This window comes from Saccopteryx leptura, chromosome 10 (assembly GCF_036850995.1).
Source record: "Saccopteryx leptura isolate mSacLep1 chromosome 10, mSacLep1_pri_phased_curated, whole genome shotgun sequence".
Taxonomy (NCBI): Eukaryota; Metazoa; Chordata; class Mammalia; order Chiroptera; family Emballonuridae; genus Saccopteryx; species Saccopteryx leptura.
In genome coordinates, this window is record NC_089512.1 from 45,455,214 (window position 1) to 45,516,161 (window position 60,948).

The window sequence follows — 60,948 nt, forward strand, 5'->3', positions numbered from 1 at the left end:
CATTAGCATAAATTTGCTAATGTGTGGGTTAGGGAGATCACTTTATTTTTTTGTTTGTTTTTGAGGGAAAGGAAGGGAGAAAGAGAGAGAAGCATCAACTCATTGTTCCACTTAGTTGAGCACTCACTGATTGCTTCTCATTTGTGCCCTGACCCAGGACTCCAACCCAGGACCTCAGGGTGGATGGAGCTAGAGACCTCAGAGACCATAGCAACCTTGGCGCTCCAGGAAGATGATCTATCTCTTTTTCATTTGTGGGAGACGTAATTCCTACTTCCTTGCTTTAATAAGCAAAGTGAGGAAATAAGAAATGCTAAAATTTCGTTATCCATTTAGGCCTTTAGCACGTGCAGGTTGTTTAAACTTCCGGGTGAATTATAATGCATCATTCCAAACACTAAGATGTGGTCTACATTTCTTCATTCATAGTTTTTTATTTGCTAATAAAATAGAGGCAGTGCTCCATCCACACCCCCCCCCCTCAAAAAAAAACAACACTCACCTTCTGCCCAAACTCCTACTGAAATCTTTTAATCGTGTTACAACAGTCACAGAGCACAGTACTCATCAGCTCCATCACGTGTAGGAAAAGATGGACTGCATCCTCAGCTCCTACCAAGGGGAGCATTCAATACAGTGGAAAAGATGAGAAAGCGGGAGTGTTATTTAGGCATCAAGACTAAATGAACTGATTTCCTATGGATTAAGAGTCTCAGTATCTGTGCCTGACCAGGCAGTGGTACAGTGGATGGAGCTTAGGCCTGAGATGTAGAGGACCCAGGTTCCAAACCCCGAGGTCACAGGCTTGAGCCTGGGATCATAGATATGACCCCATGGTTGCTGGCTTGAAGACCAAGGTCCCTGGCTTGAGCAAAGGGTCACTGGCTCAGCTGTAGCGTGCCCCATGAGGAAGCAATGAATGAAGAACTAAGGTGCTGTAACCAAGAGTTGATGCTTCTCATCTCTCTCCCTTACTGTTTGTCCCTATCTGTCTTTCTGTCTCTCTCTCTCGCTAAAAAAAGTCTCAGTATGTAAGAAAAAGCAGAGGACTTTTCATTGACAGGAATCTCAGGATAATATTACTGTCTATTGACTTCTTTGATTAATTCTAGAGAAAAAATATACTCCATTTAATTAAAATTGATATATTTATTGTAGAATGGCATTCCCATTCACCTGAGATTCTTGGTCAAATCCATCTAAAGAGCCAGGGACAGACATTCTCCAAGCAGCAGTATATGTATAATACACTAGTCTATACTGCAGACTATCTTTTAGTCACGTCATAGAGCCCAAAGAAGAGCGCCTGGAAACGGTTAGGGAGGAGGCTGGGGAGAGGAAGGTTAAGTCCCCTCTGGGGGGAGAACGTCTTAGGCAGAGTGGAGTCGTTTCCGTGCTTCGTTTCTCCCACGCCGCCGCAGGCAAGCAGCCGAGAGGATGGCTGGCCGCAGCATCTCCCCAGACTCCTCCTCTTGAGAAACCTGCGGGTGGGGACGCCACCTTTTGCTTGTTATTATAAATTTGCTTCTTACTAAGCCTTCGAGATTTTTAGGGTTGCTCTGTGTTGTTTCTGCTTCCTCTGACCTGAGTGGAGGGAGCCCGAAGCGTTCCCGGAGCCAAACCAGGAATCGCGGGGCGGGCGGGGAGGGTCCGGGAGGGCTTGGGCGGGGCGGTGAGCCGGGGCGTCCGGGCCGCCGGGGGCTGAGCCAAGCCGCGGGCGGCAGGCGGTGGCGGCAGCGGCGGCGGCGGCAGCGGCGGCGGCGGCAGCGGCGGCCTCGCGCGGATTGGCTGCGGCGGGCGGAGACGTCAGGCTTCCGCGGCCTCAGCTGCATCCCGGCTTGGCGCGGCGCAGTCGGGTCGAGTACGCACTGCGGTGAGGAGGTCTCTTCGGCGGGTCCACCTTCTGCCTCTGTCGCCGGGCTGCGCCGCCTGAGCCGGGACGCGCCGCCGCGCTCCTCGCCGCCTCCACCCCCGCGGCCGCCGCTCACCTCGCCGGCGGCACACACACCATGACGAAGAAAGACAAGAAGTCCTTCAACCAGAGCCTGGCCGAGTGGAAGCTCTTCATCTACAACCCGACCACTGGAGAGTTCCTGGGGCGCACTGCCAAGAGCTGGGGTGAGCGGGCGGCCGCGGTCCGGGGGGCGTCGGGCGGGGTCGAATGGAAAAAAAAAGCGGGAGGCGGCTCCCCGCGCGGGGACCCCAGGAGCCGCCTCCGCCGCCCGCAGCGCTTTTCGCCTCGGGCCTCCAGACTCGAAACCGGGCGGCGGAGCGCGGCCCATTCATTTCTCGCGGGGCCGGAGGGCCGTCGCTGGCGGCGGAGGCAGCGGGCCCGCGGGCAGCCCCGGCCCGGCCGCGCCGGTTTTTCTCTACCGGCCCAGAGCGCACGTGCTACCCCGGCCTCCCGCCCCAAGCGGCGCCGGAAGCCGGGGACCGCTGCCCGGAGCCAAGCCCCGAGCGTGTGGGGGGCCGAACGCCCGGGCCTCCTTTGTACGGAGCGCGTCGGCCGGGAGAGGGCCTGCCTGGCGGAGGCGCCGGCGGCGCCGAGCGTTTCGGGGAAGCCAGACCCTGTCCCACGCCCGGGGAGAGGAAATTTCCACTCCCGCCGCTATCTTGTGACTCGTCCACGCTGCCACCCCAACAGGTTCTGAGGAGTGCGAGTGAGTGTTATGTGTGTGGGTTGCATGAGTGCCGCGGTGAGTTAATCACACAAGTACACCGTCCAGGAAAATGCACTTGAATCTGGACAGTGAAGACTCGGAATCAAGCTTGGTTCCTCCCTAATTTCTTTCTCATTACAGAAGTTTCTTTCTTAGAAAAATTGCTTCTTTGGGGAAAGTAAACCCTGTCTGAATAGCCCAATGTTTGTGTCTTCGAAACGTGTGATATGTTAGCAGTTTTTCTGTGGTTGAGTTCTTTGTTTTAAAGGAAATGTTTAAACCATTCACCGTGTAGTGCTGTTTTAGGGTGTCTTTATTTCCGAACAATTGATTAAGTAAACTAATTTTACTTTTTTGTGTGTGGACATTTTGAAAAGTAAGTGGGTCTTGACAGACCTTTTTTTCTGATGAGAATTGAGAACTATTTGGGCACATTTTTTTTTAAGAGAAGCGTGAAGAGAGTAAATTAGGCACGACTTAAAGTAAATTGTCGCTGCTGACTGAAATTGGCTCCTCCAGTGGATGGGAAAGGGGCTTACTAAATCCTATCACTAGCTGAAAGGGGCATTGGGGTTTCTTTAGCTCAACCCCTACGATAGAGAAGAAGGGAAAAAAAGATCTGGAGAGGCTGTGATTTTGCTTTGTGTAAAATTACATATTCCCGAGAGCCAAGAAAAGAACCCAGTTCTCCTTTAATCCTAGCCCAGCGGTTGTATTATTTTACAGATGTCTTGCCTAACTGCATGGTAATCACTCACGATTTTTATTTAAATGACGTTTTTTAGGAACCCACTAGTGTGGTGAGGAAATACATCTTGTATCCCGAGTATTTTAAATGGGGGGTGGGGGGAAATGGTGAACAATTATTATTGTTTCTAGAGTGTACTAACTTCTGCTGAAGGAATTTTAGAGTCCTGGAGAGGGATTGCTTTTTGCATACTAACTTCCTTTCTCCCCATTTCCAGTGATTAGCATCTCCACTTTGTGTTAAAAGGACATTTCTTACTGCAGGGAGTGCTCCTTATATTTAACCTTTGTATTAATATGATGTTGGAGTAGACATTTTGTTTGGTATGTGCATTTAAATAGATAACGTGCACAAATTATCAAAGGATAAGGCATTCTATAAAGGGCAGTAGAAGTAATATGAGTTGGGATTAGCTTTCACAGTATTACACTTATCAACAAATAGTAAATTTCAGTTTAATGTAATAATAGTAAGCCAGTTCAGAATGACATTAATTGGTGAAAATGATCTATTATCCAATTATCTCAATTTAAGGGCATCCTTCCAAGGGCATGTGGGGGAGTGGTGTGTGGAGGCCAAAATCCATAGTCTTGGTACCCAGGCTTTGTAACCTCTGGGGTCTGCCTGGACAGGCACTGTATGAGCTGGCTGATCTCATCACCCACAGATGCCCAATATTACTATATCTGGTATATATCTGGGTAGATTGGAGAAATGTCAATACCACTTTTTTTTTTTTAGCATGAAGTGATCATAGTGTTTTATACTCTTGAATGTATTGTGGTCATTTCCCCATGTTAGTAAAGATCTATTGTCACCATTTTTAATAACCAACTAGTGTTCTATTGCATAGTTAGATGTACTGTGATTTTTTTTGTATGTATTTTGATTTTTTTAAACTAATTTATTATTAGCATGTACACCTCATGTATGCAGGGGAGATAGAGATACGCAGGGAAAAATGAGTGACTCCTGTTTTTTTGTGTTTTGTTTTTTGCTTTTTTAAACCAGTACTTTGTATGTACTGGCCCCTCTTCCTCCTGTTCCGTTTATCTTTATGTGTAATTTTTACAAATTTATATCCTTGAGATGTTGCTATTGGTAGAATTTCTAGGTCAAGTATAATTTATGTAACTTACATTTTGAAAACATGCTAAACTTTTTAAGAAAAAACTCATCTGTGCAAAAAATTTTTCCCCAGCTGCTTTTGAATTTAATGTAAGTGGTGTTAAGGATGATTACATCTTTTTTTGATCTTGGTCAGGTTGCGGGTCTCCCGGTATATAGAGAAAGGCCTTCTCTACTCCAAGGGTTTTATAGACATTCATTTAAGATGTTCCTGATTTTATTTTTATATTTTAAAGTTTTTATTGATTGATTGATTGATTTTAAAGAGAAGGGGAAGGGGGAGAGAAATACTGCTTTACCATTCTACCTATTTATATCTTCATTGCTTGACTCTTTATCATTGGTTGACTCGTGTGTCTTGTATGTGCCCTGACTCGGGATTGAATCCACAACTTTGACAAATCAGGACAGTGCTCTTAACCAACTGAGCTACCCAGTCAGGGCCTGGCTTTATTTTTTAAATTTAAGTGTTTGGTACATTTGCTTTATAATCTGAAGTTTCTCTCCAAAATCATTACATATATTAAAAGCATACATATTTAAAAAACAATTTTGCCATTAACATTTGGGATACGATGAAAATAATGCATGTTATATCACATTGCCTTATTTAAAACAGCTAAATATAAAGATTTTGTGTAGCCACTTGAATATTTGACTGATATCTTACACTTGGTTATAGCAGTTTAAAATGCTTAAATACATATAATCATTTCATTTGATTTTCACAGCTTTTAATGCACACTGTATAGGTGACCAAAAGTGCACGGAGAGCTGGTTTCTTAAGCGAAACAATAAGGACACATCAGGAATAAATCGTTGCCATTTATGAAAACACAGAACAAAGAAAACTTTGCACTTAGTGGCTGAAATTGCTAGTTTTAAACCTAAAAGCATTAAATACAATTAGAATGAAAGTAGTGAAAGATAGAGATCATTCAGGGTTATTTAAACTGTAGTTAGTGGTCCGACCATGTGTTGCAATGAACATTTTTTAAAATAATAAAATAGAATGGTAAAAGTATCAAAGTTTAGTCTATGGAAAAAATGCTGTTTTGTGAAACTTTTCTGTATTTTGTATATACCGATATTCCTAATGTAAAATGTATTTCTTACTGTGTCTCACAATCAGAAAAGCTCAAAAACCATTAACCCACCCCTGTGCCCTCATTTCATAGGTGAGAAAATTGAAACCACAGATTTGGCTTGTCAAAATTCACTCAGTGACAGAATTCTTAGGCCTTCAGAATTCCTCCAAGGCCAGAGGTTTCTGTGTTTTGTTTGTTTGTTTGTGTTTGCTTTTTATTTATTGATATTATGTGGGGGAAAAGAGTAGTTGCTTCATCTAGCTGTTCATTAGTTGCTTGTCTTATTTGCCTTGACCTAGCAAGCCCAGGGCTTCGAACTGGCGACCTCAGTGTTCCAGGTCAGCACTCTTTCCACTGTGCCACCACAGGCCAGGCTTTTTGTTTGTTTTTTAAACTGTGACATTACATGACCTCATCTAATGGCATCTGCTTGTGGGCTGCTTTGGAATTCATTGGCGTAAGGTTATCTGTCACTAATGCTTTTATATTAACATTAACTTAGACCTTGAGTTACTGATGTCCTAGCAGAATCAGGCTTTTGGACCAAAACTATTAAAACCTGTACGTATTTTGTTCACGTGACTTCTTTTTCATTATAGGTCCGTGAAGTGCCATTTTCTCAGTCACCTGCCCCCATTATAGGTCATGCCTTGGTAAATGCTCTGCTTTGGAGATCAGACATCATCCCATCTTGGGTGTCTGACTATAGGGGTCCCCAGAAGGCAAGTGTGTTTATTTTCCCAATATCACATATATAGTTTTGTAAGGTATTGTTCTTTGTCCTGTGGAGTGTGACATACTACATTTACAAAGCCATGCACCACTGGCAGAATAATAGAACTCGCTTTACGCTGAGTGCAGACTCTAAATGAAGGTCACTGGTGGGTGTGGCAGAGGAGCAGTAGCAGCAGAGTCATACTGAGCCATCAACCAACAGGAGATAGCACTTCCTGGACTGGTAGTAGCTGTGGGGAAAAGGGTGAGTTTATGTATTGTGTTCCAGACACTACTGTAATTATTGTAATATGTGCTTTACTGTTGTTAAAGAGTAACCGTCCCCCCACCCCCAGAATAATTTGATTTCCTTGAAACTGAATTTTGAATTTATAGAATTAAGTTAGCTGTATTAAAAGAAGTTTTAAAACCCTCCTCTATTTTTTTCTTGCTTTATCATTATGTTTGATTAAAGACCAGTCGTTTTACACTGATTGCACAATAGAAAGAGAAAAAAATCCATTTAACTTTGAAAGGTATATTTATCATTATTTTCTAATTATGTATTCATTATGTTGATTTTTAAATAAAACCACTTGTAGTTTTCAACCACTTAGAAGAACCACTGTTAACATTTTAATAGTCTTTTTCTTATGTGTAAATTTTTTAAATGTATAGTACATAGAAATTTGAAATATACAGTTAGATACCTTGTTTTATCACTTAATGTGTGAGAAGAATGGTTTTTATTTCTCTGCCACCTTCTTAGAGGTTGATGTGTTGGAGCTGTCCTTGGCCCTCTCCGTCACCTGTGGGGACTGTCTACACTTCCTGCTGGAACTTACGTATTCCGGTGATTTTAGACCAGGGGTCAGGAACCTATGGCTCGTGAGCCAGATGTGGCTCTTTTGATGGCTGCATCTAGCTCGCAGACAAATCTTTTTTTTTTTTTTTTTTTTTTTTAAGATTTTATTCATTATAGAGAGGGGAGAGAGAGAGAGAGAGAGAAGGGGGGAGGAGCAGGAAGCATCAACTCCCATATATGCCTTGACCAGGCAAGCCCAGGGTTTTGAACAGGCAACCTCAGCATTTCCAGGTTGACGCTTTATCCACTGCGCCACCACAGGTCAGACGCGCAGACAAATCTTTAATGAAAAAATAATAATAACGTTAAAAATATAAAACATTCTCATTTATTACAATTCATTCATTTCCTACCACTCATATGTTCATGGTTGCGGGTGGCTGGAGCCAATCACAGCTGTCCTCCAGGACAACGCCATTTTTATTGGATAATGCATAATGTTTTTTGAGGGGTTTTTTTGTTGTTGTTGTTTTTGTATTTTTCTGAAGCTGGAAACAGGGAGGCAGTCAGACAGACTCCTGCACGCTCCCGACCGGGATTCACCCGGCATGCCCACCAGGAGGTGATGCTCTGCCCATCTGGGGCGTTGCTCTGCCGCAACCAGGGCCATTCTAGCACCTGAGGCAGAGGCCATAGAGCCATCCCCAGTGCCCGGGCCAACCTTGCTCCAATGGAGCCTTGGCTGCGGGAGGGGAAGAGAGAGACAGAGAGGAAGGAGAGGGAGAGGGGTGGAGGAGCAGATGGGCACTTCTCCTGTGTGCCCTGGCCGGGAATCAAACCCCGGACTCCTGCACGCCAGGCCGATGCTCTACCACTGAGCCAACCGACCAGGGCCAGATAATGTATAATGTACACGGGTCGTTGTATGGTTCTCACGGAATTACATTTTAAAATATGTGGTGTTCATGGCTCTCTCACCCAAAACAGTTCCCGGCCCCTGCTTTAGACAATCTCTGTGTTAGGACTTCCAAATCTGTATCTCTAGTCCATGTGGCCCAATTTTTTTCTTTATTCTCACAATTTTTTTTATTTTTCTAATTGAATTTATTGGGTCAACACTGGTTAATAACATTACATAGGTTTCAGGTGTACCATCCCATAATACATCATCTGTACACTGCACTTCGCATTCATCACCCACCATATAGCTTTTTTATATTAGTACAGCTTACTGCCTGTTAGAAACCTTCAGTGGGATGTTTTCATAAGCATCTCTTCATGCACATCTCCATTGTCCTCAGGGGCTCTCTTTATACTCTCTGGCTTATTCCTTTCCTGTCATCTCTCTCTACCATTCCACGTAGTTTTCTCCTACCACTCTGGGCCTGTTTCCTAGCTCCTGACCCTCTTTCCTTCACTGTAGCATGGCCATTCAGGTGTCAGCTTTGATAACCTGATCTCTGGTAAACATTTTGAACCCCTGTTTTGCCTTAAGACTGGGTCAGGTGCTCCTATGTATCCCATAATACCATTTTCTATTATAGCATTTCTATTATGACTTTGTTCAATATTGTTGTTTCCCACTTACTAGACTATAAGCTTGCTATTCACATCTTCACTCATCTGATTCCCCAATATCGAGCCTGTTGCCTAGATATTAGGATAGTAGGACTGTAATAAAAATCCATTGAATGAACACTATTTATGAAATGTTCCTATGTAATTAGTCTTCTGCAATGTTTTTAATGTCCTTGATGGTATTGAAGTGTGGTACGTATAATGTTTCCCACAAGGTTTGGGCATCCTCCCCCTTTTTTTCACTACAGCATTGATAGGTTTTCAGAGAAGTTCAGAGTTCCATAGAAGCTTCTACTTAACTTTCCTGTAGACTTAAATGAGTTTGTGACCTGGTCCATGCATCTGATTAGGATAACAGAACCAGGTCTCCCAGGTCCTGCTTTATTGCTCCTTAGGCCTTTTTTTTTTTTTTAGCTTGCTTGCTCTCAAATTTAATGAGAGCTTAATAGCGCCATACCCTCCCTTACAGGGGAGACTGGTATTACTGATATTTCTGAAAAGAATTCTCTAACTTAGCCTCCCACATATCTGTTTAAGCTTTCTTACTGAGTCATTTATGGAGTTGGCTCTTATTTGTGGCTTCCTCGTGGTATTTTGCTGGTACTATGTACTGTGGTAAGGTATAACTTTGGAAGTAACCATCCAAAGCATGAGATACTTTTATTTAGCTAGTAACTGGCACATTTAAAATGGCCCTTTGTATGTCCTTACTTGTCTCCATATTTCTAAAGCATTTCTTTCCTGGTTCCTTCCTATCTGCTCTTCCCTCTCCTGTTTCCTAAATGTATTTCCTAGGTGCTGTTTTTGGCCTTGTCTTCTCTTTGTTGTCTTCCCTTGCACTGTCACAAAACAATTGCAAAGATCACTTACAGATTTTGCTGCTTGGTTTAACATCTCTCAGATTTCAGTTGCTTCATGCATATCCCATAAACCTGAGAGAGAGGCTGAGGTAGCTCCAGTACCTTATATATCACCTGATAAATAGAGCTCTTTCCCCTTCCTCAACTCAAGTTCTGAGTTGCTCTTATATTTGCAGTTTTTGAAAACAGCACCGCTCTTCTTTTTGTCATCTGGGCTCGAAAACTGACCGAATCATGCTGGTTCTGTGTCCATACATCTGAACTACTCACCTTGAAAACCCCCACTCCCCCCTGTGAATATTTTGTGAAAGCACACATTCAGGGAGTCTGGGGTATTCATTTTTTCTAGCTTTGTAATGTTAACCACCTGTTTGAAATTTCTTAGCCCCTAACATTCCCACTAAACTATGTCCCTTCTTTATCAAGGCCTGGCTTTGCCTTTTGTTACAAAGTCTTCGATTAAAAATTTTAAAGCACCAGATAAAGAGCTTTTGTAACTTTTTCAAAGTTGTTCCAAGTTAACATAGCCATTGACTTTACAGCTTTTTAAAAAGTATACTATTGGGAAACAAAAAAAAGTTTACTATTGGCCCTGACCAGGAGGCTCAATGAACAGAGCAGCATCCCGATGCACCAAGGTCATGGGTTTGATCCCCAGTCAGGTACATTGGAGAAGCAACAGATGAGTGCAAAACTAAACGGAACAATTAAGTGGAACAACAAGTTGATGCTTCTCTCTCAAATCAAAGGAAAAATTAAAAACAAAAGTATAGTATTGTTGCCTGACCAGGCGGTGGTGCAGTGGATAAAGTGTCGGACTGGGATGCGGAAGACCCAGGTTCGAGACCCCAAGGTCGCCAGCTTGAGCCCAAGGTCGCTGGCTCAAGCAAGGGGTCACTCGGTCTGCTGTAGCCCCCCAGTCAAGGCACATAGGAGAAGTCAATCAATGAACAACTAAGGAGCCGCAACGAAGAATTGATGTTTCTCATCTCTTCCTTCCTGTCTGTCTGTCCCTATCTGTCCCTCTCTCTCTGACTCACTCTGTCTCTAACACAAAAAAAAGAAAAAAACGGTATAGTATTATTGATTCTAGGAAGGTGAGCTCTTAATTCCTAATGTATCCCCAGAAAAATGCAAGGAATCATTTGGAATCACTATGACCTAAACCAGTGTAAGCTCACTGCTATTTGATTATTTCTGAGGCTGCAGCTTTTTGTTGTTGTTGTTGTTTTTTTTGTTTGTTTTGTTTTTGTATTTTTCCAAAGTTGGAAACAGGAGGCAGGCAGACAGACTCCTGCATGCGCCTGACCGGGATCCACCCGGCATGCCCACCAGGGGGCGATGCTCTGCCCATCATGGGGCGTCGCTCTGCCGCAACCAGAGCCATTCTAGCACCTGAGGCAGAGGCCACAGAGCCATCCCCAGCGCCCGGGCCAACTTTGCTCCAATGGAGCCTTGGCTGCGGGAGGGGAAGAGAGAGACAGAGAGGAAGGAGAGGGGGAGGGGTGGAGAAGCAGATGGGCGCTTCTCCTGTGTGCCCTGGTCGGGAATCGAACCCGGGACTCCTGCATGCCAGGCCGACGCTCTACCACTGAGCCAACTGGCCAGGGCCTGAGGCTGCAGCTTTGATCATGCTATTCCCTGTACCCCAAAATTGTGGATCCCCACTTCTTTCAGAGGGTTTAAGTAAGTTCCACACAGCCTGGCATTCCAGGCTTATTGGCTTAAAACTCAATTTCTAACCTTATAACATGTTATTTCCCACCTTACTTCCCATACACCACATGTCATAGCCAAGTGGGGGTATGTGAGGCCCTTTGGGCTGGAATGCCCTGCTCATTCCCTCTCCCATGCCCTTCATTCTCTGCATCATGAGTTCTTCCCTCTGCACAGACCTAACTCTAGTGTCAGGTCTGCCCTGAGCTTTCGCTAATGATGCCCACATGAATATAATACTGCATTTACCTCCTATGACACCTAAAATTTTGTCTTCTGGATTAAAGTTGCTTATACATATTCCTATTAACTAGATGTTCTTAGAGTAGGATTTACATCTATATTTTATATCCCCACAACAGCTACCAGCCATATAGTAAGCACTTACTATTTTTCTGATAAACAAAGTCATTTAGTTTCAACTTGTGACTCACCTATTGCTTGGGCTAAAGTTGAGACTATTGTGGGTCAAATGGTCTAGGTCCACATTTTAAGTCTTATTAGTAAGATACTTGTACATAAAGGCATAATTCCACTTAGCTCACTGTGATTCTGTCCCAGTAAACTTCTAAATACAGTTTGAAGTTTCCAGATAGGGCATCATAGTAAAAGTGATTTTGTTGGCATAATACTATATGTATTTTTTACTTTGAATGTTAGAAGTACACAAATATACTAAGAAGATAGCCCAACTTGGACTATAGACGTAAATTCTAGTTCCACATCTGCATCTCAGCTTAGGTAACTCATTTAAAATCCCTTGGTTTCCTCAATATGAGAAAAGTTTCATGAGACAATTTCAAATGTCACTTTGAAATGAAAAACAAAATCTATACAAATGCTATAGAACAAAGGTGGCAAACATTTTCTTGAAAGGACCAGAAACTATTGGCTTTGCCAACCATATAGTGTCTGTGGCAGCTACTTAGCTTTGCTATTGTAGCTTGAAAGTGGCTACAGACAATGTGTACAGTAATGTGCCTAGCTGTTTCTCAATATTTTATTTGCAAAAACTGGCAGTAGCCATGGTTTGCTGACCTTTGCTTAGAACTTAAGAGTTAGTGATTTAGGCTGACCTAAGAAACCTGAATTAGTCTTAAGTGGAATGTGAACTCTTGACTTTGTTCTTGGCATTGTTATATGAAAATATAACAAAAGTACACTACTCTTTGAATTTTTACAATACAGATGTGAATAATCATAAGTCTACTGCTATCCTCGGCTTCTTCCCTCAATAACCACTATTAAATGTAATACTTTTTAAAATGTAGTACTTGGTGTATCCACTTTGGATAAAGGTCTGGCAGTTTCATACAAAAGGAAATATATCCTAACCCTATGACCCAGCATTTCTAGTCCTTGTTATCTACCCAAGAAAAATGAAAACAAAAGTCCATGAAAATACTTGTACAGGAATATTGATAGTAGCTCCAAACAGGAAACAGCCCAAGTCTCCATCAGCAGAAGAATGGACGAACTGGTACGTCCACACAGTGGAATACTTCTCAACCATAGAAAGGAACTAACTACAGATAACACAAAACCTAGCTGAATCTCAGGCTCAGTGTAAAAAAGCTCTACTGAAGAGAATACACACTATATGATTTCACTTATATGAAATTCTAAAACAAGCATTGCAAGCATTGGCGGCCCCAGATGGGGGATTGCCGGGTGGATCCCAGTCAGGGTATATGTGGAGGTCTGTCTCCTCATCTCCCCTTCTCTCACTTGGAAAAAGAAGAAAAAAAAAGAAGCTATCTGTTGATACATTGGAGATTTGTATATTTCACTGAATGTAATTTTTTTGGTTTCAGTTTTAGTTAATATGAACACAAGTGTTTAGGGGTGAAGTCTACTGACATCTACAACTTGAAATGCATATAAAATAGATAAATGGCGAATAGATAGAAGATAAATATAGTGTTAAATTAACTAGAAAATCTAGGTGGCATTATGGATATGTACTTACATTTCATTTAACTTGTTTATTTGTAAACAGAATCTTGGAGAAAAAAGAATACATTCATGTTTCTCTTGTATTGATTTTAGAAGAGAAGGAAGGAGAGAAACATCTGTTGTTCCACTTATTTATGCTTTATTGGTTGATTCTTGTATATGCCCTGACCTCAGAAAGAGTATATTTTCTGATGACTGAAATGTTCTACATCTATTAGATCACCATTAGCTGTGTTTTAAAAATACTGTCCTTTTTGTATTGACTCAATCTGTGGATCTCTGCAAAGGTATGTTAAAATCTCTACTCATGACTGATGAATTTTATATAATTTTACTTTTGTTTATATATATTTTGTTATTTTATATATTTTAAGTCACTTAGCATCATGAAGATTCATGGCTATTATGCCACTTTTCTTTTTATTTATATTTTATTGATACAAAATATCTTTGCCTTGTTGATGCATTTTTACTTGAATTTTAGTTTGCTTTACAGTAAAAATACCATATCTACATTTATTTTTGAGCCATTTTATTTTCAACCAATATGTGTTTTAATAAATAGCATTTACTGGATTTTTTTAAACTACCTTGAGAATGTTTTTTATTATTGACTACTGAATTATTCCTGTTACACTATTTGGGGAATTTGGTTTGTTTTTACATTTAAACAGATATAAAATTTGAGCTATATAAAATACAAACTAATAAACAGTGTGTCCGTAAAGTCATGGTGCACTTTTGACCAGTCACAGGAAAGCAACAAAAGACGATAGAAATGTGAAATCTGCACCAAATAAAAGGAAAACCCTCCCAGTTTCTGTAGGATGATGTGGCAGCATGTGCACATGTGCAGATGATGATGTAACACCGTGTATATAGCGGAGCAGCCCAGGGCCATGCTAGTCGAGATGTAGACGGTACAGAGGAAAGTTCAGTGTGTTCTGTGGCTCGCTAAATTCGAATCCATGACCAAAGTGCAACGTGAATACCGGCACGTTTATAACGAAGCACCACCACATAGGAATCACATTACTCGGTGGGATAAGCAGTTGAAGGAAACCAGCAGTTTGGTGGAGAAACCCCGTTCTGGTAGGCCATCAGTCAGTGACGAGTCTGTAGAGGCTATATGGGATAGCTACCTAAGGAGCCCTAAAAAATCTGTGCGTGAGCCCACATCGAACTGCACTGAATAGGTATGAAACTGGGAGAGTTTTCCTTTTATTTGGTGCAGATTTCACATTTCTATCGTCTTTTGTTGCTTTCCTGTGACTGGTCAAAAGTGCACCATGACTTTACGGACACACTGTAGTGACAAGGAGATCATTGGCTGCCTGAAGGATGTAGAGGTTGCAAAGGGGCACAAGGAGTCTTGGAGGGGACCGAGATGTCCGGTATTTTTAGTGTAGTGGTGGTTTCACAGGTTATACAACAGTCAGCATTCTTTGAAATTATGCTGTTGAAATCAATGAAAGTTATTGTATATAATTATTCCTGAGATCTGAAAGGAAAGAAATTCTAATCCTTTCCTTCGTATTCAGAAGTAATCACTATTTTTGAATTTGTATATTTCTGGTCCATTAAAAAACTCTGTATACATATATTTAGAGAATTCAGTAACTCTGTGACTTTGAGCGTTTCAAAGTTAAGCAGGTGTTATGTATCATTTTGAAGTTACTTTTTTCCACTAGGGTTTTTGAGATATATTTGATTAATTTTTTAGTACTGCTTACAGTTTTCCATTATGTATTTTACTTTATTTCATTTCTCCCTTGCTTTGTTTGAAGATACTTGGGTTGTTAGCACTTTTTGCTATTGCTCTTCAGTTGTTTTGTATTGCATGATCCATTCTTTCAGGTAGGATCTGAGGGTAGTAATGGGATCTTTGTATGTCTGGAAGTGTTCTTTTGTTTTCTTGGTTGATTGATATTTTAGTTCATAGTCAGTTCCTCAGTTTGGAACCTATTGTTTCATTTCTGCCTAATAAGATCTGATATCTGTGGTATTTCTCTGCGTTAGGTAACCTGTTTTATCTTTTTAGAAGCTGTAAGAGCCCTGGCCGGTTGGCTCAGCGGTAGAGCGTTGGCCTAGCGTGCGGAGGACCCGGGTTCGATTCCCGGCCAGGGCACATAGGAGAAGCGCCCATTTGCTTCTCCACCCCTCCGCCGCGCTTTCCTCTCTGTCTCTCTCTTCCCCTCCCGCAGCCGAGGCTCCATTGGAGCAAAGATGGCCCGGGCGCTGGGGATGGCTCTGTGGCCTCTGCCCCAGGCGCTAGAGTGGCTCTGGTCGCAACATGGCGACGCCCAGGATGGGCAGAGCATCGCCCCCTGGTGGGCAGAGCGTCGCCCCCTGGTGGGCGTGCCGGGTGGATCCCGGTAGGGCGCATGCGGGAGTCTGTCTGACTGTCTCTCCCTGTTTCCAGCTTCAGAAAAATGAAAAAAAAAAATGAAAAAAAAAAAAAAAATAGAAGCTGTAAGAAATTTTTATTTTTGGTGTTCTGAAATTTCACCTGTTTGTGTCTAGGTAGGTACAGGATGTCTTCCAGTATTTATCTTTACCAGTCTAGATACAGACTTTGGTATTGAGCATTCTTCCCCTCTTTTCTGGTGGAATTCCTGGTAGCTTTGCTGATGTTCTGGTTCTGTCCCCCACATCTCAACAGTTTCCATAAATAGATCCCCTCTCTGTTATTTTGCCCAGTGTTGTAGAGTACCTTGGCTTGATCTTTCAGCTCACTGATTTGTTTTTCCTTTGGTCAGTTCTCTAGGTTAGTTCTTCTAAGTATTTTTTTTTCTTTTTTTGTATTTTTTTGAAGTTAGAAGCAGGGAGGCAGTCAGATTCCCACATGCATCTGACCAGGATCCACCCGGCATGCCCAACAGGGAGTGATGCTCTGCCCATCTGGGGCTCTTGCTCCACTGCGGCTGGAGCCATCCTCAGCGCCCGGGTCAGCTTTGCTCCAATGGAGCCTTGGCTGCGGGAGGGGAAGAGAGAGAGAGAGAGAGGAAGGAGAGGGGGAGGGGTGGAGAAGCAGATGGGCACTTCTCCTGTGTGCCCTGGCTGGGAATTGAACCCGGGACTTCCACACGCCAGGCCAACGATCTGCTGAGCCAGCCAGCCAGGGCCAAGTTTTTGTTTTTTCAACAGCTTTAATGAGATATAATTGGCACCCAGTCTTTAAAGTATACAACATGAGTTTTGAAATATATTCATATATATGCACATACATTCACTAATACTCATGAATCTCTTGCTTTAATCAAGATAATGAGCATATTCATTACCTCAAAAAATTTCCTCTTGCCTGACCAGGTGGTGGCACAGTGGATAGAGCGTCAGACTGGGATGCGGAGGACCCAGGTTCAAGACCCCAAGGTCACCAGCTTAGGTCCAAGGTCTCTGGCTCAAGCAAGGGGTTACTCAGTCTGCTGTAGCCCCTCAGTCAAGGCACATATGAGAAAGCAATCAATGAACAACTAAGGTGTCGCAACGAAAAACTAATGATTGATGCTTCTCATCTCTCTCTGTTCCTATCTGTCTGTTTCTATCTGTCCCTCTCTCTCTCTCTGTCTCTGTAAAAAAAAAAAAAAAAATTTTCCTCTTGCCAGGTGGTGGGGCAGTGGATAGAGCATCGGACTGGGACGTAGAGGACCCAAGTTCGAGATCCTGAGTTCACTAGCTTGAGTGTGGGTTCATCTGGTTTAGAGGCAGAGCTCACCAGGTGAGCTTGGGCCTAATGTCACTGACTTGAGCAAGGGGTCACTCGGTCTGCTGCAGCCGCACGGTCAAGGCACATATGAGAGAGCAATCAATGAACAACTAAGGTTCCGCAACAAAAAATTGATGCTTCTTGTCTCTCTCCCTTCCTGTCTGTCTGTCCTTATCTATCCCTCTCTCTGTCAAAAAAAAATTTTTTTCCTTTTGTTCCTTTTTAATCCCATCTCCTGCTGCCTCCGCAGTCTCCAGGCAAAAATAGATCTGGTTTTTGACAACTTTAGTTTGTGCTTTCTCAAATGTTAAATACATGGAATCATGTAGTGTGTGCTCTGGGGAGGCGGTGGGCTGACTTCTTTCAGTCAGAATAATTATTTTGAAAACTAAATTATGAATAGTATTCCATTGTATGGATGTAGCAGAATTTATTCATCTGTTGGTGTAAATTTGGGTTGTTTGCAATTTTTAGTGACTATAAATAAAGCATCTGTGAGTATTCATATACCTTTCTTCTGTGAACATGTGCTTTTGTTTTCTGGGTCATATCTAGGAATGTATTGCCTGTATCCTATCATTAGTTCTTGTTGCCCACGTTAGAAAAATTGTCAAATTGTTTCCCAAAACGGTTTTGTGTTTTGTTTGTTTTGGTACATTCCCACCAGGAGTGTATGAGAGTTCCAGTTGCTCCACTTGTGGGCCATCGCTTGGTGTGGACAGTCTGAAATTTCCAGCGTCCCGGTGAATGTGTCGTGGTGGCTCATGGTGGTTTCCTTTGCCCTTCCTTGATGATTAATGATATGAGTACCTTTTCATGAGCTTATTCTTCCCATTCTTACATCTTGGTGAAGTTTCTGTTTAAAGCTTTTGCCCATTTAATCACACCTGCCATAATGGCTTTCATTAATAAATCAACAAACAACCAGTGCTGGCGAGGATGTGGAGAAAAGGGAACCCTCCTGCACTGCTGGTGGGAATGCAGACTGGTGCAGCCACTGTGGAAAACAGTATGGAGATTCCTCAAGAAATTAAAAAAGGAACTGCCTTATGACCCAGCTATCCCACTTATAGGAATATATCCTAAGAATCCCAAAATACTGATTCAAAAGAAGATATGCACCCCCATGTTCATTGCAGCATTATTTGTAAGAGCCAAGATCTGGAAACAGCCCAAGTGTCCGTCAGTGGACAACTGGATAAAAATGCTGTGGTAAGTTTACACAATGGAGTACTACACCGCTGTGAAAAAGAAGGAAATCGTACCTTTTGTGACAGCATGGATGACCTGAAGATTATTATGCTAAGTGAAATAAGCCAGGCAGAGAAAGACAGATACCAAATGATCTCACTTATATGTGGAATTTATAAACTGAGGAACAAAAGAGAAACAGGCAGGGTCACAGGGAACAAATGGACAGCAGTCAAAGGGAAGAGGGGATGGGATCAAAGGTGAAAGGATTAGCCATATTATATATACATAACATAGATACAGGCAACAGGGTAGCAATAGCCAGAGGGAAAGGGGGAGTGGGGGTGGGGGGTGAAGTGGGAGTGGGAAGAGACTTTGTGGGGGCCATGGGAGACACAATGTGGTGTGTAGAGGGTATAGTTCATTGATTGCTTTCTCGTATGTGCCTTGATGGGGGGTGGTACAGCAGAGCAAGTGACCCCTTGCTCAAGCCAGCAACCTTGGACTCAAGCTGGTGAACCCGCATTCAAGCCGACATCCTCAGGGTTTCGAACCTGGGTCCTCCATGTCCTAGTCCAACACTCTATCCACTGCGCCACCACCTGGTCATGCTAGAGGGTGTTATATTGAGTGTGACATGGTAAATTAAAAAAATAAAAATTTAGAAAACTTGCCCATTAAAAAAAAGGTGTTGTTGTAGGAGTCCTTCATATATTCTAATTTGTTATTATTTTTATTTTTTTGACAGAAAAAGAGACAGGGAGAGAAAAGAGAAGCATCAAGTCTCCATTGCAGCACCTTAGTTGTTCACTGCTTGCTTTCTCATATGTGCCTTGATGGCGGGGGGGGGGGGGGGGGGGGGGCTATAGCAGAGCAAGTGACCTCTTGCTCAAGCCAGCAACCATGGGGTCACGTCTGTGAGCCCCGTGCTCAAGCCAGCGACCTCGGGGTTTTGAACCTGGGTCCTCCACATCCCAGTCTGATTCTCCATCCACTGCGCCACCGCCTGGTCAGGCTTTCATATATTTTATGAAGGTGCTAGTAAGTTCTTTGTTGTTTACATGTTTTGTAAAAATTTTCTTCTGGTCTTTGGTTTCCTTTTTATTTCCTTAAGTATCTGAACTTTTAAAAATTTGACTCTTGGCCCTGGCCGGTTGGCTCAGCGGTAGAGCGTCGGCCTAGCGTGCGGAGGACCGAGGTTCGATTCCCGGCCAGGGCACACAGGAGAAGCGCCCATTTGCTTCTCCACCCCTCCGCCGCGCTTTCCTCCCTGTCTCTCTCTTCCCCTCCCGCAGCCGAGGCTCCATTGGAGCAAAGATGGCCCGGGCGCTGGGGATGGCTCTGTGGCCTCTGCCTCAGGCGCTGGAGTGGCTCTGGTCGCAACATGGCGACGCCCAGGATGGGCAGAGCATCGCCCCCTGGTGGGCAGAGCATCGCCCCTGGTGGGCGTGCCGGGTAGATCCCGGTCGGGCGCATGCGGGAGTCTGTCTGACTGTCTCTCCCTGTTTCCAGCTTCAGAAAAATGAAAAAAAAAAAAAAAAAAAAAAGTAAAAAAAAAAAAAAAAAAAATTTGACTCTTCTCCAATTCAGCTTATCAACCTAATTTTTTATTTTAATCAGAATATGAAAGTTAATTTTTAAAAAGCCATTCTTTCACCTTTTACTCTATAATTATATATACTTACACTACCCCCTCTCTAGCTGTTTCAACCTAGTTTTTTCAGGTGTTACTTTCTTTGTTGAGTTTGATACTTTGTTGGATTAGTTTTTCCTCAAATATTTTGTAATTACTGGTTCTGGGCTTTTCTTCTTTGTATTCAGACTTTGCTGTCACAGCAGTAGCACATGTGGTAGGCAAGAGCCTGTCCCAGGGCGGAGAGTCGACTCCTTTAGGATTTTACTAACCGTCCCGGACAGTGTCCACTTCCTCATCCCGCGCCCCATGCCGCCTGCTCCCCCTTCAGAGTGGCTGTTGCTGTCCGGTTCCTAGTCACTTGGCCCAAAGGGCATGTGTGTTTTTGGAGGTAGGAGCACAGTTGACTCACCTGGCTACTCCCGCTCTGGAGTCATCTGGTCGTGTAGTTTTTGATTCAGAGCTTTCCTACGGTTCTCCTTAAAAAAAAAAAAAAAGATCAGGTCATTGCTTTTATTTTTTAAATTTAAAATTACAGTTTACCTTCAGTGTTATTCTGTACTGGGTCTGAATAACAGCTCCTGTTCTCCGTCTTTGGTGAGCCAGCTCACTCTTTTCTGGGAGGCCTTCTCTGATGAAATCCCTTTCCTCTCCTCTTTGTAGGGTTTTCTCCCCTAACACTGATAGCTGTAATTATTGGTTTACTGGTCTGTCACTTATGATAACTGAACTCTTAGTGAGAAGAAACAATTTTTTTAAAGATTTTACTCATTTGAGAGAAGGGGGGGAAGTGGGGAGGAGCAGAAAGCATCAACTTACATATGTGCCTTGATCGGGCAAGCCCAGGTTTCAAACCGGTGACCTCAGTGTTCCAGGTCGACGCTTTATCTCCTGTGCCACCACAGGTCAGTCCAAGAAGGAACAAATTTTATTCTCTGTAAATTTGTATTACCTGGAGTAATGCAGAATGCTTGAATGATGTGTTTTTCAGAGAATGGGAGTTTTGATTACAAAAGGTAACAACTTGAGGCTTCCAGTGAGGGCAGGCCAGGTAAGGAACCGCATGGGGCGGTGCAGGTCTGGGCGTTTCTGCCAAGGTTCACCTTGGGCAGGTTCTTTAATCTTGTTTAATCTTTTTATACCACCATAATTTTAATAAATATACAAAATTTGCGTGCATGTGTATATATATACGTATATATTTTTAAAAAATAATACATGCTCATTAGTTTAAGAAAGTGAAATCTAGAACTGTAAAATTCTTAGAAGAAAACAGATACAGTTCTTCATGACTAGATTAGGCAATGGTGTGTCTTTGATACGACACCAGAAGCACAAGCAACAAAAGAATAAATAGGTAAATTGGACTTCATCGAGAATAAGACGTTTTCAGCCCTGGCCAGTTGGCTTAGTGCTAAAGCGTCAGCCTGGCACATAGAAGTCCCGGGTTCAATTCCCAGACAGGGCACACAGGAGAAGTGCCCATCTGCTCCACCCTTCTCCCTCTCCTTTCTCTCTCACTCTCTCTTCCCCTCCTGCAGTCAAGGCTCCATTGGAAGTTCGCCCAGGCACTGAGGATGGCTCCATGGCCTCCACCTCATGTGCTAGAATGGCTCTGGTTGCAACAGAGCAATGCCCCAGATGGGCAGAATATTGCCCCCTGGTGGGCTTGCCAGGTAAATCCTGGTTGAGCGCACACGGGAGTCAGTCTCTCTGCCTCCCCACTTCTCACTTTAGAAAAATACACACACAAAAAAAGAATAAGAACTTTTCTAACTTAAAGGACACTCCCATAAAAGTGTAAAGACAACCCACAGAAAGGGAGATAATAACTGTACATCTTTTATTTGGTAAGAGGCTTGTATCTGTAATATGTACTCTTAGAACTCAGTTAAAAAAAAAAAAAGAATCCCAAGTTTAAAAGGGGCCAAAGGTCTGAAGTTATTCAGAGAAGAAATAAATAGCCAATAAGGTCATGAAAAGATACTCGATATCATTTGCCAATTGGGAAATGCAGATCACACCCACTAGGATAGCTGTATAAAAAGACGGAAGTGGCGCAGTGGATAGAGTGTCGGACTGGGATGCAAAAGGACCCAGGTTGAAGACCCCGAGGTCGCCAGCTTGAGCGTGGGCTTGAGCAAGGGGTTACTCGGTCTACTGAAGGCCTGCGGTCAAGGCACATATGAGAAAGCAATCAATGAACAACTATGTTGTCACATCAAAAAACTGATGATTGATGCTTCTCATTTCTCTCTGTTCCTGTCTGTCTGTCCCTATCTATGACTCTCTCCCTGTCCCTATAAAAAAAAAAAAAAAAGATGGAAGTGTTGGTGAGGATATGGAGAAATTGGAACCCTGCTAGTGGGAATATAGAATGGCACAACTGCTTTGGAAAACAGTCTGTCACTCAAAAAAGCTAAACATAGAGTTACCATATGACCTAGCAATTTCACCCATAGGTGAATAGGATGTGAATTACAGGGGTCCCTCGTCTGTCGCCGGGGTTAGGGTCCAGAACCCCCGCAGTAGGTGAAAAAATTGCAATACAAAATTAGACATACATTTTAAAAATATGCGATACAGTGAGACCACGAAAGGTGAACCACGATATGGTGAGGGACAACTGTACACCTGAATAAAAAGTCATTTTTTAAAATTTAAATATAGAAAGGATTTTAAGCTTTACTTATCCATATAATTGATTTTTTTAAAAATTATCTTGGCCTCTGCTTTAAAAAAAATCTTTAAATTAGAGATAGAATGCTAATTGACTTGCCAAGGGAAAGTAGTTTCTAGTCATCAGCATTCTCTGAGGAAAGACACAGTCTTTCTAGTGTCTAGGCACTTTAGCTAACTAAGAAATTTGCAGGATTAGGGAGTTGATCACAGGATCTGAGTGTGTTGAGTAGGTGTGTATGTGATGAAGCCTACTGACTCTCACCTCCCCTCCTCCCCCAGATTATGTGTGCTGGTGTTGTTTAATAATTTGTATGGTCTTTGTCCCAGGTTTCTAGCACAGAGCTTCAAAAATCCCTTGGAATTTCTTGGGTGATAGTGGTATCTTTATTATGCTAATGGTGACTCATAGTGAACCCCTAGATAGGTCCCACGGGGGCTACTATCCAGGGGAACCAACCATGTGGTTGGAGCTAGCCTTGAGACGGGGAGACGGGAAGAGGAAGGAGTTGGACATTGCATCCAGTCACCAATGGTTTAGTCATACCTACCTAATGAAACCTAGTAACGACTCTGGATACTGAAGTTTAATTGAGCTTTGCTGAGAGGGTGATGTGCTCCTATTCCAGGTGGAGAGGGCATAGAGACTGTTCTCCCTCCCAGACCACACCCTTTGTATATCCTTGATAATAAAACTAATTCTAAGAATAGTCCTTTCCTGAGTTCTGAGTCACTTTAGTGAATAACCAAACTTGAGGGGTAGTGGGAACCTCCCACATTGGTAGCCAGTTGGTTACAAGTTTGGGAGGCAGCTGAAGTGAGGGCATTCTTGGGGAGGACTGAACTCTGTATTAGTGGAGTCCGTGTTACTCCAGGTAGTTGGTGTCAAAACTGAGTTGTCAGACATGTAGTTGAGGTTGAAACAGAATGGCTGAACACAACCTGTTTCTCTTTCCCATGGATAGCATCTTGACTGGATTTCTTGCTGCTCAAGAGTCTGCATGGGGCCCTGGCCGGTTGGCTCAGTGGTAGAGCGTCGGCCTGGCGTGCAGAAGTCCCGGGTTCGATTCCTGGCCAGGGCACACAGGAGAAGCGCCCATCTGCTTCTCCACCCCTTCCCCTCTCCTTCTTCTCTGTCTCTCCCCCTCCCGCAGCCGAGGCTCCATTGGAGCAAAGATGGCCCGGGCGCTGGGGATGGCTCCTTGGCCTCTGCCCCAGGCGCTAGAGTGGCTCTGGTCACAACAGAGCAATGCCCCGGAGGAGCAGAGCATCGCCTCCTGGTGGGCAGAGCGTCGCCCCCTGGTGGGCGTGCTGGGTGGATCCCAGTCGGGCACATGCGGGAGTCTGTCTGACTGTCTCTCCCCGTTTCCAGCTTCAGAAAAATACAAAAAAAAAAAGAGTCTGCATGGGCCCTGGCCTGTGGCTCAGTGGATAGAGCGTCAGCCTGGCATATGGATGTCCTGGGCTCAATTCCTGGTCAGGGCACATAGGAGAAGCAACTATCTGTTTCTCTTCCCTTCCCTTTCCCTCTTCTCTCCTTCCTCTCCTGCAGCCAGAGGCTCAATTGGTTCGAGTGTGACCCCAGGCGCTGAGGATAGCTCAGTTGGTCCAAGTGCATCAGCCTCAGGTGCTAAAAACACCTCAGTACTTGAGCATTGGCCCCAGATGGGGTTGCCAGGTGGATCCCAGTTGGGGCACATGCAGGAATCTGCCTCATTATCTCCCCTCCTCTCACCTTAAAAAAAAAAAAAAAGATTCTGCATGAGCCCAGTCAGAGCGGCATCCCAGAACAACAAGGTTACGGATTCGATTCCCAGTCATGGCACATGTGAGAAGCAATGAATGAATTCATGACTAAGTGGAACAACAAATGAATACTTAGTTTTCCCCCCCCTCTCTTTCTCTTTGAGGGGGAAAAAGAGTCCAGATGAATCAAACCTCATTAGTTAAAACATTTTGAGTTTAAAATGCTGTTGATTAGATGAAACTTCAAGTCTTAAGTTTGGGCTTAAAGCCTAGTTGCAGCATCCTCCAAAAATGTTTCCAGTCTGTAAGTGTGACTAGCATAGCCCATGCATATAACCACCTGGCTACACGGCCTCCAGCTGCACCTCTCCTTACACCCGCTCCCTCATCCAAATAAGAACAGAGAGGAAAGGACTTGAAAACTGGGGCTTCTCTAGAAACAGAAAGGAAAGGGATGGAAGAGGAGAGTCAGTTCCTGTAGGGAGGGGTAAAAGTTTTTAGTCATTTGACAGTTCTATTATATGCCCTTAAGGTAGAATTGTTTTGCCTCTAAACGTTTAGAACAGCAGTGTAACTACAATATGAAACATTTTGGTATTTATTTTGAGTAAACATCTTTGGTTATGATTCTGTTAACTTCAGACTTGAAAGTACTAAAGTTTCTTGAGAATTTTAGTCCATGTTTCTTTCGTTGGTTAATGTTCTACAGGATTTTTGAAGGATTTTAAGCTAGGGAACATTAGTAATATAATAAGCATGATTTAGGCTTCATTCATTGTTTCCTGCTTACAGTAACTAGCACTGAGGCAGACATGACCATTTAAACCGGGGTCCCCAAACTGCAGCCCCCTGAGGCCATTTATCCGGCTCCCACCGCACTTCCGGAAGGGGCACCTCTTTCATTGGTGGTCAGTGAGAGGAGCATAGTTCCCATTGAAATACTGGTCAGTTTGTTGATTTAAATTTACTTGTTCTTTATTTTAAATATTGTATTTGTTCCTGTTTTGTTTTTTTTACTTTAAAATAAGATATGTGCAGTGTACATAGGGATTTGTTCATAATTCTTAGTTTTTTTTATAGTCTGACCCTCCAACGGTCTGAGGGTCAGTGAACTGGCCCCCTGTGTAAAAAGTTTGGGGACCCCTGCTTTAAGCAGTCCCCTCTGCACTACCTGTGACTAACCTGAGGTGCCCCAGTCGGTCCTCTGTCATTATGTTCAGCACATCAGAAAACTGCATCTGAATATCTGACTGCAAGTTCACCCCAAAAGAATATTAATTCACAATTTCTGTTTACATTTTTTTTTTCTTTATCGGGGAGAGGAAGTGAAGTGTTGCTGTCCTTTCGTGTATAAGATTTATAAATTAGGTTAATTTTGATTTTTGCCCTGGCTGGTTGGTTCCGTGGTAGAGCGTTGGCCTGGTGTGTGGATGTCCTGGGTTCGACCCCTGGTTCAGGCACACAGGAGAAGTGCCCATCTGCTTCTCTACCACTCCTCCTCTTGCTTCTCTCTCTCTATCTCTCGCTCTTTCTTGCTCTTTCTCTCCCTCCTCCTCCCCACCTGCAACCATGGCTCAATTGGCAAGATGGCCCCAGGTGCCGAGGATGGCTCCAAGGCCTCCGCCTCAGGGGCTAAAAAAAAAACTGGCTCCGGTTGCAACTGAGCAAGGGCCCCAGATAGGCAGAGCATCGCCCCCTAGTGGGCTTTCCGGCGGGATCCCAGTTGGGGTGCATGCGGGAGTCTGTCTTTGCCTCCCCTCCTCTCACTAAAAAATAAAAAATTAATAAATTTTTTTAACTTTTAAAGGCTAGATTTGGGTCTCTTGGCAACAGGATTTTTTTTCACTTGAGTAAAGAAAACTCACTTTAGTCTGGAAATGACTTATTTACTTATTCGTACACTCCATACATTCAAAATTAACTATTGCATTAGTATATGGCATCAGATTTAGGACATGGCTATTAATTTGTGGATCTATTTTATGAACCTCTTTATAGGAATTTGAACACATTTTTCATTGTGTAATGGTTCCTTATAAAACATATTTGGATACAGCTTAATCATGTCTGCTATATGTTTATTTGCTTGTAACCATGTTTATAAATTTTATTTACAGTATTTTTCTGAGGTTTAAATTAAGTTTTGAAAATGGTATAACAATGCTAAATACATAATTAAACTCTAAGCACTTTTGTTTTGAACTTCTCCGGTTTAATCACTGCTGCATTGGTTGACAAACTACTGTGGCCTTGATCTGCATGTTTTTGATGAGGTTTTATTGGAACACAATTCGCACTCATTAGATTTATATATTTGTTCACTCTGCTCTTCTGTGTGGCAGGTTTTATCCCTATATCCTACAAACATCTAGATCTGAAAGAAGCATGTCTCTCCTGGATGTCACTGAACTAGCCTCTGGGCTTCCCATGAGTTTCTTTTCCTTCTGTAGTTAACTGATTGCTGCATTGAGACTGGTCTTCCTTTTTTCTTTCTTTCCTTTCCCTGCCACAGGACCCTGTGTGTGATAGGGAAGTGATGCTGTCTGAAGGTGACAGGATCTTCTTTCTTCCTTCTGTCCTCTCGCTCCCTGTTTTGGCCTCCTGGTAATTGGGGCAGGGTGGGTATGGGGAATGCTGGTCTAAGTTAAAATGAAATTGTTTTAACTACTTCCCCATTACTTCAAAAGGGGGAAAAGGGAGACAGTTTCCTGGCCTGCAATTAAGAAAATAAAAGTTACCTAGTTTTGGCCACAATTTGTTTTGGGTTCATGGGGTTTTTGAGAAGCAGAAAATTGTAGAGCTGCTCTCCAGGGGAAAAAAAAAAGGATATATTTTGAAATATATATATATCATTACAGAAAACTTCAGGAGAGCTGAAGTTAATCCTTGCTGGGGAGAGAGGGTGGGGAAGTCCTTAGATTGCAGGTTAGGAACCTCTGCCCTAGCCCCTCTGCTAAGAATGGATGGAGTAAGGAAACAGACGTGTCAGTTACTGTGACTGGGCAGTAAAGCTGTTCCTAATCCCCCTTGAGGAATTGTGTTCATCACTGTGGTTATATCTGAGGATTTGTTTCACATTCTTTGGTCAGTTTTTAAACATTTAAGTATAAATGTGTGACTTTAATTTTTTTTTAAGTGAGAGAGGAGGAGGCAGAGAAAGACTCCCTCATGTGCCCCAACCAGAATCCACCAAACAATTCCCCTATGGCAGTGGTCCCCAACCTTTTTTGGGCCACGGACCGGTTTAATGTCAGAACATGTTTTCACGGACCAGCCTTTAGGGTGGGACAGATAAATGCACAACATAAAATTATGCGACCAGAGTAAAAACTGTGGTATTTTAAAATACAATTGTCAAACTTACGAAACAAGCGTCAAGAGTGAGTCTTAGACAGATGTTACAGAGGGAATCTGGTCATTTTTTTTTTTTTCTTTTTCATTTTTTCTGAAGCTGGAAACGGAGAGATAGTCAGACAGACTCCCGCATGCGCCCGACCGGGATCCACCCGGCACGCCCACCATGGGCGAAGCTCTGCCCACCAGGGGGCGATGCTCTGCCCATCCTGGGCGTTGCCATATTGCGACCAGAGCCACTCTAGCGCCTGAGGCAGAGGCCACAGAGCCATCCCCAGCGCCCGGGCCATCTTTGCTCCAATGGAGCCTTGGCTGCGGGAGGGGGAGAGACAGAGAGGAAAGCGCGGCGGAGGGGTGGAGAAGCAAATGGGCGCTTCTCCTGTGTGCCCTGGCCGGGAATCGAACCCGGGTCCTCCGCACGCTAGGCCGACGCTCTACCGCTGAGCCAACATTTTTTAAAAATAAAACATCGGCCCTGGCCGGTTGGCTCAGTGGTAGAGCGTCGGCCTGGCGTGCAGAAGTCCCGGGTTCGATTCCCGGCCAGGGCACACAGGAGAAGCGCCCATCTGCTTCTCCACCCCTCCCCCTCTCCTTCCTCTCTGTCTCTCTCTCCCCCTCCTGCGGCCGAGGCTCCACTGGAGCAAAGATGGCCCGGGTGCTGGGGATGGCTCCTCGGCCTCTGCCCCAGGTGCTAGAGTGGCTCTGGTCGCAACAGAGCAATGCCCCGGAGGAGCAGAGTATCGCCTCCTGGTGGGCAGAGCGTCGCCCCCTGGTGGGCGTGCCGGGTGGATCCCGGTCGGGCGCATGCGGGAGTCTGTCTGACTGTCTCTCCCCATTTCTGGCTTCAGGAAAAAAATACAGAAGAAAAAACAAAACAAACAAACAAACAAAAAAACATCGTTCAGACTTAAATATAAATAAAACAGAAATAATGTAAGTTATTCTTTCTTTGCGGACCGGTACCAAATAGCCCACGGACTAGTACCGGTCTGCGGCCCGGGAGTTGAGGACCACTGCCCTATGGGGCGATGCTTTACCCATCTGGGGCCGCTGCTCCATTGCTTGGCAACCAAGCCATTTTAGCACCTAAGGCAAGGCCATGGTGCCATCCTCAGCACCTGGGGCCAGCTTGCTCGAATGAGCCATGGCTATAGGAGGAGGGAGAGAGAGAGAGGGAGAGATAGAGAGAGAAAGAGAGAGAGAGAGAGAGAGAGAGAGAGAGAGAGGAGAGGGAGGGGTGAAGAAGCAGATGATCACTTCTCCTATGTGCCGTGACCAGGAACTGAACCTGGGGCTTCCCCATGCTGGGCCAATGCTCTACCGCTGAGGGACTAATATTCTAATATGTAATTTTGATGGTAATCACATCTGATGCTAGAACTTCAAATATAGACATTTGAGAAAAATAATTATTTTTAGAAGTTCTCAAAATAAATTACTGGCTTAGGATAGAGCTATCAGATTGTGAAGGAAAAAAATTAAACCCTTGATGTTGAGACCTGTGTCTGCCAGCTCTTGCTTTATGCTTAGCAGTAGAGTTGTGGAGTCTCATTGGTTGGGGTGCTTGCTTCTGGTCTGGTCCTCTTTTTACTTTTGCATGAGCCTTCCACTTGATCGATGTTTCCTAAACTTGATTCTTTGAATACCATCTTCATGATTTGCTTTTCTGCACATTTCCTGACTATTCTTTAAATCAGCTCACTTTTTAACACTTACATTTATGCAGATAATTACTGTGTGAATTATGGGGTTGATGTACTAATTCTGTACTATTGGGTTTGTCCCACCTAAAAATCATCTTGTATCTTTCAAGAGGGCATCAAGTCCAACTTGGGAAACACTCCCCTGTGTGCTGGAATTTTAAAGCTCTGACTGAACCAGAGCGTGTTCTGTAAAAGCTACTTGTACTTGGAGGTATTTAGAGGAAAGGAAGGGGTCACAGGATGGGGGTTGCTACCTGCTGAAATACTCCTTGCTTGGGCAAATTCATATTCTGAATATGGAGGTGTTTGGCTGTGTGCATGGCAGAGCTTGGAATCCTGGCCTTGCAGTCATTGGTCTGTTTTCTTTTGTTTTTTTAATCTGGAGACACACAAACTCAGTATGTGTGTATCTCCAAATATTATAAATGTTATTTTCTTTTGCAGGTTTGATCTTGCTCTTCTACCTGGTCTTTTATGGGTTCCTGGCTGCCCTGTTCTCATTCACAATGTGGGCCATGCTTCAGACGCTGAATGATGAGGTTCCAAAGTATCGTGACCAGATTTCCAGTCCAGGTAATTAACCTGCAGTTGTCGTGGCTTCTATATCTTTACCGTAAATATTTTGCATAGTAGATAAAAGATAGTTAAATCTTGGGGTTAGGTAATGTAAGTTTTGATTTTTATTTGTTGTTTAATATTTATACAATGATATATAAAGACCTTTAATATTTATATACTGATACAAAGACCTGGGCTGATAAATCTTGCATCCTTTGCCAGGAGCAAGCAGAAATGAATATTGAGAACTATAGTGAAGCCAAATTTGACCAATATAGGTATGAATGGATTTTATGAATATGTGTAGCGGTTTTACTTTATCCTGATATTACATATTTCAACTCTAGCTCAGTTAGACCCTTTGTCTTTTTTTTTTAACTTTTTAATTTTTATTTATTCATCTTAGTAGAGAGAGAGAGAGAGAGAGAGAGAAAGGGGGGAGGAGCAGAAGCATCAACTCCCATATGTGCCTTGACTAGACAAGTGCAGGGTTTTGAACTGGCGACCTCAGGTTCCAGGTCGATGCTTTATCTACTGCGCTACCACAGGTCAGGCCTAGAATCTTGGTCTTATGAAATACATGCATCATGGTTTTAACTGTTTACTATGGAAGTGATAAGAAATAGTAAATAATACATCAACAGAAAGTAAAATGAATGTACTCTTAATGTGGTTAATTCTGCTTTATTTACTTACTTATTTTATTCAGTAAGAGGAGGGGAGGCAGAGACAGACTCCTGCATGCTTCCCAACCAGGATCCACCTGGGAAGCCCACTAAGGGGCAATGCTCTGCCCATCTGGGATGTTGCTCAGTTGCTCAGCATCTGAGCTCTTCTTAGTGCCTGAGACTGAGGCCATGGAGCCATCCCCAGCACCTGAGGGCGGCTCTCTCCAATTGAGCCATTGCTGCAGGAGGGGAAGAGAGAGAGAGAGAGAGAAAGAGAAGCGAGAGGGGGAGGGGTAGAGAAGCAGATGGGCACTGCTTCTTTGTGCCCTGACCAGTAATTGAACCCGGACATCGATATACCGGGCCGATGCTCTACCACTGACCCGACCAGTCAGGGCCTTTATTTATAATTTTAAGGGGAAAGGAAATCTCCAGGATACTGGAAAACATACTTTAGTACAGAAAAAAATCTTAACTGAAACATTTAAATCACATTGTCTTCCTCCTTGTTTTATTTTATTTATTTATTTTTTAGTAGTCTTTGAATGCCAGCTCTGCCTTCGTAGTTGGACATGGCTCTTGTCTTCAAAGTGCTGGCAGTTTTTACAGAAGTGAGATAATAACGTCCCAGAGCCCACTGTGTGTTCCCCATATGTGAACAAATTCTAGAAACAGTAGAGATGGAGGAGTGGGATGTGGGTAGAGGGCCAGCAAGGGAAGGTGGGGACCTAGCAGGAGGGTTGTCTCTGTAGCTGTGGTTCTCACCCAGCGGTGATTGGGCAATGTCTAGAGACATTTTTGGTTGTCACACTAGAACCCTGGTCGGCAAACTGCAGCTCACAAGCCACATGTGGCTCTTTGGCCCCTTGAGTGTGGCTCTTCCACAAAATGCCACGTGCAGGCACTACCTCTATAAGGAATGTACCTACCTATATAGTTTAAGTGTAAAAAATTTGGCTTTCAAAAGAAATTTCTATAGTTGTACTGTTGACATTTGGCTCTGTTGACTAATGAGTTTGCTGACCACTGGTCTAGAACAATGCTACTGTGAGTAGAGGCCCAGCATGTTGCTAAATAAACATCCTATAGGGCACAGGACAACCGGCTGCAACAAAGAGGATCACCCAGTTCAAAATGTCAACAGTGCCCTGGCCGGTTGGCTCAGCGGTAGAGCGTCGGCCTAGCGTGCGAAGGACCCGGGTTCGATTCCCGGCCAGGGCACACAGGAGAAGCGCCCATTTGCTTCTCCACCCCTCCGCCGCGCTTTCCTCTCTGTCTCTCTCTTCCCCTCCCGCAGCCAAGGCTCCATTGGAGCAAAGATGTCCCGGGCGCTGGGGATGGCTCTGTGGCCTCTGCCTCAGGCGCTAGAGTGGCTCTGGTCGCAACATGGCGATGCCCAGGATGGGCAGAGCATCGCCCCCTGGTGGGCAGAGCGTCGCCCCATGGTGGGCATGCCGGGTGGATCCCGGTCGGGCGCATGCGGGAGTCTGTCTGACTGTCTCTCCCTGTTTCCAGCTTCAGAAAAATGAAAAAGAAAAAAAAAAAAAAATGTCAACAGTGGCAAGACCAGAACCCTGATCTAGGTCTTTGCTCAAAAGCCAAACTGAACCAATTTCCCCAACCATTTTTTCTTAGGACAATTTAATGGCTTTTCTTTTGTTTGCATATACTATTTGTTTAAACATCGTGAATAATTCTTAACCCTTTCAGTTTATTTGACCAAGTATCATACTAGCTCCAAGGTAATTTTCCCTCATCTCTCATTGTAGCTGTTTTCTTTCTTTTTGGACTAATTCTAAGATAATAATTATTTTTGCTACTAAAGTTATGTGAGCTAATTACCATTGAACACAATCTGATCTTTTTTTTTTTTTTTTTTTGATCCAGAGAAGAGAGTGAGAGAGAAGGACAGATAGATAGGGACAAACAGGAAGGGAGAGAGATGAGAAGCATCAGTCTTTGTTCCAGCATCTTAATTTTTCATTGATTGCTTTCTCATATATGTGCCTTGACTGGGGGGCTATAGCAGAGCAAGTGACCCCTTGCTCAAGCCAGCGACCTTTGGGCTCATGCTCCTGACCGTGGGTCATGTCTATGGTCCCACGCTCAAGCTAGCAACCCCGCGCTCAAGCTGGTGAGCCCATGCTCAAACCGAATGAACCTGCACTCAAGCTGGTGACCTTGGGGTTTTGAACCTGGTCCTCCACATCCCAGTCCAACACTCTATCCACTGCGCCTCTGCCTGGTAAAGCTCTTTTTTTTTTCTTAAGTGAGAAGTGGGAGACAGAGACTCCTGCATGCACCCTGATCAGGATCCACCTGGCAAGCCGCCTGTGGGGCAGTGCTCCACCCATCTTGGGTTGTTGCTCAGCAACCAAGCTATTTTAGCACCTGAGTTGAAGCCATGGAGCAATCCTCAGCGCCTGGGGCCAACTTGCTTCAACCAAGCCATGGCTGTGGGAGAAGAGAGACAGATAGATAGAGGAGGGATAGAGGGAGGGGTGGAGAAATGATGAGCACTTCTCTTGTGTGCCCTGACCTGGAATTGAACCCAGGACATCCACATGCTGGGCTGATACTCTACACTGAGCCAACTGGCCAGGGCCTGATCTCTTTCAAAAATATTAAGCTTTGTTTATAATTGCACAAATAATATAAGCAGTAAAAAAAAAAAAAAAAAAGGACATAGTTTTATACTGAATTCCTTAAAATTATTTATCAAGTGTATTGTAATACTTAATATATCATTAGTTTAAATAAATAAATGTATGTGCACATACAATAAGTACATATAATATTACTGAGTATATTTATACATTAGTTTGTTAAACATGATTTTCTCTTCATAAAGAGATTATGAGCTATTTTTATATTTTTATTTTTATTCTACTTGTATTTTCAAAATTTTTAAAATGACCATCATTCAATGTATTTCTATCAGTAAAATAAATACTAGTTTTATACATATTTATATGTGTGTATGTATGTATATGTGTGTGTGTGTCTACAAGACACACACACACATATACATATATACACACATATCTATACATACACACTTATCTATACCCCTATAGGCACACACGTAGTCATACTCCAGTGATTTAAATTGGAAAGAGATAAGAGTTATTGTAGTCTTCACATTCTGTTGGTGTTCTTGGTTTGGGGAAAGCTGAGATCTTTATTTGGAATCTACTGTGTCAAAATGCAACTGTGCTGCACTCCCCTGCTGTGGACTTTTTACTTAAGAATTTTAAATGCGCTGTTAAATAGCAGGAACCAGGGCTCCAGAGCATTCATTGCGAGGCTATTTCAGAAGTACCTGGTGTCAGAAATTCAGTTTTAGACATTCTTTGTAAGTTTTTGTAAATTGAATTATTTAAAAAATTATCTTAGAAATTAGTCTACCCTAGCTGGAGAGCTCAGTTGGTTAGAGCATCCTCCCAATATGACAGATCTCTCTCCCTCCTCTCTCTCCCCCTCCCCCTCCCCCTTCACTCCATCCCTTCTCTCTCTTCAATCAGTAACATTTTTAAAAGCAATTAGTCATTTAAAATAAGGCAATTTTAAAAATAATATAGATATCTTCATATTTTTCCTTAAAATTAATTTAGAAATCTACATATTTTAGGTTTTTCTTAAAAGTTAAGTGTCTAGTTTTATGCAAACAACTTGACCCTGTTAATTTCTGGCTTACAGTATGTCTTCTTCCTGTAAAACCTTAAGAAAAGCAAATTATCTGACATACAGGTCATCCCTTCATATATTGGATTGTCAGAAGTTTTATTTCTACTGTCGACCTAAGAAACATCTAGACCTATAGAGAATTTTTTTTTTCTTTTTCTAAGTTAGAGGTGACAGAGACAGACTTTTGCATGCACCCTGACTGGGATTCACCCAGCAAACCCCATCTGAGGACGATGTTCTGCCTATCTGAGCCATGCTAACAACTAAGCTATCTTTAGTGCCTGAGGTGGAGGCTATATGGAGCTATCCTCAGTTCCTGGGGCTGATGCACTCTAATCAATAGAGCCATGGCTGTGGGAGGAAGGGAGAGAGAGAGAAGGGAGATAGGAAGGGGTGGAGAAGCAGATGGTCACTTATCCTCTGTGCCCTGATCAGTAATCAAACCCAGGACATCCACGTGCCAGGCTATGCTTTACCACTGAGCCAACCTGCCAGGGCGAGAATTTTGATAAGTTTATCTGAGCCAAACTGATGACATTTCCAGGCAGCAAGATCTCACATGCTCCTCGGAATGACAGTTTGCAATTTAAGGAGGGAGTAAAGATTACAGGAAAGGAAAGACAAAGCAAGGCTCTGGGAATTGGACTATAGGATAGTTAACAAAATTACTAACAAAATCATTTGCTCTCTTGAGGGTGGTTACCCCTCTGGAGGGGTCTGAAAAAGAGGCATTTGAAAAGTGTGTTAATTAGATGCACAGAAACAATGGACAGGGCTTGCTTAAGGCAAAGATAACCTTCTACTAGGGAAGTTGTGGGCCTGAGACCTGCCCAGGTAGGAGTTTATCATCAGATCACTCTGTGAGGTTCCTTTTGGTTAGATTTATTGGTGCGCTTTTCTGTCCGCACTACATTAATTTTATAAAAAATCAGAAGTTATTATTGATTTTTTAAAAGATTTTATTTATTGATTATAGAGAGAAAAAGAAAATGGGGGAGCAGGAAGCATCAACTCGTAGTAGTTGCTTTTCACATGTGCCTTGACCAGGCAAACCCAGGATTTCAAACTGGCAACCTCAGCATTCCAGGTTGAGGCTTTATCCACTGCACCACCACAGGTCAGGCAAAGTTATTAATTGATTTTATAGGAATTTTTCTGTGAATGGAATGGTAAGAAAAGGCATATGGGATCATCCAAATTCAAGTGATCTGTGTTGTTATAGTAGAATAGGAAGTTTGAACACAGGCTCATTTGTCCCTTGTGTAGAGTAAGATTTGCTCTGCCATTTAGGAACTTATTTCATCATACCTGGTTAGCAGTAAATCTAGTTTAACCAGAGTCATGCAGTTCAGCACAGGTGAGTATTTAGGGTTTAAAAGAAACTGGATCTGGTTTAAAAAGAAATAGATATCTACCGGCAGCAATTTTAATGAAAACTAAAACATTTGTTCTTTTTGTATTTTTTCAGATTCAATGCAAGGCATACATATATCATCTCTAATGACTTTGCTATAAGGGATGTTTAGAGCCTAGTGAAAATTTTAGGATTTTTTTTTAGGCACTAGATCTGATGCTGCTGTTTCTTTTCTTTTCTTTTTCTTTTCCAAAAACTTAGACTAGATTTTTAAAAGATTTTATTTATTGACTTTATAGAGAGGAGAGAAAGGCACTGAGAGGGAGGAGTGGGGAACATCAGCTCGTGGCTTCTCTGTGCCTTGACCAGGCAGGCCGGGGTTTTGAACCACAACATCAGCATTTCAGGTCGATGCTCTATCCACTGCACCACCACAGGTCAGGCAAGATATAATGCTTTTTAACGAGAAAAGCTTACATTAAATAAAATTGGAAGTCTGATTATGTTTCTTAGAAATAAATATGCTTGTATTTTCTGTTAATAAACTCATGCAACATATTCTATGTATGTGGGTGTTGACTCCCAATATGAGATTGTTGGTGGTTATACTCCAAATTTAGAATGAGAAAAACTCATTTTACAAAACAATGCTTATTATTGAAGGAAGACTATAATTAACCATAAAGTTAAAATTGTACAGACCTCTTTCACTGAATACGGTAAGCTTTCTTTATGAATGTTTCCATACATCTGTAATTTGAATGGTGAAAGTGCTTAGATTTGATTTGCTACAATTTTTCTCCATATATTAATGGAAAATTGTCAAAACCTAAAAATATTTGATAGGAAAATGAATATAGAAAATACAAAGTAAAACTTGCATCTTTTAAGGAATAGAGCATATGTAATTAACTGTAGCCAATCAGATTTAGGGAGCTTTCTAATTGGCCTGAGGTGATATTGAGGGTTTGGGGTTGTCTTTTCATTATAGATGTTGACCTTCATAGTCAGAAGTGGGAAGTTCTTTTTTTTTTTTTTTTTTTTTTTACAGGGACAGAGAGAGAGTCAGAGAGAAGGATAGATAGGGACAGACAGACAGGAATGGAGAAAAATGAGAAGCATCAATCATCAGTTTTTCGTTGTGACACTTTAGTTGTTCATTGATTGCTTTCTCATATGTGCCTTGACCGCAGGCCTTCAGCAGACCAAGTAGCCCCTTGCTCTAGCCAGCGACCTTGAGTCCAAGCTGGTGAGCTTTGCTCAAACCAGATGAGCCCGCGCTCAAGCTGGCAGCCTCGGGGTCTCAAACCTGGGTCCTCCGCATCCCAGTCCAATGCTCTAACCCACTGCGCCACCGCCTGGTCAAGCAGAAGTGGGAAGTTCTTTATAATTTCAACCTACCTCTGAACAAAAATTCCATGTAATTTTCTAAGATCTGCATTCTGAGATCTCCATTCTAGAAGTAACAGGACTTTTTTATTAAGTGAGAGGCAGGGAGGCAGAGACAGACTCCCACATGCTCACCAACCGGGATGATCCACCTGACAGGGCCACTAGGGGGCGATGCTCTGCCCATCTGGGGCCATCCAGTGCCCCGATGGAACCATCCTCAGTGCCCCAGGCCAGCTTGCTGAAACTATTTGAGCCATGGCTGTGAGAGAGGAAGGGTAAGGTGGAAAAGCAGATGGTCACTTCTCCTGTATGCCCTGACCGGAATCAAAGCCAAGACTTCCACACACTGGGCCAGCGCCTACCACTGAGCCAGCTGGCCAGGGACAGGACGATACTACAGTAATTTCCCCTTTTCTCTTTTACTTCTTTATAGGACTTATGGTTTATCCAAAACCAGTGTCGGCATTGGAATACTCATTCAGTATGTCTAATCGAGAGTCCTATCAATGGTACATTGACGAACTTAAGAAGTTTCTAAAGCGTAAGTATGTTTTTTAGAGTATAAGGTAAAGGATTTTAGTCATTATGGAAAACAGTGATTACACTGGGAACATCATTCTTTTATTTTTAAATCAAATAATTTATTTTACCTTTTTTCCTGTAAAACAGTCAACTAAGAGGTCTTGCAAATAGATTTTATGATAATTCTAATATTCTAATTTATGGAGAGATGTAGGGATCTAAAGCTATCGGGAAATTGCTTTGATTTTTTTTTTTTTTTTTGACAGAGTCAGAGGGACAGATAGGGATAGACAGGAAGGGAGAGAGATGAGAAGCATCAATTCTTCGTTGCGGCTCCTTAGTTGTTCACTGATTACTTTCTCATATGTGTCTTGACTGGGGGGCTACAGCAGAGCAAGTGATCCCTTGAGACGTTGGGCTTCAAGCCAGCAACCTTTAGGCTCAAGCTAGCGACCATGTGGGATCACAGACCATGTGAAAGTATATACCATGTCTATGATCCCACACTCAAGCCAGTGACCCAGTGCTCAAACTGGTGAGCCCGCACTCAAGCTGGATGAGCCCGTGCTCAAGCCAGCGACCTCAGGGTTTCGAACCTGGGTCCTCCTCTGCATCCTAGTCCGATGCTCTATCAACTACTCCATCGCCTGGTCAGGCTGATTATTTATTTTATTTTTTTATTTATTTAGTGTTTTTCTGAAGTTGGAAACGGGCGGGCAGGCAGTCAGACAGACTCCCACATGCGCCTGACTGGGATCCACCCGGCATGCCCACCAGGGGGCGTTGCCCTGTTGCAACCAGGGCCATTCTAGCACCTGAGGCAGAGGCCATGGAGCCATCCTCAGCACCCGGGCCAACTTTGCTCCAATGGAGCCTTGACTGTGGGAGGGGAAGAGAGAGACAGAGAAGAAGGAGAGGGGGAGGGGTGGAGAAGCAGATGGGCGCTTCTCCTGTGTGCCCTGGCCGGGAATTGAACCCGGGACTCCTGTACACCAGGCCCTTGCTCTACCACTTGAGCCAACCAGCCAGGGCCTATTTATTTATTTATTTTTAATCCTTTAAGACTGTGATGGCGAACCTTTTTATAAAAACCGCCCACTTTTGCACAGGCTGGCCATTTGGTTGCTCTGCTACCACCTACCATGAAAGCTGGAATGCCCACTAGTGGGCGTGAGGGACCAGGTTGACCAGCACTGCAAAAGTGGGCAGTTTTTATAAAAAGGTTCACCATCACGGCTTTAAGAAGTACATGAGTAAGTTCATTGAGATATAACATTTATATCTGCATTAAAATAGAAAGTATTTGAGTAATAGGGTAAAACTATATAAAATAATGCTACTGGCCCTGGCCGGTTGGCTCAGCGGTAGAGCGTCAGCCTGGCGTGCGGGGGACCCGGGTTCGATTCCGGGCCAGGGCACATAGGAGAAGCGCCCATTTGCTTCTCCACTCCCTCCCCTCCTTCCTCTCTGTCTCTCTCTTCCCCTCCCGCAGCCGCAGCCGAGGCTCCATTGGAGCAAAGATGGCCCGGGCGCTGGGGATGGCTCCTTGGCCTCTGCCCCAGGTGCTAGAGTGGCTCTGGTCGCGGCAGAGCGACGCCCCGGAGGGGCAGAGCATTGCCCCTGGTGGGCGTGCAAGGTGGATCCCGGTCGGGCGCATGCGGGAGTCTGTCTGGCTGTCTCTCCCCGTTTCCAGCTTCAGAAAAATACAAAAAAAAAATAATAATGCCACCAAGAACTTGGATCTTTTGCATCCAGTGTTATGCTTGTATGGGGACTAAGAATGTTGTTCAGCATTTAAAAATAATCTGTATATCAATTTTGAGGGTTTTTTATAGTTACCATTTGTAAAGCTTTCTAACAGCCACCCTGGCCCAGTTTTTTCTCACATTTTGCTTGGCCTCGCTGCATGATGTTAGCATTCACATGAATAATCAGATGTGTTGGCTTCTTAGCTCTTGGTTGTCTCACCCCTTCCTCAGGTCCTCACACCTGCAGCCATTCCTTAGAGCGCGGGACCCACTGCCAAAGTCACTGATGGGGCTTCCTGTCCTGCCCTTCTGTCCTTGTTTGCTTGTTTACGTCCCTCACTGGTCTCCTGCCTCTGGGGGACTGTCAGCTCCCTGGCCCTTGAATCCCGACCCCTTGTCCCCAGTTTCCTTTCTTAGCAAGCTTAATTCTGCAGTATTTGATTTCTTTTTTACTCTTACCAGTACTCTAAAATTCCTTGTCTCCAAATCTATTTGTCATAAATTGCAAATGGATGAAGCCATAAAATTTCTGGACAAAGCTCTTCCTTTGAGCCTTCAACAGGACCATTTAGCATTAGACTACTTGATCACGTCCCTGGACCGGCTCTGCTGCCTGGCAAGGCTGTGGGATTTCTCTGGATAATTGTTTACCTCCCCTCAAACCTCTACTTCCTTACCTTTTCCCTTAGAACTCACTTTCTCCATAGCTAGTCATGTGCTGCATAACGATGGTTTGGTCAATGACTGCATTTACCACGTGGTCCCGTAAGATTTTAATAAAGCTGGAAAATTCACATTACCTAGTGACAGTGGCCATCATAAGGCTGTAGTGCAATGCATTCACAAATACCATTATTACAGTTGCCAGCAGTTTCATCATAGCAACATGCTGTACAAGATCGTAGCCTAGGAGCTGTAGGGAAACAATTTGTCACCCCAAAATATCTCTGGCATAAGGATTATGTTAGGCTGGTTAATTTTAAGAAATAACAGACATGGGAGAAGCTCTGAAAACCAACTAGAAGTCACTCTTTATAAAAGACCTTTACATTTATAAGGACCGAATCCATTTGTAAGGGGGTTGACCTCCTCTCTGGAAACTCTTATCAATGCAGAAGACAGAGATGCAAACCTGCGTAACCACCTGACCCTTGTTTATGGCTTCTCCAGGCACCTCCCATAGCTGACCCCTCCCCAGCATCAGCTTCCGTCTTCAGCTGAAGCTGCTATTTAAGGTGGAAGCTTCAGCCATCTTGGCTAATTACTCCGTTTCCCTGGGTTTCTCCCATGTGCCCAAGAGGTATTCATGTTATTAAACTTTGTTTTTCTCCTGTTAATCTGTCTTTTATTATAGGGATGTCACAGCCAAGAACCCAGGACAGGAAAAATGATTTTTCCTCTCCTGCAGAGCAGTAGGCTGTACCATCTGGCCTAGGTGTGCAGTAGGCTGTACCACCCAGGTTTGTGTAAGCGCACTCTGTGATGTTTGCACAATAACAAACTCACTTAAGGACACATTTCTCAGAACGTACCTTCATCATTAAGTGGCACATTACTATAACCTGCATTTCTGCTTTAAGAGAAAATTGAGACTCAGATGGTATCTCCCCATTACTAGTAAAACAAACCGACAAGCCATTTTATCCTGCTCCAATGAAGGGAGCTGCCCTTCCTGTCATCTCAGGTCACCTGTACCACCTGTCAGGCTTTGGGTCTCGTCCCCTCTTACTATCTGAGAAACATACTATTTACTATTTCTTCTTACGTATTTTTAGTCTCTTTATTGGATCTTTCCTATCAGCATGCAGAAGTCTTCAGTTCTCTCCTATTTTAAATTACAGTCCTCTTGTTCCCACACCTTTTGTCTTCCTAGGTCTCTTTCCCTTCATAGTTAAACATGTACTTATTTTTGTGAGAGTATGATCCATGGTTTAAAAATCAAATAGTGCCTGACCTGTGGTGGCGTAGTGGATCAAGCCTCGACCTGGAACACTGAAGTCGCAGGTTCAAAACCCTGGGCTTGCCCAGCCAAGGCACATGTGGGAGTTGGTGCTTCCTGCTCCTCCCCCCTTCTCTCTATCACTCTGTCTCTCTTCTCTAAAATGAATAATTTAAAAAAAATCAAATAGTAAAGAATGGTCTGGCCTGATCAGGCAGTGGCGCAGTGGATAGAGCATTAAACTGGGATGCAGAGGACCCAGGTTTGAGACCCCGAGGTCGCCAGCTTGAGCGCGGGCTTATCTGGTTTGAGCACAGCTCACCAGCATGGACCCAAGGTCGCTGGCTTGAGCAAGGGGTTACTCGGTCTGCTAAAGGCCCGCGGTCAAGGCACATATGAGAAAGCAATCAATGAACAACTAAGGTATCGCAATGAAAAACTGATGATTGATGCTTCTCATCTCTCTCTGCTCCTGTCTGTCCCTATCTATCCCTCTCTCTCTGACTCTCTCTCTATCTCTGTAAATAAAAAAAAGAATCATCTGTAATGAAATCAGTAGTTACCTGACCTACTCCTTTCTAGCTTCAGTCCTGTCTAGTCAGCAAATAGTTTCTTTGAGTGCCTTCTCTGTGAAGCGCTCCTTTAGGTCCCATCAATACACAAAAGACTAAAAGGTAACGGGCTTCTGCAACATTTATAGCTGAAGCTGGAAGGATTGCTGTGGCCAGCTGGTCTTGGTGATTGCCAGTAGACAGAATTGTCTGTGTGAGCTGATCCCCTCTACTATAGGAGAGGTGCAGCACACACGTTTTGGATGAAGCATTTAATCCAAGCATTGCCAAAAGGATCTTGTTTTACTTATGAACAAGTAGAACAGTCAACTGAAGTCCTTGACTTAAGTAAGGACTTTGAAAAAAAATAAACAGAAAAAACATTTCTTTGTGGCATTTATGCTGTGTGGTGTATTCGGTGGTAAGTGTCGTGGAGGAAAGTAAGGCAGTGAAGGGAGATGGGGAGTTGGGAAGGGTTGCAGTTTTAAAGGGTGGGCTGGAAAGGACTCCTATCACTTTGCTGGAACTTCATGAGTCTTTCAGAATGAAGACTTAGGTTGTCCAGGTCAGTTCCACCCACACACCATTAGCTCTCTTAGAGACACTATTGCACCGCATATAAACTAACCAGTATCTTTCAGTACAGCAAGCTCACTGAGCAGGGACCACATCCGGCTTGCTCATGCTGCGCCACGTCTGCCTAGTGCTGTGCCAGTGCAGGGAGGCATTTGACAGGCCGTTTATATTTCTCCCTTCTTCCCCACCTTTACATTTATACCTCTACCACTTTTGAGTCAATCTAGTTATCTCCATCTCCGCTAAAATACACCTTCCTCTAAGCTAACGTTGGCTCTCAGCTCTGTTGCAGTCCCCTTGTAGAGACTGCATAGCACTCTGTCTTCAGACTCTTCAGTGATTTTATCCTTAACATCTGCCTTCCCCACCACACTATAAGCTCCATAAGGGCAGCAGCAGCAGCACCTATGTCCTCACAATTATATGTTGGGCCAGGAGAATGGGAGGCATTCAGATAATGCTGTAGCCATGGCTGGGACCACCCAGTGGTGACAGAAGAGATTGCTCCATAATCCAGCTAGTATCATTGTTGAAATGCAGTAAAACCTGATAGCTGTTCAAAGTTAAATGAACAGACTTAACATTTTTTCACTAAAGTTATCTAGTAATTAGCATTGCTGTTTTTGTCTTTGAAGAATGTTGTCCAGAGGAGGATATATTCCTGGTTGTGTTTATCTTTTGCGACTGACCTATGCACACACGTTTCCTTTTTAGCATATGCCTCAGAAGAACAGAAGAATCTCAGACCCTGTTACAATGACGCGCTCTCTGTACAGGAGGGTCCGGATTACTATGCATGCCAGTTTCCTATTGCCTTACTTGAAGCATGCAGTGGGGTGGATGATCCTGACTTCGGCTACTCCAGTGGGCGCCCTTGTATTCTTGTGAAAATGAACAGAGTATGTACATACTTTGCTGCTGTTGCTGCTTTTTCTAATACCCTTTATTAAGAAGCTGGCAAGTTTGTTATTTGTTTGTTTTTTTTTGAAGTGAGAAGCTGGGAGGTAGAGAGACACACTCCCACATTCACCCAACCAGGATCCACTTAGCACGCCCACCAGGGGGCGATGCTCTGCCCATCTAGGCCGTTGCTCACTGCAACCGGAGACATTTTAGCGCCTGAAGCAGAGGCCATGGAGCCATCCTCAGTGCCCAGGGCCAACTTTGCTCCATTGGACCCTTAGCTGTGGGAGGGGAAGAGAGAGACAGAGAGGAAGGAGAGGGGAAAGGGCGGAGAAGCAGATGGGAGCTTCTCCTGTGTGCTCTGGCCGGAAATCGAACCCAGGACTTCCACATGCCAGGCCGACACTACCACTGAGCCAACCGGCCAGGGCCTGACAAGTATTTTTTAAATGTTATCTCATTTGGGGTGGCTTTTGTAAAAGGCTAATAATGATATTGATTAACCTTTGAAAAATTAATACAGGAAACAAACAAGATTCGTTCACAAATTAATCATGGTTTAGGAAGTAAAACAACTTCTGCTTTTCCCTTTTGGAGACAGATGCATTTAGGCATAGATTAATGCTTCAAGGGGCAGGTGTTCTAGGTGTCACACCCACAGTGTGGTTTTATTAATGTGCAGTGCTCATCTTTAAATCCTGTGTTGTAAAGTAGTGGAAAATCCTATGGGGAATAAATGAAGTTTCAATTTCTATTTGGTGTGAAAGTATATACTTTTTTTATAGTGTACATATATACAATTAAATGGAAATATTAATATAGTTGCATTATAATGAGCTTAGTTGTGGCCACTGGGCAGCGTTCTGCTGGTTGTGCAGAAGAGGTGCCTGAACTGGACAGTCATTAGCAAATTAAGAAGCTCACGTTCTCTCCCCATGTAAGAGATGGTTGCATGCCCTCACAGTGAAGGGAAGCTGCTGCACTTCTGTATGAAGTGACCCCGACCCCTGTGCATCGCTGCTCTGACTTTTGTCTGCAGAGTTCCAATCAGACACACTTATCCTGTTGAGACCTGCAAGGTCTCCCCTGGAAAACCGAGACCATTCCTGGACAGTTACTCAAGGAAAGGGCAGTTTCTGAAAACAGTGTAGACCACTCAAGATCATGAGTTCATATATCACTAAAGTCATCAACCAGTAAGCAAACTGCTACCACTCCCTAATAAAAGTACATGGCACTGTTAAATAAGGAGTTTCCCGGTAGGGAGAGCCAGCTAGATCCTGAAATGCCCATACTGATCCCTGCAGCCTCTCCTTCCTTCCCCTCCCCCAATAGACCATGATAATTTCCTGTTTATCCCACAGTGTTCTAGAGCAGTGGTCCCCAACCTTTTTTGGGCCACGGACCAGTTTAATGTCAGAAAATATTTCCATGGACCGGCCTTTAGGGTGGGACGAATAAATGTATCACGTGACTGAGACAAGCGTCAAGAGTGAGTCTTAGACGGATGTAACAGAGAGAATCTGGTCATTTTAAAAAAATAAAACATCGTTCAGACTTAAATATAAATAAAACGGAAATAATGTAAGTTATTTATTCTTTCTCTGCAGACCAGTACCAAATGGCCCATGGACCGGTACCGGTCCGCGGCCCAGGGGTTGGGGACCACTGCTCTAGAGATCATTCTGAAACACTGCCTGGCACATAGTAGGGGCCAAGAAATGATTGAGGGACGTTTCAGCAAGGCTTTATTAAGAATTGAGGTTTAAAAAGTAAGCTAAAAGTAATGTGAAATTAGACGATCTAGCTTGTAAAATGAATTACGTTATTTTTCCCTTCAACAGAGATCCCAACCTCCTAGGAGTGTCTTCAGGATAGATTGCTGGAAAGCCTATTCCCAGTACAAAGCCAAGAGAAATTTCAGTTTCTTCTCCCACGGGACCTTCTTAGTTTATTTTCTCTCTCAACATGTCCTCTTTGAATGATGAGGATCTGAGATGATGCTTGCTGATAGGGGCATGGCTTTGCAGAGCATGACAGGAAGGCAGCATCAGACACGGAGCGGGAATGAGATGCATATGCCCACTGTAGCGGGGCGTCAGTGCTGGGACAGTGTGGTCCACAGTCATTACATGGGCAAGGATAGTCAGTGCTTTCTCTATTATTTGGGTTCCTATAATACTTGTCTTTTGTGAGGAATATTTACATTTTACAGGCATTCACATGTAAAATGCATATAAATTCAGCATGCCAAAAATCTCACAAACTAGATGGATAAATATCTGTTATCATTCATATAAGAGTTATTTATGTCAACTACAGACATGAGAGTAGCCAGAGTAGCCTCATTCTGTAGAACTGGGATTCTTCCTAAGGTACGGATTTTGTGGAACGATAGGTGTAGATATGGTCAGGCTCTGCGGAAGCATGGAAACAAAGAAGGTATGACCTAACATTTTTTTAAACAGTTCAGTATATTATGCCTCTGCGCTTATTATTATTTGTTCATATAAATAATGAAATTTAAAGGTTTCTGTTGGTTGTTGCTTGTTTTAACGGTAGCAAATGCAATATTGTTATTTGGTCAATTCTTTGGTAACTGATTTATTTCCTAAATTGCCCTAGTACAGTAATAAGCTAGCTAGTTGGTAAGATGATTATATTGACAAGTCCACTCTAATCCTCTAAAAGGCACAGGTGACAGGGTTTTAATACAGAGGTACTATTTATCGCATCCCTTGCATTCCTGGCCTGCAGCAGCGAAGGTTCTGTTGTGTACATTTGTGATGTTTCAATTAAGCAGTTTCGTTTTCTTTTTCCCTTCCTTTTTTTGCCTTAGATAATTGGATTAAAACCTTTAGGAAGACCAATGATAGACTGCAGTCCTAAGGTTAGTATTAAAAAAAAAATAACCCACCTTTGTTAAAGCTTTAGTGTATCTTAATACTTTAAAAGTCTAATGAATTTTAGTCATTTTTTTTCCTTCCCTGTCACATTTTGAAAGTCCTCTATAGTGCCATTCTTAGAAGAATAAAATTTCACCAAAGTCTGTGGGCATCCCTTCTCTGTTTGCTCATAATTTAAAGAGACCTGTGCATTTTCCATGTGCGTTCGATTTCACACACGTTGCCTCTCCAGCTCCGTATATACCATGTTTCATTAAATCTAGGATTCACTCTTTTTCCTAGCATAATAACACTAAAATTGGGGTTGGGCTTAACAATTAATGGTGTCTTATAAGATTTTTTTCTTACTAGTACATAAGTTGGTGTCTTATCAATGGCACCTGAGATTTAATGAAACATGGTAAATTTTCCTTAAGATCGAAACATTGTTTTTCTCTCCTATCCCAATTTTTTTTTTTTCGAGAGTGCTGGGCAGTTTTCATCTCATAATTTCTTTTGTTTTCTCTCCATGCTGCAAGTGCAACTAAGACAAATATATAAATGATGGGTAAGAGTCCTGAGGAGAAACTTTTAAGTTCTAAATTTAATTTTATCATTGTGCAAAATACTAACATTCTAACAATTGTGTGTCAAAGTATTTTACTTGAAATGTTGCATTGAAATCACTCTAAAGTTGTTTGTGAACAAATCGTAATTCCTTTTATTTTTATTTTATTTTTTTGTGATAGAGACAAGAGAGAGACAGAGAAGGGGACAGACAGGAAGGGAGAGAGATGAAAAGCATTCATTCTTCATTGAGGCTCCTTAGTTGTTCATTGATTGCTTTCTCATATGTGCCTTGACAAGCAGGGGGCGGGGGTGCTACCGCAGAGTGAGGGACCCCTTGCTCAAGCCAGCAAGCAACCTTGGGCTTCAAGCTAGCAACCCTGCGCTCAAGCTGGATGAGCTTGTGCTCAGGCCGGTGACCTCAGGGTTTCGAACCTGGGTCCTCCGCATCCCAGTCCAACACTATCCACTGCGCCACCGCCTGGGCAGGTCGTAATTTCTTTACATGTTAATGGATTTCTTGTTTGGGCAGAAACTTCTTACTCAATGGTTCTCAGATTTGATCGTGTATCACAATCACTTGGGGAGCTTGTTGACTCCCATTCCTGAAGTTTCTGACTCCACTGGTCTGGAGTGAGGCCCAAAATTTGCATTCTTACCTAAAGTTTCCAGTTGACAGTGATGCTGCTGGTCTGGGGCCCACACTGAGAACTCCTGCTTTAGAGTAGCCTCCTTCATTCTTTTTGAGTATTTATTCACTTAACAAATACAATAAAAAGTCAGGAAGTTTCTGATTTCTTGTCTGAGTTAATCCTTTGAGTAGTGAGTTCTTTTCATGCTCACTGACCCCCAGGAGTGAGTTTGTTTTTTTGAGAAAATGAAATTAGTTCCATTTATAGTTTTATTAACTTAAAATCATGTTTGTTTGATAACCAATTTATGGAAACAAGAACATACATTTGCCTTTTTTTAATGTTGCCTTACACATTTTTAAAATAAACCAATCGTACTCAGATGGTCAGGAAGCATGAGGACATACATGAATGTTCGTACTACTCAGAGGGTTAAGGTGTACATATGTTACCATAGGCAGCTCTTTATCTCTGTGCCATATTCAGCTCAGCAGGAAGCTTGGATAAAAAGCCTGAATCTCACTTAAAACCAGATGCTACATTGGCCCTGGCCGGTTGGCTCAGCGGTAGAGTGTCGGCCTGGCGTGCGGGGGACCCGGGTTCGATTCCCGGCCAGGGCACATAGGAGAAGCGCCCATTTGCTTCTCCACCCCCCCCTCCTTCCTCTCTGTCTCTCTCTTCCCCTCCCGCAGCCAAGGCTCCATTGGAGCAAAGATGGCCCAGGCGCTGGGGATGGCTCCTTGGCCTCTGCCCCAAGCGCTGGAGTGGCTCTGGTTGCGGCAGAGCGACGCCCCGGAGGGGCAGAGCATCGCCCCCTGGTGGGCGTGCCGGGTGGGTCCCGGTCGGGCGCATGCGGGAGTCTGTCTGACTGTCTCTCCCCGTTTCCAGCTTCAGAAAAAAAAAACAAAAAAAACAAAAAACAGATGCTACATTGAACCTGAGCTTTTTTTTTTTTTTTTTTTAAGAGAGAGAGAGACAGAAAGGGAGAGAATTGAGAAGCATCAACTCATAGTTGTGACACTTTAGTTATTCATTGATTGCTTTCTCCTATGTGCCTTGTCTGGAACGCTCTAGCCAAGCCAGCAACCCCTTGCTCAAGCCAGCGACCATGGGGTCATGTCTGTAATGCCACGTTCAAGTGGGTGAGCCTGCACTCGAGCCAGTGGTCTCAGGGTATCTAACCCTGGGTCCTCAGCATCCCAGGTCGACGCTCTGTCCACTGTGCCACTACCTGGTCAGGCAAACCTGAGCTTTTCTTGATAAGTCCTAAAAATCTAGTTAGCATGCACTGTCATCTCTCAAGACGAAATAAAACATTATGACTATAAGCTGCATTTGAAAGCATATTGTTATGAACCTCTTTGCTTACAAGTCTTTCCAGTAGAAAGTTCCTGAAGCTTGGGTGTGCCAGGCTTCAGCCACATAGAAGTGCATTTAGTACTGTTTTTATTTTAATTAGTACTTGCTACTGATTTTAATAATTGTTATCTATTTGTTATCTAGTATGTGTTAAAACTTAGTCATTAAAATTAGATCCTTACTGCTCACAAAAATTAGAGGATATTTCAAAATGAATATGAAGCTATAAAATATTCCCTAATTTTTGTGAGCAGTATATTTGGGCCCTGGCTGGGTAGTTCAGTTGGTTACAGCATCATCCCACTATGCGGAGGTTGCAGATTCAGTCCCTGGTCAGGGCATATACAGGAACAGATTGATGTTTCTTTCTCTGTCTTCTCCTTCCTCTCTCTCTGTGATCAATAAATAAAAAATTTATTAGACCTATTTGGAATGTGTTGCATGAGAATTTTCATAAATTGCTTATTATGAAGAATACTAGAAATATACTGCTCATAAAAATTAGGGAATATTTTATAGCTTCATATTCATTTTGAAACATCCTCTTAATTTTTGTGAGCAGTATAGCTAATAGCATGAATGAGTTGGATTATAGATGATTACTTTTGTGTATTTATGTTTATGTTTTTGGGTTTTTTTAAAACATTTTATTTATTGACTTTAAGAGAGAAGAGAAAGGGAGGGGAGCAAGAAGAACCAACTCATAGTTGCCTCACTTTAGTTGTTCATTGCTTATTGTATGTGCCTTGACCAGGCAGTGACCTCAGCGTTCTAGGTTGATGCTCTATCCACTGTGCCACCATAGGCCAGGCTATTTGTTTTTTATTTTAATGCATGGACTATAATTCCAGTAGTTCATAATACTTTTAATTGATTTACGTGTGCTCATAAATTTATTTAAGGGAGCAGTGGCATTTTAACTGGTTAAGAATGGTTTTTCCTTGGAGTACCTTAAATTTTCCTAATAGTTTTGTCATGTCACCGTAGTCTCCCCTCTGGCTACAGTTCTCACGAGTGTTAATCACCTGAAGCTTTTGCACCTGCTGCCTCCCAGGCCTGAGCACTGCATTCAAGGTTGTGGCAATCGTGGCTTCCCAGCCTGGATGCACAATACTTTGTTCATTACAGGAATACACTGGCGCTAAACCTCCTGGTGTGTCCCTGCTGCCAGTGGCTGTAAAACTGGCACTTGGGTGGATTTTACAGACAGTGCCTGAGAAGATGTGGCTGTCAGTCAGCAGGTGCCTCATGACTGTATCTGGAAATGTAAGAGGAGTCAGGAGAGTTTGTTTCAAGGGTTTAAATCAAGATGAGCAAGTTTCTTCTCAAAAATACACTGTGATTAATGCACTGGAGCAGCACTAGTTTCCCCATACTGTTCATAACTGATACACTGTAATGTAAATCATTTTTTCAGTTTCCTTTTATGTAGCCTAAAGTGGTTTTTCTTTTGCTTTTAACTTTAGGATGAAAACATAACTCTATCAACTTATCCTCACAATGGAGAAATAGCCTTAAAATATTTTCCATATTATGGGAAAAAACTGCATGTAAGTATTTATCAGTCCTTACGTAGTTGTGACTCTTGGGGAACTGGCACGTTGGAATTAAATGTCACTTGTCTGGGGTGGGTGGACACCTCCTGTGTAACTTGTTCGTCTTCTGTTCTGGGTTTTAAGTACAAATGGTGATGGCACATTGAGATTCCACGTCTACAATTCAAAACACAAAATCCAAGCAGAAAATACCATTCTCTATTTCATTATTTAGGATGTGCTCATTTAGATTATATAGAGAAATAGTTAAGAAATAAAGTTCATTACCCAGAGATCACTATCTTATTGGCTAATTTCTATTTTTCTTCAAGTGTATATATATGTATATGTGTGTACATACATATAGTTTTACAGGTATATATACAGTATGATTCTAATTTTATAAAATTATAATTTTATAACTTTATTTTGAAATTATTTCAAACTTAAAATGACTAGAATAGTAGAAAGAATTCTCATAGACTCTTTACCCAGATTTTCCAGGTATTAATATTTTAACTCGTATTACCAGTCTCCATTGGTGTATATTTTTTTTTCCCTCAACCATTTAGGACTAAGTTATAAACATGGTGCCTCTTTTTTTAAAGAGTTTATTTATTGATTTTAGAGAGTGGGGGGAGAAAGAGAGAGAGCGCAAGAGAGAAGGGGAGAGCAGGAACCCTCAACTTGTAGAGTTGCTTCTCATGTGTGCTTTGACTGGCTGGGTAAGCCTGGGGTTTTGAACCGGCAACCTCAGCATTCCAGGTCAGCACTTTAATCACTGCACCTCCACAGGTCAGGCAACATGGTGCCTCGTTACACTGAATACTTGAGCATTGTTTCCTAAAAATAACATTATCTTGTGTAACCATAATATAGTTATCAAATGAAATTAACATTATAGTACTATTATCCAGTCTATAGACCCTGTTGAGATTTTACCATTTGTTCCAGTAATGTCCTTTCTTGGAAAAGAAAAAGTATTTTCCGATTCCAGGATACCACATGATTCACATCTTCAATCATAACAGCTTCACCTGGAATGCTTCCTCTGTCTATCTGATGCCCTTGTACTCTTCAAAATGAGTGCAGGCCATTCTTGGCTTGTTTTGTTTATGTTCCTCAATATGAGTTGTCTGATATTTCTCATGATTAAATGTAAGCTGTACATTTTTTCAGGTATCCCTCAGAAGAAATGTTACGGTGTTTTTTGTTCTTTTTGGTTTTTTTTGAATAGTGTGTCAGGAGGGACATGGTGTTGATTAGTCCCAGTAACAGTGGTGGTTCCCTGAACACTTGGTTAATACGGTCTTATCCAGGTTTCTCCACTGTAAGGTGATTCTTTTTCTCCTTTGTAGTCAATAAATATCATCTTGGGAGAATGAGAGTCTGTAAAATTCTATTTCTCCCATAGCCTTAGCTTCAATCAGTTAATAATAGGATTATTCCCAAATGTTTTTCTGTGGGGGTTTTTTTGTTGTTTCTGGGGGTTTTTTTAGCAAGAGAGAGACAGAGTGAGAGACAAACAGGAAGGGAGAGAGATGAGAAGCATCAACTTGTAGTTGCGGCACCTTAGTTGTCCATTAATTGCTTCTTGTAGGTGCCTTGACGGGGGCGGGGGGGCTCCAGCCAAGCCAGTGAACATGGGCTCATGTCTGTGATCGCACGCTCAAGCCAGTGACCCCTACGCTCAAGGTGTCAAGGCTGTGCTCAAGCCAGATGTGACTGTGCTCAAGCCAGCCACCTCAGGGTTTCAGACCTGGGACCTCCATCCAGGCTGACACCTCTCCACTGTGCCGCCGCCAGTCAGGCCCCAAGCGTTTTTCTAATTCTCTCTCTCCTTTTTCCAATTACTAGTTGGCATTCTACTCTAAGGAAGAACTTTTTATTTTCTACCATTTATTATGTATATCAGTATATTTTCATGGATTTTTATTTTATTAAGGGGTTGTAATCGTTTACCGTATTTTTCACTCCGTAAGACTCACTTTTCCCCCCAAAAGTAGAGGGGCAAAATGCCTGTGCATATTATGGAGCAAAAAATAATGGTATTTTATTAAATATTTTAACACACATTTGGTTCAGAATATTTTTTTTCTTATTTTCCTCTTTAAAACCGTAGATGTGTCTTATGGTCAGGTGCATCTTACGGAGCGAAAAATATGGTATTTTGGTGCTAAAATTGTCCCAGATTTTGCTAGTGGGAGACATTCAGGCTGGCTTCTCTGTCTTTTGACATGCCCCATAATTCTTTGAGCATTTCCTTATTTTCTGGCACGGTAAGCTGTTCCAGGTTCATTGTGTACTTTCCCTGTCCCAGCCCCGGAATCAGCCCCTAGTTCCTTTTCGTGCAAAACTGTATTTAGAAACCATAGTGATGGCCCTGGCCAGTTGGCTCAGTAGTAGAGCGTCGGCCTGGCGTGCAGGAGTCCCAGGTTCGATTCCCAGCCAGGGCACACAGGAGAAGCGCCCATCTGCTTCTCCACCACCCCCCCTCCTTCCTCTCTGTCTCTCTCTTCCCCTCCCGCAGCCAAGGCTCCATTGGAGCAAAGATGGCCCGGGTGCTGGGGATGGCTCTGTGGCCTCTGCCTCAGGCTCTAGAATGGCTCTGGTTGCAACAGAGCGACGCCCCAGATGGGCAGAGCATCCCCCCCTGGTGGGCGTGCCGGGTGGATCCGGGTCGGGCGCATGCGGGAGTCTGTCTGACTGCCTCCCCGTTTCCAGCTTCAAAAAAAATACAAAAAAATAAATAAATAAACCATAGTGATGATACAGCAACTGAGTATATTTGCACAAAGTTCCACAGCAATTGTAAGTAAGGATATAGAGACCCAAGCAACATAATCAGTAAGGTGAATAGTATGCATACTTATTAAATATAATGTATAGATAATACAGTACATATCCTCAAGCATACCTGGAACAGTCACAAAAATTTATCATTAAAAAATATATCCTGCCTGACCAGGCGGTGGCGCAGTGGATAGAGCATCGGACTGGGATGCGGAGGACCCAGGTTCGAGACCCCGAGGTCGCCAGCTTGAGCGCAGGTTCATCTGGTTTGAGCAAAGCTCACCAACTTGGACCCATGGCCCCTGGCTTAAGCAAGGGGTCACTCACACTCAGTCTGCTGAAGGCCCGCGGTCAAGGCACATATGAGAAAGCAATCAATGAACAACTTAAGGTGCCGCAACGAAAAACTGATGATTGATGCTTCTCATCTCTCTCCTTTCCTGTCTGTCCCTATCTATCCCTCTCTCTGATTCTCCCTCTGTCTCTGTAAATAAACAAAAACTCTTTAAAAATATATATATATCCTAAAATTTCATAAAGTAGAAATGTAGTACAAGTGATATTTTCTATCATAATGCAATAAAATTAGGAATTAATAAAAAGATCCTTCCCAAAAGAAGAAGTCAAAACCTTTTATTAAACAACCCTTCAGTGAAAGGGAAAATTCAAACCAAGATTGTAGAATACCTAAACTTTAGGATAATATCATAAAACAACATAATTGCCTGACCAGGCGGTGGCACAGTAGATAGAGCGTTGGACTGGGATGCAGAGGACCCAGGTTCGAAACCTGAGGTCACCAGCTTGAGCACAGGCTCATCTGGTTTGAGCAACACTTACCACTTTGAGCCCAAGGTCGCTGACTTGAGCAAGGGGTCACTTAGTTTGCTGTAGCCCCCGGTCAAGGGACATATGAGAAAGCAATCAGTGAACAGCTAAGGTGCCACACGAAGAATTAATGCTTCTCATCTCTCTCCCTCCCTGTCCACCTGTCCTTTTCTGTCCCTCTCTCTGTCTTTCTCTGTCACACACAAATAAATCTTAATCCATGGGATACATTTAAAGCAGTGCTCTGAATAAAATGCATACCCATAAATGTTTTTATCAATAAAAATTAAATGAAAATAAATGAACATTTGGTTTCAAGGGGGAAAAAGTAAAGAATGGAAAGTAATAGATCTAATTTGTAGATTAGTATCTTTTTGGTTTTTAAATTTTACAGAATAAACCAATTCTAATACCTAATAGATGAGAGTACTTTGAATTTGAATTAATGCATTTTCCTTTATTTACTAGGCGAGCTATCTACAGCCATTAGTTGCTGTCCAGGTCGGCCTTGGTGCTAGCAGTACACCAAAAGAAGTAACAGTTGAGTGCAAGATTATTGGATCGCCCAACCTGAAAAACCATGATGATCGTGACAAGTTTTTAGGACGAGTTGTGTTCAAAATCACAATGCGTGCAAAGTAGGGGTTAGTGTGTCCACAGAGTAAATGTTGTGTTGTCTTGTCTTCATTTTGTATCAGCTGGACCTGACATTCTAGAATATGAGACCACCTGAGAGAGAGGTGGGGTGGTACATGACACTGGGGTAACGTTATAATGTGCTTCCAGATCATAGTGTTCAATGTCCTGAAGTAACTGCCTGTTGCCTCTGCTGCCTTTTGGAACCATTATAGTCACCAGATGGGGACTGTGAACACCTGATTCTAAACATGGGGGTCTTGTCCTATTTTTATGTGGTTTAATTGCCAAGTGTCTAAAGCTTAATGTGCTGTGCTTTGTAAATATTTTATAGATTTAACACTGGTTAACTGTCATACTTTGATGCCAGCAAAGTTTTAGGGGTAAAATGGTACCTGACCAACATGAAGTGACGTTAGAGCTACAAAAATGTGGTGTGTGGAGAAGTTCTGTATGTGAAGAGGGAAAAGAAAATAAAAGTGGATTTGAACGGTGTCTTGGGTTTTTTGTAAAAGGTATTTTTTTATATGCTGAATTAGTCTGTGGATCTTTCTGATTAAGAACACAAACTTTTTTGCCTGACCAGGCGTTAACACAGTGGATAGATCGTCGGGCTGTGATGCAGAGGACCCATGTTCGAAACCCCAAGGTTTCCAGCTTGAGCGTGGGATCATAGATATGACAACATGGTCGTTGACTTGAGCCCAAGGTCGCTGGCTTGAGCAAGGGGTCACTGGTTCTGCTGTAGCCCCTCGGTCAAGGCACATATGAGAGAACAATGAACAACTAAGGTGCCACAATGAAGAGTTGATGCTTCTCATCTCCCTTCCTGTCTGTTCTTCTCTCTGACTCTCTCTGTCTCTGTCAAAAAAAAAACTTTTTGTAAAATATGCAAAAAAAAAAAAGTTAAAAATGATGATGGGATTATTATGCTGGGCCTTGGTCTCTTATAAAAAGCATTTTGGACCATAGATGAAACAGTTTTTTTTGTTTTTTTTTTTGACAGAGTCAAAGAGAGGGACAGATGAGAGGGACAGACAGGAAGGGAGAGAGATGAGAAGCATCAATTCTTCGTTGTGGCACCTTAGTTGTTCATTGATTGCTTTCTCATATGTCCCTTGACTGGGGGACTACAGCAGAGCGAGTGACCCCTTGCTCAAGCCAGCAACCTTGGGGTTTCAAACCTGGGTCCTCTGCATCCCAGTACGACGCTCTATCCATTGCTCCAATGCCTGGTCAGGCTAGATGAAACAGCATTATTAGTTTACCCAGTATGAATATGCACCTAATTATTTTATGAAATTTCTAAGATTTAAACTGTATAATAGTCTGTGAAATACTGCTTTTATTTAGCAAACTTTGGACTCTAATGAAAATTACAAATTGTGCCTGACCAAGTGTTGGTGCAGCAGATTGAGTGTTGGCCTGGGACACTGAGGGCCCCAGTTTGAAACCCCGAGGTCACTGGCTTGAGCACAGGGTCACTGGCTCGGCTTAAGTACCGCCGCCTCCTCACCCCCTCTCCCCGCCCACCCCCGTCAAGGCACATATGAGAAGCAATCACTGACAACGAAAGTGGCGCAACTTCAGGTTGATGCTTTAGTCTCCTCCCCCCGTCTCGTCTCTAAAAAATACGTATTTCACATACGTGTGTGTGTGTGTGTGTGTATAATATAAAGTAAATAAAGGAAAATGCATTAATTCAAAAAGTACCCTCATCTATGTATAAAATTGTGAAATGTAGAACAGGGAACTTAGAACTTCCAACCCAAACACTAGTTTTATTCCAGCATTCTTTGATTCGTGTCATGAAATATTTCCTCAGAAGTTTATTACAATTCTTTGTCGTAATGTGAGGTACTTTCTGATGTATTGAAAAAGGTGTGCTTACTGTGTGATCCCTGGATTTTTTAAAAGACTTTTTTCCCCCTTAAAAAAGGCAAAGCTACCTGACCTGTGGTGGCGCAGTGGATAAAGCGTGGGCCTGGAACACTGAGGACGCCGGTTCGAAACCCTGGGCTTGCCTGGTCAAGGCACATATGGGAGTTGATGCTTCCTGCTCCTCCCCCCTCCCTTCTCTCTCTCGCTCTCTATTCCTCTTTCCCTCTCTCTCTCCTCTCTGAAAAATTAATAAAGTCCTTTAAAAAAAAAGTTATATTTCATCTTAAAAAAAAAAAAAAAAAAAAAGTCATCTCTTTAAAAAAAAACAAAAACGCAAAGCTGATATTTTTGAGGTTTTCTTTGTGTTGATGCAATTCGGAGGACTGGGACCTGCCCCAGCTGGCTCAGGAATGGCTGTCTGGAGAAACCACAAATGCTCTGGGTGGCCTCGGCTGCAGATGGGCCTCGGTGTCCCTGTGGAGGCCTCCACACGCTGATAGTGGGCACTCGGCCCCATCCAGAGCTCTGCCTGTCACTCTGTCACAAGATTATTCATTATATTTATTTATTTATTTATTTTTACAGAGACAGAGAGTGAGTCAGAGAGAGGGATAGACAGGGACAGACAGGAACAGAGAGAGATGAGAAGCATCAATCATTAGTTTTTCATTACGTATTGCAACACCTTAGTTGTTCATTGATTGCTTTCTCATATGTGCCTTGACTGCGGGCCTTCAGCAGACCGAGTAACCCCTTGTTGGAGCCAGCGACCTTGGGTTCAAGCTGGTGGGCTTTTGCTCAAACCAGACGAGCCCGCGCTCAAGCTGGCAACCTTGGGGTCTCGAACCTGGGTCCTCGGCATCCCAGTCAGACTCTATCCACTGCGCCACCGCCTGGTCAGGCGATTATTCATTATAGAAGTCTTTGCAACTGAAGAAAATGATTCTTAGCGTTGTTAATAAAGCAAGTCCTTTCTGAGCATTCCTTTTCCTCTGTCCTACCTCTGAAGAGTGAACAGGACAAAGAACTCCCTGGTGCCAGAGCCTGTCAGGGGCTGCAGCCAGGACACCACTACATTTGGCCCAGTTCAGCAGGCCAGGTCCTGAGCAGCTGTCAACTTTGGCGTATGTGAAATTTGTATTAAATATACAATTAAATTTCTATTCTGTGTTTTAAAACTGGTCCCCAACCTTTTTTGGGCCACGGACCGGTTTAATGTCAGAAAATATTTTCACGGACTGGCCTTTAGGGTGGGGCGGATAAATGCACAAAATAAACTTATGCGGCCGGCATAAAAACTGGTATTTTTAAAGATATTTATTTATTTACAGAGACACAGAGTCAGAGAGAGGGATAGATAGGGACAGACAGGAATGGAGAGAGGAGAAGCATCAATCATCAGTTTTTCGTTGCAACACCTTAGTTATTCATTGATTGCTTTCTCATATGTGCCTTGACCGCAGGCCTTCAGCAGACTGAGTAACCTCTTGCTCAAGCCAACGACCTTGGGTCCAAGCTGGTGAGCTTTTGCTCAAACCAGATGAGCCGGCGCTCAAGCTGGTGACCGCGGGGTCTCGAACCTGGTCCTCTGCATCCCAGTCCAACGTTCTATCCACTGCGCCACCGCCTGGTCAGAAAACTGGTATTTTTAAATATAATTGTCAAACTTTCCAGACAAGCATCAAGAATGAGTCTTAGATGGATGTAACAGAAGGAATCTGGTCATTTTTAAAAAATAAAACATCGTTCAGACTTAAATATAAATAAAATGGAAATAATGTAAGTTATTTATTCTTTCTCTGCGGATTGGTACCTGTCCGCAGCCCGGGGGTTGGGGACCACTTTTAAAATATAATACGGATCAAATTTGTTTCAATGAACTTAGATTAAAGCAAGCTGTTTTCAGACCATGAAACAATTGAGATATCCAAAGTGGGGGAATGGGTTTGGAGAGAAAAATCGGATACACATGTCACTAAATCATATTTATGCCTCCTTGGTTCAGAAATTTGGGCTGGCTCAGCCTGCCAGCTTTCTGAACTTATTGACCAACTAATTGACCAATCCAACTTTTCCTGTCTGTTTTCTATTAAAATTAGGCGAGTTAACCAACTGTTTATCACAGGCCTGCTGTGTCAGATAATGATTTATGAGACTTAGGATAGAGATGAAAAGACATGGTCTCTCTTGATCTTAAACTAGGAAGGTGCAGGCTCTGAGACAGGTTGTGATGTGAGACTCGGTGATGATGGTTTTGTTTAAGGGGCCGTGAAGGGCTAGGTGGGCAGGAGCTGGGCTGGATAAGTCAGGTCAGTGACTAGGAATGAAGGGAGCCTGGACCCAGTTTGAGTCCATTTCTGCTACATTGCAGGTTTTCTTCAGAACTTCCCTGGGCATCTTACATGCAGCTTCTGATTACCTACGAAAGATTCTGTGTATCTAACAGCCTGCCAAGTGCTGCCTGTGCTGCTTGTTCACGGACCACAGTTTGACTAACAAGGGACTAAAGACGAGCAGCTTTGCAGAGTCAGGGAATGAGTCCTAGAACTACTTTGATTGGGTGGAAAATCAACTCTGTTGACTAGCTGGTATTTAAAATTCAACAAGTATGGCCCACTCCTAGCTCAAGGAAAATTGTGGATTAGTTTCCATAGATCTCCAAGCTGTGTTAAGCCTGGAACTTCCTTATATAATGAACTCCATTCCATTTTGATCATTCTGGCAGGTGGTAGGTGACCAGTTAATGTAGTTCAATCTGCCTCCTACTGTGTTACAGTGTGTATAGTTCATTCTGTAACTTAAGTTTTGTTGTCCTTTCTTGGTGATTTAGTGGTAGGATAAGAAAGGTCGGGTGTCCCTCTTCACAAAATCAAAATATAGCAGTACTGCCTGACGCTGAAGGTGCAGCTTGTGCGTTGGACTTCCCAGATTCTATGTCAAGCCTGCTGGAGAAGTTTCTATAGAATCTGCCCATGATCCTTCATTTGGAAGGCAGGGGGAGACAAGAGTTGGCTCTATAGCCTGATTACATTTGATCCTTAAGCATCTCTTAACTATAAATTGAGGGTAATGCCACCTTTGAGGGCTGCAAGGATTGAGAAAATACACATACAGTGCCAACATGTAGTCCATGTTCATGTCAGTTACCAAGGGCTCGCCCTGCTCTTGAGTTTACAGACTTCAAGAGTGTTTCCTTTCTGGTAACCAGAAACGGCCTGTGTAACTGCAGTTTGGCTGCTGTGCTGGAGCAACTGTTTTCCGCTCGTTTAAGGGACAAGGAGTGGGACGGGTGGCAAAAGGAGCTGAAAGTCTGCAGCCTTGTGCAGTGTGTGAGTGTGTGTGTGTGTGTGTAAGGAGGTGTCACAAATACATGAATTTGAAACAGTCTACGTGGAACTTTTTTATTTCACTTGGCTCTATGAAAGTTGTCAAATTGGAATTTAAAGAAAACTGAACAGTTTGCTGAATCAGAGTTCCCAGACCCCACTAGTTCTAGCGCCACACTAGTGGACCTGTGTTTAATTGTTTGTTTGTTTGTTTTTCTTGTATTTTTCTGAAGCTGGAAACGGGGAGGCAGTCAGACAGACTCCCGCATGCGCCCAACTGGGATCCACCCGGCGTGCCCACCAGGGGGCGATGCTCTGCCCATCTGGGGCGTCGCTCTGTTGCAACCAGAGCCATTCTAGAGCCTGAGGCAGAGGCCACAGAGCCATCCTCAGCGCCCGGGCAAACTTTGCTCCAATGGAGCCTCGCTGCAGGAGGGGAAGAGAGAGACAGAGAGGAAGGAGAGGGGGAGGGGTGGAGAAGCAGATGGGCGCTTCTCTTGTGTGCCCTGGCTGGGAATCGAACCCGGGACTCCTGCACGCTAGGCCAACGCTCTACCACTGAACCAACCGGCCAGGGCCGGAGCTGTGTTTTGAGCAGGGTGTCCTCAGGTGCTCCTCGCTAAGATTACCCTCCAGTGTGGGCCAGTGCTCCAGAAGGGAGTCTGTGCAGGAAGGCTTTGTTCATGGTCTTGGTTGCAAAGATGGTGTCAGGCATGACTAGAAAGCATGTGTTTGCTTTTTCCCCCGAGGATTTGAGAGAGAGAGAGAGAAGCATCTTGTTTCACTTAGTTCCATTTAGTTGTGTACTTGTTGATCACTTCTCTTAGATGCCTTGACTGGGGGTTGAACCCATGACCTCCAGTGCACTGAGTCGTTGCTTTATCCAGTGAGCCATCTGGCCAGGGCCAATGTGTTTGTTTTTTGAACAATTTTCTCACATCCCAGTGACTGTTGTCCTTTAAATAAGCCCCTTTAGACCGATTATGCTACTATTCTTCAACCTTTGAAACTTTCAGGAATGACTTTTGGGCTTATTTTCAGGAGCCTGAAGTACAGTCTTTGAATATTGTCAGAAATGGCAGGATATGTCCATTAAGAATGAACTTTTTATTTATTTATTTTTCTTTTAAAATTTTTCTAGAGGAGGAGAGATAGTGAGGCAGACTCTCACATGCTCCCTGACCGGGATCCACTGGGCAACCCCATCTAGGGCCGATGGTCAAGTACCAAGCTATTTTTTAGCACCTGCAACCGATGTGCTTGGACCAACCATGCTGTGCTCAGCTTCTGGGGCCACGCTCAAACCAGTCAAGCCACTGGCTGTGGGAGAGGGAAGGGAA

General features: G+C 43.2%; 1 protein-coding gene and 1 long non-coding RNA gene across 2 annotated transcripts; one reads left to right on the forward strand and one right to left on the reverse strand.

The window, feature by feature from the left end:
* The first annotated feature begins 1,771 nt into the window (after window positions 1–1,771).
* ATP1B3 (ATPase Na+/K+ transporting subunit beta 3) lies at window positions 1,772–54,896 on the forward strand. Its single transcript, XM_066350501.1, has 7 exons — window positions 1,772–2,118; window positions 29,713–29,841; window positions 37,361–37,468; window positions 42,978–43,162; window positions 46,006–46,056; window positions 50,076–50,159; window positions 54,234–54,896. The coding sequence occupies exons 1-7, from the start codon at window positions 2,010–2,012 to the stop codon at window positions 54,405–54,407; spliced, it is 840 nt and encodes a 279-aa protein (XP_066206598.1). The 5' UTR covers window positions 1,772–2,009; the 3' UTR covers window positions 54,408–54,896.
* LOC136381921 (uncharacterized) lies at window positions 54,702–58,029 on the reverse strand. The gene is made up of 2 exons (XR_010747173.1): window positions 55,571–58,029; window positions 54,702–55,484 (listed from the first exon to the last, which is right to left on the reverse strand). It is a non-coding gene; the product is annotated as an uncharacterized lncRNA (long non-coding RNA).
* Between the last annotated feature and the right edge of the window lie 2,919 nt (window positions 58,030–60,948).

Excerpts from the sequence above, each read along its gene's own strand:
- ATP1B3 (XM_066350501.1), top strand. The coding sequence starts at position 2,010 with ATGACGAAGAAAGACAAGAAGTCCTTCAACCAGAGCCTGGCCGAGTGG. Across the intron at positions 43,163-46,005 it reads TTCTTGTGAAAATGAACAGA|ATAATTGGATTAAAACCTTT; the intron begins GTATGTACATAC and ends TTTTTGCCTTAG. Across the intron at positions 50,160-54,233 it reads ATTATGGGAAAAAACTGCAT|GCGAGCTATCTACAGCCATT; the intron begins GTAAGTATTTAT and ends TTTATTTACTAG.